At 35.0% G+C, this 72,089-nt stretch overlaps 1 protein-coding gene across 1 annotated transcript; it reads right to left on the bottom strand.

Moving 5' to 3' along the window:
* Nucleotides 1–28,198: 28,198 nt before the first annotated feature.
* Nucleotides 28,199–29,823, bottom strand: LOC143559947 (uncharacterized). The gene is made up of 2 exons (XM_077048367.1): nt 29,314–29,823; nt 28,199–29,057 (listed from the first exon to the last, which is right to left on the bottom strand). The coding sequence occupies exons 1-2, from the start codon at nt 29,574–29,576 to the stop codon at nt 28,292–28,294; spliced, it is 1,029 nt and encodes a 342-aa protein (XP_076904482.1). The 5' UTR covers nt 29,577–29,823; the 3' UTR covers nt 28,199–28,291.
* Nucleotides 29,824–72,089: the final 42,266 nt, after the last annotated feature.

Here is a 72,089-nt window from a genome sequence, read left to right as displayed (position 1 = left end):
GCTTGTATGTATGTCTGCATGTGTTTAAGGAACAATGTGTGCATGTGTTTATGTTTATATGTCTTTGTCTGTTGGGCATGTAATATGTATACACGCATAAATATAATTGTGTATATATGTATGTAATATGTACGTTGGAATATCTGTTGGGCACAACTATCTGTTGGATATATGTTTACAGGGGCATAATTGTCTATTCACTTGTGATTGTGTATATATGTATGTAATATGCATGTTGGTATCTATGTATGTTGGGATGCAATTATAAGTGCAATGCCAATCTTTATGTTTAAGGAACAAAATTTGTGTGTATGTGTGTTTATATGTTAAGTAATAAACTGTTTGGGCATAATGGTCTGTATAATTACTATGTATAATTAGTTGCATTTTTTACTTTGTTTGACTTTGTATTTGTATAAATAGATGCATGTGTGTATGTTTATTTATGCATGGGTAACAGTCTTTTTATGTGTGTATGTATGTATCTATATAATAGTCTTTTTATGTATAATTAGATGCATTTGTTGATTTTGTTTGACTTTGTATAACAACAATAACAAAGTAATTAGTATGTATAACAAAATAATTATTTATTCAAGGATATAAAATTCTTTTTAGGTATGTACGCATCTATGTACATATGTATGTATGGTTGTGTGTGTAAGCATAACTGTATGCATATATGTATATTTATGTATGTACCTTGGAAAGTCAAAAATTGGCTTATATGTGTATGAATTTGTGTGTATATATTTATATATGTATATGCGTATATATCTATGTATGTGTGTATAGGGATAAGTTAAAATAAAAACTCATTTCTATGTAAAATCTATGAAAATTTGTTTTATCCATTGATCTTAAAGATCAATTGTTGAGAAGTGTACAATAAACTGGTCCCACCTGAAATATCTAAATTATGTTTAAAATGTGGGCATAAGGGTAGTTTAGGCAAATTACAAATTACAATTGATTTGAACATCCTATTTCTCTTTCCTGGCATGTGGGAACATCTTTTTTCAGGTGAGAATACATTTCCCACTAACTCTCTCTCTCTCTCTCTCTCTCTCCAAAAGGTGAATACTGATGCTGGGAAACGTGTTTCTCTTTTCAAAGGAAAATGTTAAAGATGTAAACTAAATGTAAAACATGTAAACTGGAAAATGTAAAAACTATAAACCATGTAAACTCTTTAAGACATGTCTAAGTGAAGTACAAGTATTACATGTAAATCTGGCAAAATGTAAAATGAGCAAAAATATAAACTCTTTAACACATATATCACGGGTAAATGTACCACATATAAACATATAACCTCTTGAAAACATGTGTATGTGTAATACAAGTAACTGTGTAATACAAGTAAATATGTGAAAAACATACACAGACAAATTACAACAAATATATATATTACACCTTATTCTTCATTTCTTCAATATCAACATCATCATCTTTGTTACACAAAAATCCATCTTCGAACACAAAAAACAAATGAATTTTTAGAAAGCTGAAATTTCACATACAAAATTATCCAAGTGCACACCAATTACACAAATAAGCAAAATTACAATAATTACCCAACCACGATAAAAACGGAACCAAATCTAATATTTATTGACTTTAAAGCTAAAAAGTTATAACAAAAGAAATTTGATATTATAAAAAAATATTTTTTTATGTAAAGGTGTAAAATAGGAATATTGAACTCATGTTTTTAACCAAATTAATAAAACAACTCATGTTTTTAACCAAAATACACATATTACATATACTACACAAATTACATATAATACACAAATTACCCCAAGTAGATTTAAATAAATTACAAAGATTGCCCAACTTATATTAATTACCCAAACTAACTAAAATAATTAAAATAAATAAATAATTAAAATAAATAAAAATAACAAAAAAAGAAAAAGTTGATTTGGGTAATGCATAGAAAACTTGGTATAATACATACAAAGACAAATTGGTATAATATACAAGCTGACCTACCTAAAGCCTTTAAACGACAGACAACTTATTTCCACCATAAACCCTTCAACTGGAAACTTTCCGACGACCAACATTCCAGCGACCATAAAACCTTCTAAAACAGACAACTTTCCGGCGACCATAGATCCACCCGGTTCATTCCGATACAAGGAACAGGCATCGCCGTAGCCTGAATAATGGAAGGAACAAGCCGGAAAACAATCAACCATTAAGGCAGCACCATCAGAACTGGATCTGGATGAACCCTTCTCATATGGAAGCCTAAACGGTCGAAACCCTTTTCACATGACAGAACCCAAGATAGTGGAGGCTATGGATTCCGGAGACGATGGAAGCAGCGACAACTATGGTTCCGCCGCTAAATAGTGGTGGTGGCCGTAAAGTGATGGATCCATTTCGGAGAGATGTAATTGGGGGTGATGATTGGCCAGAAAGTAATGGAACCCACTGGAACAGGTGGATAATTAGTGAACACGGGCTTATCAAGTGTGACAACTGCCAAATTTTAGGTTAACTCCGTTAACTAAACCCAGTTAGTTATGTTAACTACGTTAATGAACTCCCATGCATGTAGTGTCATGTATGCATACATCGAGTCAGTCGTGTCGTTGGTGACCTAAGTAAGAGTAACTAGTTGTTGGTAACTACAATAATAAACTTGTCACACATGTTATAATAAACATGATATGTTACATGTATAATATATGATGGGTATAATTTTGTTACATGCTTAATACGTTACATGACTAGTTGTTATATGCTTATATGATATTATAAGAAAGTTGAATAATAAAATGATACAACATATAGTGTGTTACATGATAATTAGCTAGACGAACTATTAAACTTTAGATTAGAGAATTACTTAGAAAATGTTTTTTTAAAGGTTGTACATGTCACACATAAAATAAAATTACCTAAAGTTTAATTTAATTAATTAAGACTAAATTATTGTGTAAATAAAAAGGGGGGTTATAAATTTTCCTTCCCCCCTCTTGGCCGTCCATAACACATACACACACACACTCTTTATTTTTCAAAAAACTCTCTCAAAGATCATAAGCATTTTGGTGATTTTTGGAAGCAAGTGTGTTGGAATCTTGGATAAAACATTAGGTAATCATATGTAATATATATTTACCTTACGTTTTTTTTATGTTCTAATCTTATATACATGAAACCAGTATCCAAATAATCGGATTTTGAAAATAAACCAAGGTTGACCAAGTTTGATCTTATTGATTTGGTTATTGTGTTGTAGTATAAAGGTTTAAGTCCTTTATATGTATATATTTGTTATTTGATTAAATGAGTATAATAATGAAAAGACATGATTTTTAACCATATAAAATGATTCCTTTATGATTTAGGATCATAGAGATATAAGAATCATGATTGTTGTAAGTTTTGGTTAGGATCTGCTTGTTGATAGATTTTGTGATCTAGATTGTTAATCATATAACTTGTTGATAATATGGTATTTTTTATTGACTCTTGTTACAAAGGTTAAGTACTTTGAGTCTAGGTTTCTAAAAGTCAGAAATCATAATTTTTGGATTTTTTTTACTAGCTTTTATTAATTTACAAAATCGGGTTGCAATTCTGATTAAAAAAGAAATTTTTGGAGATGCATTGTAAATTATGTAACTTGTAATTAAAAATGGATAATGGAGTGATTCGACTTCTGAAATGTCCTAGATTGAATTAAGAATCCAATCCAGTTGGTCTTGCATCAATTGGACATATATAGAAGTATTGACAAATATTTATATTCTGTTGTGTTAATAAAGTGGCTGAAAATAGGTTGCTGTAGAGTATGAATTTTCTGTATGATTGTGAATATTGAAAAATTATAAGAAAAATGTATGATGTACCTAATACTTGAAGGTATATGTGCGAATTATTTCGTAATTTATTTGCATGTTTGGTTGGTTGAAAAAATCAGTTTTGATGACTTAAAACTTGTCCAGATTGATCAGCATGTTGTTTAGTAAAGATAATTGTAGTTTATACTAGGATTGTTGTAGTAAATTGGATTTTGACTTTATTTGTCTGATGTGTTGTAAAACACACCTATTTTCCGCACCATTTTATCATCTTCTAAGTGCTTAATTATATAAAAATTGATGATTTTAACTCGTTTTAACATGATCTTACAAAGCTTAATACTTGTTGTAGGTTATGAGTTTTACAAGAGAAAAAGTATGGGTTTTGGAAGAGAAAAGAGGCATTTTTGATCAATTTTGAAGACTAAAACTCAAGGCCCGACCCAAGCCCACAAGATCAAAGCCTTACATGATATTATATAAGATTATTAACAACAAAAAAATGCTAACCAGCCCCTAAATCCCGAAATCAGCAGCAACCAGCCAAAAAGCTTCCGATCGGCAGCTTCTAGGGTTCCAAAGAAAGTCGTTTTTGCATCATGTTGAGCAAAGGGAAGAAGAAGTAAGCTAAGGATAACTCGGGACAGCAGCTAGGGTCACTCCTCATCACAAAACTCAGCCCTAATCTTGAGTATAACATTCATAAACTTTGTGTTCTTGTTAGTGTTCATAACTCTTTAATTTTGAACTTTAAACTTGAATTCTTTTGCAATTGAGTTAGGGTTTGAGTTATTGATTATCATTGATTGTTGATGATTTTAATATTGTTTGTGATGATTAATATGGTGTTTACATTGAGTTATACATGCTGTCCAAAAGTTATGATAGGCTAAACTTGTTAGTTCTACCTAGGTTTGTTGAGTATTGTTAGGTTTTAGTGAGTTTTATGGATTGTTTGATCATCATGACTTGATTTGTTATTGAAAGTTTGGTTTAATATTGAGTTAGGTTGTGTTTAGTGGCTGTGTTTTTATTAATTATACTCATAAACTTCTTGCTTCGATTAGTTGAACTAGTTTTGATTGATTGTAGCTTGTTTGATTCTTTACTTTGTGTTTAGAGATTTTTTGCGGGGTGTACAACCGTAGGGTTTAAGTGGGTGTGTTAATTGATTGAATTCAGCCGGGTAGGCACCTTCTTAGAGACCGAGAGGTGATAGGAAGTAAATTCGTCTCATAGCTTTTACTTGTTAGGATTAGGATCGCGCGAGAGCGGGTTCGAGTCTTGTCGGGTTTGGGTTTGTGAGCGATTAGTTGATCTAGTTTAAGTTAGGCCAACTGGTTCCTCTATCCTTGGTTGCGTAGTATTCGTTTCCATTAGGGTCGTGTGTCGGTGAGACCGAGAGGTGAGTCGACATTAGAACACTTTAGCAATTCGTTTCCTGATTTGTTCTTAAAATCAATTAAATGTAAGTTAGGGTTTATTAGTGAGACCGAGAGATGATCTAGCTTTCTTGAGCAAGCCTTAGTTGTGTCATCTTTAGATACCGGTTTCGTGAGATCATTCAATCCATTAGATTGTTAGACTTTCAATATGATTCTTACCTAGGTAGACGTTTTCTCCATTTGCAGTTAAGTCTCTAAGTTTCATTAAGTGTTTCGTCAAGTTTCGTTAAGTTAAATTAATTAATTTAGTCAAAGTAATTTAGGTCAAGTAGTTTAATTATTAAAAATCAAATTAAAAAATATTATTCTTAGGAAGGGCTTTTCTAGGGTTTAGTTTTCTTAGGCATTCTCACGTGTCCTTGTGTTCGATAATCGGACTTCTTAGGTGTAACACCCCGTAACCGCAGCGGAAACGTACAGGGGATGCGACAGACACCTCTGATATCAACCACATTGTTTTATAAAGAAAACCGAATGCATTAATATACTTCAAAATTACATTATCTCATCTTTCATTACCGTCTAGGTGATACACACATCATACGATACGATTCATAATTCTATCTGTTATAATGTATCCTAACGTCCAGCACGCAAACCTTACACACATCAAGCACTTAGCACGTAATCAATCACTTTATCTTAGTTGTACCTGAAAAGCATGTGAGAAAACGGGTCAACTACGAATAGTGGTGAGTTTCACAATTTTAGTAAACCATGATAAATCCATATCATAATATAATATTATCTGGCAACACTGTTAACCCGTAAACACCTTTAATAACCTCTGGGGACACTGTTAACCCAGAACACCTTTAATAACCTCTGGGGACACTGTTAACCCAGAACACTTCCAATAACCTCTGGGAACTCTGTTACCCCAGAAACACATTTAATAACCTCTGGGAACTCTGTTACCCCAGAAACACATTTAATAACCTCTGGGAACTCGGTTACCCCAGAACACATTTAATAACCTCTGGGAACTCGGTTACCCCAGAACACTGTTTCGGGCCTTACACTGTTAGCAACTCAGACAATTACCATCTTAATTCATTACCGTACGATTCCCGTACAATAAACATTATATAAATACGTTCATTTCCATGCGTCAGCATGTACTGAAACACTTTGATAAAAACATGCTTTCCGCCCCGGGAAAATATTTAAAACAGTTCAGTAAAAGGGGCTCGTGAAAACTCACCTTAGCACATGCAAGCAGGTAACAACAATCATTATCAATTAACACGTCCAATCTGTAATATGATCCCTACGATCGTTATTATACAATCATTGTTTATATAATCTTTAACCTTATCAATCGGTACATCTGGGGACTCTGTTATCCCAGTACTGTACCTGTTCCGGGGGCAATGTTAAGCCAGAAATACTTCTCCGGACTCAGATTGTGATGTCGTTTAGAGTTCCATGGTCACAATTTCTATTAATCGTTTTCTCGTTTTGCGTGCCTAGCACGAATATCCGTTTTATGTTTCAAAAATGAGTTTGGTCACACACGACCCGAAAATAGTGGTTGTCTGATAATTTAATTTAAAATGTGAAATTATAGCTCGGTTTAGACGTCCCGATTAGCCGCGGGACCCGTTTCCGTCTTTGGCGTACCGGAAACTGTTAAAATAGATTAAAATTACTCAAATCATCCGAATTATTTTCGGATGATTTATTTTTACTTGTTTAGCTCATTTATATGAAAATAGTTCATTTTTAGGGTTTTTGTACACCAGTCAGCTCGCTTAAGCGAACTTCACCGGTTTACGCGTTTTACTTTAAAAGTTTGATAATCAGCACAAATACTTATCCGTTTACTCTCGGATCTTGAAATTTTGCACAAATCACTTTTTAACAGTGGGGAATTTTATAAAAATATTTCCAGAATTAATTCTTATATTTAAAATTTACTTATCTATTTTTAAACACCATTTAAACACTAAATATGCCGTAAATACCAAACGATCTTAGAAAAATCCCAAATTTCTCCTGGATGTCCCCTGCCATTCACATAGTCCCCTGTAATTTTTTCAAAACCAAAATCTTCCTTTAAATGCCATTTTTACTAAAACCGAGCTAGAAATCCCTAGAACTCGTTTATCCGAAAAGCCTACTTAGACTTCTCCAACGGACCTCAAATTTTGTGTGTGACTTATACATGATATGAAAAGCTTATCTGCAATTTTCCAGAATTTTTCATGATATTTAACTGTTTTTCACCATTTTTGGCCAAAACCGAGCATTAAATTCACCAAATATTCATCCTTTATCCAAAAATTACCAAATATTCACAGAACTCATATTTTCATGTGTAGAATATCCCTGAAAAATTTCATGACCTAACTCTAAACGACCAACAATCTGTCCAAAAACACATACACCGACAAAAACCGAATATACCTTTCGTTTTCCGCCACTACAAGCTACAAACTCGTCTTTCCGCCTACACAGAGCCTACAAACAACATACCACAATACCAAGCAAGTTACACTCACGATCAAGCCATTTCTTTCATGGTTTCGGTTATGATCCCAAAAACAATGATTTAACCGTAAAAATTCGTTTTTGACTCGTTTAACTCATTTCTTGGACCAAGATCCTTTGTATAACCCGTATACATCACTTGATCATGCAAGAATCGGTTTCATCTCGGGTTTTCACCCATTTTTCATTTGAAACCTCATTTTCTTGAAAGAAAACTTAAGAAAAGAAGATAAACACGATTACAACTCGGTTTTTACCTTGTGTTCTTGCTTGAAAACTCGGGTTTTTGATCAAAGGTTTGAGAGAGTTGAAGGTTTGTTGAGTTGGGTGTGTGAAAAAAAGAAAATGAAATGGTTTGTGGGTGTGTGTGTTCCGATCGGAACTATTGGATGGGTGGGGTGGGACCCACTTGTTCAATCTAGTCCACTCATTTGGATTTCCATGATCTGGATAATGTTTTGGATAATCTGGTTCAGTTCGTTTTTCGGTTAAACGTTTAATTCGGCTTAAAACGAGGCTAAAACGGTTGTTTTTCGGCTTAAAAATGAAATTTATATAAAACCGATTTAAAAACTTTAAAAACTTAAACCATGACTTTTATTAACTTAAAACATCATATTATTAATTATCGCGCATCTTTTTCGGCTTGATCGATCATCTCTTGCTCGGTTTGGTATTGAAGGTTTCGTTTAATGTACCGACGTACCATTAAATCGAAATTCTTTTTCTGTGCCGTACTTTACTTATCCCGAAGCATTAATGCTTCGTAAAATCACTAAATTTATAGATATCGTCTATAATTGAACCCTCGATTCGTTCGGGTTTCAATAACTATCGATCGATTGATCGCATATTCAATACGATGAATTATATATTCACGTACAATCAATACAGTGAACCATGTATTCTCGTACAATTACTATGGTAATTCATGTACCCGACGTTAAATATAACGTAACTATTGTCTACCTGTTAGGGTATACCTGGTTTCGTCGGAATCGTTACATTCTCCCCCCGTTAAGAAATTTCGTCCTCGAAATTTTACACGCCCACTATCCCCTTCCGAGAGAAAGGTGGGGGGTTTTTCCTTCAGAATTCACCCTCGCGTTACCAAGTATAATCTGGTCCTCGCTGTGAATTTCCACTTAATCTTAATTAATAACGCTTGGTATGTCCAAACTGTTTAGTTTTCCCGTCTACTATCTCTACGGAATTAGTTATGATATCAAACATGTCTTCTACGAGTACTTCTATTACTAGTACTTTCGTTGCCTCATTGCTTAGGCACTTTTCAATCCGTATACATGGCAAAACATCATGTATAGTACTTATCCCCTGGAGTACTTTAATCGATAAACTAAATGACCAATCATGGAAATACTTTCATGAGGTCCAATATATTACGGAGTTATTTTCGGTTTTTGCCAAACCTCATATCACCTCTTTAAGGTGATGCCTTAAAAATACCTTGTCACCTCTTTCCAGTGACAATGGTTTCCTTTGAATGTTGGCATAAATCCTTTGCCAATCTCGCGCTGCTTTCAACTTACCTTAAGTATTATAAATCCGATTGATTGTTTCTCGAATCAATTCCAATCTTATGGCTTGATTGACGCCCATTTTCAATTTAACAAATTGGTGATAATTACTTCACCCATAAAAAGCTTCAAGCTCTCGATGCTTCCTTCCCCGCCTTCCAATAATGGAAGTAGGGTGACTATTTTGATTTGAGATAATTGAAAATGGCACTCCACGACGAGATACCATTTCACCATCATGAATTTAGGCAAGAATTCATTGTGGTAATCGTCATAGATTGGAATGAAATGCGAGGATTGGTTAATCGATCCGCGATTACCCAATTTTCCTCATGCCTTTGATATATCTTGGGAATTTGCATCCCGAAATCCAATGTAATTTATTCCCACTATCATTGGCGATTTTTCTGTTATTGTGGCGTTCCCAAGGGTTTTCGGTATGCGGCCTTATCTCTTGCATAACTTAAATTTTCACCAACATACGTAACCATATCTTTCTCCACTCTCGGTCATTAATAACATCCTTTCAGAGATCTGTATCATCAATAGTCAAATCCGATCCTGGATGTATGGATTATTTCGATCTATGCGCTTCGTCAATGATTAATTCACGAAGGTCATGGAGGGTCGGGATCCAAATCCGATTTTTGAAGTGGAGAATTTCGTGCACGCGTTGTTCGAAATTCTTCTCATTGCCGTAAAGTTCCTCCTTTTCCAATTGTCCCTCTTTCAACGCCTCACGTTGAGCGACTCGAATCAGATCCGAAAATTTCGACTGGACTATCATCCCCAACGCCCTCATTCGCAATGGCTTAACCTGATCTTTCCTACTAAAGGCATCGGTTACGACGTTAGCCCTGCCGGGTGGTAACGGATGTCACAGTCGTAATTGTTTAACAACTCAACCCATCTTCGTTGCCTCATATATAGTTCTTTCTGATCGAATATGTGATGCAAACTTTTATGATCGGTGGAGATGGTGCACTTCGTATCGTAGAGACAATGTCTCCACATTTTAAGTGCATAGATAACCGCTCCCAGTTCTAAGTCGTGAGTAGTGTAATCTTACTCGTGTACTTTTAACTGTCGGGAAGCATAGACTATAACCTTAATATACTGCGTCAACACGCATCCTAACCCTTTACGCGATGCGTCACAATACGCGGCAAAACCATCGTCTCCATCGGGGAGACTTAAAATCGGCGCTTGGCACAATTTTAATGTTTTCTATCTTATTTGGATCTTTGTGAAATCCTTGTTGCTTTACAACATGACCAAGGAATTATGCCTTCTTTATTCAAAATCACATTTCGAAAACTTCGCGTACAGCTCCTCTTGCTTTAACATTTCCACAATTTTCTTAACCGTCGTTCGTGCTCTTCTTTACGTTGCGAATATATCAAAATATCATTAATGAATGCTATGACAAATTTGTCAAAATAAAGTTTACAGACTCGGTTCATGAGTTCCATGAATACTGCCGGCGCATTTGTTAGCCCGAAAGGCATAACTAAGAATTCATAATGGCCGTAGCGAGTCCGAAACGCTATTGTTGCAACGTCCTCCTCTCGGATTTCTCATTAGGTGATAACTATATCTAAGATCAATTTTCTAAAAAAATAAATTGTCCCTTGCAGTTAACTAAACAGATCGTTCACTTCGAAGAAGTGAATACCTATTCTTGATCGTCACTTTATTCAATTCTCCCTAACCAATACATATCCTAACACTTCCGTCCTTCATTTCCCAAATAACTCTGGTGCACCCCATGGTGACTAACTAGGTCGTATAAAATCTTATCCAACAATTCTTGCATTTCAGTTGGCGCAAGTCGGTAAGATGCTTTAGCAACAGGGCCAGCTTGAGGTATTAAATCGATTCTGAATTCGACCTGTCGGGTTGGCGGTAATCCAGGAAGTTCTTCTGGGAAAATTTGTGGAAATTCGCGTACCACCGGGATATCTTCTGTATGTTTTCTTTTAAATACTTTGGCAAACGCGTTTGCTAAATACACCACGTCTTCTTGTCGTAAATATTATAACATCTCAAGATGAGATTTGAGTGACAATATAATACCGTACACTTTTCTCTGTATTTAATCGCTTCATCGTCCGAAAGAGAGCTTCTAATCATCTTCTTTTCATAGTTGATTTCTGCTTCCTGTTGAGTTAGCCAATCCATGCTAACTATTACGTCAAAACTTCTTTGTTTTACTGGTCGTAGGTCGATAAGGAAAGTTAATCGTTCAGAATAATAGGACAATTCCGTACAATTTAGTTAACCAATAGGGGTTTACCGTTAGCGATTCTACAGTATAGGGTTCTATAGTTTCACTAATCGTTTCTTTCCAAAGGGTAGGAGGTTAGCAGGAATTAACTACTATCGACGACCGTAAAAAAATCACTGGTGCCTATTGATTTGAAACTACAACATACTTGACACCACCTTTGGATCATGACGTGCTTTATTCAAATTACTCACAAAAGCACGGCTCCTTGCTTGATCAGAGGTTGATGCTTGTCCTGAGGTTCGTCTTCCAACTACACCTTGGTTCAACTTTGGGCAATTTCTCTTGAATCGTTCTGTACTGCCACATTCATAGCAAATACAACTGTTTGGCATAATTTGATTTCTTTGGGTGGATTGTTATTGAAGTTGTTGGGTTCGGAGTGGTCGTACAGGAATGGGTTGGGGTTGCCGGTTCACATGGCTTCAATTGATTCTACAATTGGGGCATTACGTCTATCTCTACCACACATGTGGCCTACTATCACCCGACATTCTTCATCCAGCCGATAACCATATTTTCCACATTTAAGGAAGGACCCTTTATGCGGTTCATGTTTTCGCAACAGAACTAGTCTTAGTATAATTCTGGGTTGTAGGACGTACCTACTTATTCGCAAGTCTATCTTGCACTATACTTTTACCATTTCCCTTCTTTAACACTCGACGTTTCACCTAACGTCCTTTCATTCCCCTTCCCATAGAATCAAATATATCAATGCTGGCTTGCGACACAACCCTTCCAAAGGTTGTATATTTTACAGGTTTGACTATACTCCTTATCGATGGAGTTAGTCCCCAATATTGCACTTACTTCGCTTAGTTTCAGGAGCAATTAGTCATGTTACCAGACATGACAATTCCTTTAAACGATTAGCGCGTTCTAAGTGATCAGCACACAACATTTCTATCTTTCATAGCTCAGTTTCAAATCTCTGAACTCAATTACTCGAATAAGAGTGCTCCGGTACTAGAATTTTAAATCCTGACCATATCATCTGAGTAATAATTTTCCAACTATAATTTTTGTACCATCGTGTTCCATCACGATACAACATAATCTACCAACATATCTGTAGCATATTTCACTACACAATATTCTAGACTCTTACCAATATCCTTAACCATCTCGATCTTTTCCATCCACTCGCTAATCTATTCCTCCCTTTACCATCAGTAAACTATTAATAATTTCCTTACCACAAACAACAAACATATCCTTCATACCGAATCTAACTCATTACGACTACTATTCATGTTTAGTATATAACTAATAATTGTAGTCATAATGGCATTCGGTGGGACGTTATCACTCTTAGTAATACCACTAAGAATTGAAATATTCATAATCATGTGATTGCTCGATCTATAATTCTGCATTCACATTTGCATCAACACTAGCAGTGATCTGTGATACTACATTCGGTATCATCATCTGCTATCCTTGAGTAATCAACTGAATCATATCAATCTCCATCATTGGAGTTACTCTTTTTATGTCATTCTGCCGTACTCATCCCGTACGCAGTAATCAATACTAATCTCACCATATAACTCGTTACCAGCTCAATCATAACAACAGGTACACATACACACCAAATATTATCACATATATTACACATACCGGCATCTAGTATATATGTCCCACAAATATAGTAACATATGGACTTAACCTGACATCGGTTAACGTTTAAATATGTTTCATAACCCTTGTCACCAACTGACATATAGACCTTTCTCAACAAAGATCAATGTTTAATATGCTCGATTTCAATATCCTTTTGCATGTCAGCATAACTGATACATGCTCACCGTGAGCACCGAACGATTACGTACCACGGAGTTATAATATCCGTGTCTATTCGTATATCCGGCATAAACAGTATACCTCCTACGAACGAACAACCAACTATGCCATAATGATTCCAACAATTCTTTGTGTATAAGTAATCATTCTATTCGAGCATACATGGGTGTAAACATCTAACGGATGTAAGGATAACATAGGAAGTTATTAGAATAGGCGGTACCGGTGTTGGTAGGGTATGGGATTTATCAAATTTTGGTTGGGAGTGACGGTTACTAGACATTTCTGGTTAATGTCAAACGGGAGATTTGACTTGGTACCATCATAACTATAACCCGATAAGTCCGACTTATCACCAACCGATGCTCTAGAAATTTCAGCATCCTCGGTACTTTTTATTATCACATCCCCCGGTTCCTTATCCGGGTCTTATTTCCCCATACTTGAACCCACAAGATATGCACACGTATATATATATATATACACACTAGCACATATAAATAATATTATATACTGTACACATATGTTGCCATTTTTACCTATTAATGTACCCCGTGACATTCCCCTGAATTCCCTCGTGCGGACAAGTCTGTTATTATGTTCCGGACCATAATAACTCACTTGTCCATCAAAGTTCATCCAGATCTCGTCACTATAAATTATTAGTTGATATTCAGATCCTATAATACTTGAGCTACTGTTATATTTTAGGTATCTTTTAAAGACATCCTAATTCTTTTATAACCAATGGCTCTGATACCAAGTTCTGTAACACCCCGTAACCGCAGCGGAAACGTACAGGGGATGCGACAGACACCTCTGATATCAACCACATTGTTTTATAAAGAAAACCGAATGCATTAATATACTTCAAAATTACATTATCTCATCTTTCATTACCGTCTAGGTGATACACACATCATACGATACGATTCATAATTCTATCTGTTATAATGTATCCTAACGTCCAGCACGCAAACCTTACACACATCAAGCACTTAGCACGTAATCAATCACTTTATCTTAGTTGTACCTGAAAAGCATGTGAGAAAACGGGTCAACTACGAATAGTTGGTGAGTTTCACAATTTTAGTAAACCATGATAAATCCATATCATAATATAATATTATCTGGGAACACTGTTAACCCATAAACACCTTTAATAACCTCTGGGGACACTGTTAACCCAGAACACCTTTAATAACCTCTGGAGACACTGTTAACCCAGAACACTTCCAATAACCTCTGGGAACTCTGTTACCTCAGAAACACATTTAATAACCTCTGGGAACTTTGTTACCCCAGAAACACATTTAATAACCTCTGGGAACTCGGTTACCCCAGAACACATTTAATAACCTCTGGGAACTCGGTTACCCCAGAACACTGTTTCGGGCCTTACACTGTTAGCAACTCAGACAATTACCATCTTAATTCATTACCGTATGATTCCCGTACAATAAACATTATATAAATACGTTCATTTCCATGCGATCAGCATGTACTTAAACACTTTGATAAAAACATGCTTTCCGCCCCGGGAAAATATTTAAAACAGTTCAGTAAAAGGGGCTCGTGAAAACTCACTTTAGCACATGCAAGCAGGTAACAACAATCATTATCAATTAACACGTCCAATCTGTAATATGATCCCTACGATCGTTATTATACAATCATTGTTTATATAATCTTTAACCTTATCAATCGGTACATCTGGGGACTCTGTTATCCCAGTACTGTACATGTTCCGGGGGCAATGTTAACCCAGAAATACTTCTCCGGACTCAGATTGTGATGTCGTTTAGAGTTCCATGGTCACAATTTCTATAAATCGTTTTCTCGTTTTGCGTGCCTAGCACGAATATCCGTTTTATGTTTCAAAAATGAGTTTGGTCACACACGAACCGAAAATAGTGGTTGTCTGATAATTTAATTTAAAATGTGAAATTATAGCTCGGTTTAGACGTCCCGATTGGCCGCGGGACCCGTTTCCGTCTTTGGCGTACCGGAAACTGTTAAAATAGATTAAAATTACTCAAATCATCCGAATTATTTTCGGATGATTTATTTTTACTTGTTTAGCTCATTTATATGAAAATAGTTCATTTTTAGGGTTTTTGTACACCAGTCAGCTCGCTTAAGCGAACTTCACCGGTTTACGCGTTTTACTTTAAAAGTTTGATAATCAGCACAAATACTTATCCGTTTACTCTCGGATCTTGAAATTTTGCACAAATCACTTTTTAACAGTGGGGAATTTTATAAAAATATTTCCAGAATTAATTCTTATATTTAAAATTTACTTATCTATTTTTAAACACCATTTAAACACTAAATATGCCGTAAATACCAAACGATCTTAGAAAAATCCCAAATTTCTCCTGGATGTCCCCTGCCATCCACATAGTCCCCTGTAATTTTTACAAAACCAAAATCTTCCTTTAAATGCCATTTTTACTAAAACCGAGCTAGAAATCCCTAAAACTCGTTTATCCGAAAAGCCTACTTAGACTTCTCCAACGGACCTCAAATTTTGTGTGTGACTTATACATGATATGAAAAGCTTATCTGCAATTTTCCAGAATTTTTCATGATATTTAACTATTTTTCACCATTTTTGGCCAAAACCGAGCATTAAATTCACCAAATATTCATCCTTTATCCAAAAATTACCAAATATTCACAGAACTCATATTTTCATGTGTAGAACATCCCTGAAAAATTTCATGACCTAACTCTAAACGACCAACAATCTGTCCAAAAACACATACACCGACAAAAACCGAATATACCTTTCGTTTTCCGCCACTACAAGCTACAAACTCAATTTCATGACTTAACTCATTTATTGGACCAAGATCCTTTGTATAACCCGTATACATCACTTGATCATGCAAGAATCGGTTTCATCTCGGGTTTTCACCCATTTTTCATTTGAAACCTCATTTTCTTGAAAGAAAACTTAAGAAAAGAAGATAAACACGATTACAACTCGGTTTTTACCTTGTGTTCTTGCTTGAAAACTCGGGTTTTTGATCAAAGGTTTGAGAGAGTTGAAGGTTTGTTGAGTTGGGTGTGTGAAAAAAAGAAAATGAAATGGTTTGTGGGTGTGTGTGTTCCGATCGGAACTATTGGATGGGTGGGGTGGGACCCACTTGTTCAATCTAGTCCACTCATTTGGATTTCCATGATCTGGATAATGTTTTGGATAATCTGGTTCAGTTCGTTTTTCGGTTAAACGTTTAATTCGGCTTAAAACGAGGCTAAAACGGTTGTTTTTCGGCTTAAAAATTAAATTTATATAAAACCGATTTAAAAACTTTAAAAACTTAAACCATGACTTTTATTAACTTAAAACATCATATTATTAATTATCGCGCATCTTTTTCGGCTTGATCGATCATCTCTTGCTCGGTTTGGTATTGAAGGTTTCGTTTAATGTACCGACGTACCATTAAATCGAAATTCTTTTTCTGTGCCGTACTTTACTTATCCCGAAGCATTAATGCTTCGTAAAATCACTAAATATTATAGATATCGTCTATAATTGAACCCTCGATTCGTTCGGGTTTCAATAACTATCGATCGATTGATCGCATATTCAATACGATGAATTATATATTCACGTACAATCAATACAGTGAACCATGTATTCTCGTACAATTACTATGGTAATTCATTTACCCGACGTTAAATATAACGTAACTATTGTCTACCTGTTAGGGTATACCTGGTTTCGTCGGAATCGTTACATTAGGTCTATACTACTTTCGACCGGTACACTTTCCAGTTGTGTGTGGTGTCATTAGGAGTTTCCGTTTTATAAATTTAAAGCTTCGTTGTGGGTCCCGTAGAAATAAACACACACCATTGTCAACTTGGAATTATTTGACTAAATGTTTAGTCTTACTTGTGAAAAATTGAAATTGGTAAATGTTGGACTTAGTTATATGATTGCATGAATAGTGGCTAAGTGCAAACTACATGATTCGTTGTTAAGTCGTGACTAGGAGTATCATATATTTATTCTAAGTCTAAATAATTGGTTAAAAGTCACCAACGGGCCGTCGGTGAATCTTTTGGTCAAGGGTCAATATTTTGGTCAATTGTCAACAAACCCAAAATTTAGTCTTCGGTCATCAAGACTTGGATTTTTTAGTCAACAGTCAACAACTTGGACCTTTTGGTCAAAAGTCAGCGAAAAGTCAAACTTGGGTCAAAGTCAAACGAAAAGTCAAACTTTGGTCAAAGGCAACAAAAAAGTCAAACTTTGGTCAAACCTCTAATAAACAATGGGATTATTTGGATACTAAGGGTTCAAGGAATCGCTTAGCAAATACTTATAGTGCTTGTATGATTTAGGCACTAGAACAACTTTGACTTAAGTAGTTGACTTTCATTTGAACCGCATTTAAGGTCAGTTTCACTGCCCCTCTTGTTACTTACTCCTTTTGGGGGAGAAGCATGCATACAAAACTTTTTGGATATTGTAGACTTTGTTAATACCTCATATGTACATAGTGAACTTAAACTGAAGTCCCCTATACACATTGGACCGTTAACAATTGTACATTGGCTGGGTAATGAAAGGTAGTACTACTTGGTTTGACAAACCCCCTCGGGGCTCTCGGGAGAGGGAGTCGTCGGGTTTCTTCATTTACTAGAAACGCAATATGCACTAGTCTTATATTAGACTCCGTGGGTGGCGAACAAACTAACAAGTCAGCCTCGGTCACAATGGAACTTACACTAATGTAACATGATTACTAGCCTAATTAAATAGTGGTATTACTGATGCATACATTATCCAAACTTTATCACTTACAATGTTTACTTACTTAATGGTTTGTTTGACAAACTTGTTTTAAACTCAAACTTATAAACTCACCAACCGTTGTGTTGACCTGTTTTAGCATGCATTTCTCATGTTGTTAAAATCAAGTGCACGGATAGGAGTTGCATTCATGGTCACTCATAAACATTGCATCAAAACTTGGAACTTTTTAATTAATAATGTTATGGCTTGCGCGTGTTTTGGCGCCTTAGGCTGTTTGCTTTTGTTTAGGGATTTTTCCCGCTATGTTACGCTTCCGCATTTTAAAACAATAAGACATTAACTCTGAAATGGTTTTCCCAAATATGGGACAACAAAGTCTTTTAAAATATTTAGGCGCTGTTAGGTGTAACTAACGACTGAGATCCTGGTTTGTCACGCGTCTCGCGGTAAAACCCCGTACGTTGAAATTGAGGGTGTGACACCAAGGTCTGTACTTTGGAGTTGAATCTTGAATATATTAAGAAATAAGATAGAGAATTATGTAGAAAGTGAGTTAGAGAGATGAGATTTGTGAATGAATAATGCTAAGAGATTGATATGTATAGATTGATGAGTTAAGGTCAGTTTACAAAAATACCCGTTGATCAAGATATTTAGCTGAATATATGGCCTTTTAAGAACCATTAAATTAGTTGTCATGGTTTTCTCACATATCTTGGTTTTCATTTTAGTATTTCCATGTGTGTATATATCTACTTATATATGTGTGTGCAAATATATATACATATATGCATATGTGTATATATGTATGTTTGAATATATGTATATGTCTATGTATGCATAGATATATACATATGTGAATATTTGTATGCATATATGTTTATATGTAAGTATGTTTATGTGTATATGTATTTATATATGTATCTATCTGTGTTCATACATGTAAAGTCACAGTTGACCTTGGAATGTCAAATTGTGTATAGTGTGTATTGTACGGATTTGAATGTATATACATGTATGTGTGCACCTTGTCTTTTAATTGGTTAAGGTTGTGTAAAGTCAAACTTTGACTTAGGAGTATCAAACTGGGTAAATCTTTGATTTCATGTCAATTTGGTTAATTTTATAAAAAAAATTAGTTTAGATAGTGAAGATTATGATTACTTATATTCAGTATATTGTAATAAGTAGCTTACATTAAAGGTCAACAGGTCAAATAAAGTCAACCTAAAAAAGTCAAGTTTCGGTTAGTTAACACAGTAGGAAAGAAAATAAGCTCATAAACATAGGGTCCAAATTGTATGTATTTTAAACCACAGGGTTAAAAATAGCAAGGGTAGAAGGGTCTTTTGCAGAAAACCAAACTTTGGGTTCCTTGCGGGGTCCTAATAGCAAAAAAAAATGTTGACCGTGGGGACCATAACTGCAAAATACCACCACGGGGTTCAAACCATCGTTTAGGGTATCACCATAGAGACCAAAATTGCAATTAACTCATATATATATATATAGGGGTGGATCTAGAGAGAACTCCTTTTAAAGAGAGAACTAGAGAACTCCACCATAACCATTGATTTTAATAAATCAATGGCTAAAAAAAAGAAGGGGGCAAAAAGAGAATGGTGGGCTTTTTTAAATGAAGAAGGGTAAATTTGGAAGATGCACACAAATACAATCGGTCTTTCTTCTCTCATCATTCACACATCTGCAGACCAACACCCTAGGGTATTTGACATTCTTCCAATCAATCATGTATTTCATCCAATTGATTATGAATTCAATCAAAACAACGAAGAACACTATCAGGTAAGCAATAATATTAGTCAATTTCACACATTATCAACACCAATTAGTTGTATTACACTGAAACCTCTTCAACCGTCTTTTCGTGCTTTTTCTGGTTAATTGAAGAACACCAATGTCGATTAGTCACATAATAAGGGTCTGTTAGGCATATATTGCGTTGGTTTTGAACGATTTGTGTATATACTGTTGATTAGGCGTATTTTAGGTGCTGGTTAAGCATACACTGCGTCAAATATGAACTATTTGTATGTGTAGTGTCGATTAGGCGTACTATAAGTACCGATTATGAGCGATTTGCGTATGTGTTGTCATACATTGACAACAGTCCATTAATTTACATGATTAATGGAATATTACATAGATATTATACATGAATGTTGTATCTCACTGCATAATTTTTAATTATAATACACATATGTACTGTTGAACAGAGTAATATTAATGTTTTTAGCATGTTTCTTTATACTGCATATACGTAATGCATCCGTAAAAATGCAATAAGAATATTAAATCATTTGTGTAGTTCAGATGTGATGATAATGTTAAGGTAGTAATGTTAATACTTATCTGAAATGCATATTAAGATACTAATGTTCAGTTGTGATGATGATGTTACGGTAGTAATGTTAATACATATATGCAACACATATTAAGATACTAATATTCAGTTATTATGATAATGTTAAAGCATTTTTTAGGTATAATACATATACATGATATATTTAAAGATAATAAAGTACAGATTGATAGCGAAAACAGTGGAAAACTAATAACAACGAAATTGTAGTCGTTTCAAAAGATAGTGCCGGAAATCGGAGTGTTGATGATATGGCTAGAAAGCTGATACACTGAATGCATATAGTATTTTGATTACATATATTTGATCATATTATATTACATATATGCCACAGACATGAAGACTACAAAAAGTTCAAAAAGCCCATGAAAAGTGAAACATACGATGCTAGTAGGCGAGGAATACGAGCATAGGTATGTAATCGAGTTGAATGATTCGTCATTTTTGTTGTTACAAGTAGAACAAATGCAATTCAAGGTATGTGTGTCATTCATTAACTCGATCTAAGTTTATTAATCTATAATATATAAACGAAAACATAAAAATCCTACGTGTCGCGATGTGGTCGCTCCCCCTTTTTTTGGAGTCATCAGATTTTGCTTGATTTTTAAATGGAGGTGTCTCATGCATTTGACCTAAATTCACGGGTATGGGTCTTACCAAACCCAGATATTCCTTAAATGTGTTATAACATCTCATTAAATTAAAAACTAATATCACCAAATATTTGATATAAAAATCCTATAAAGTAGGGATATACTAAAAATTAATATATTATTTATTTAAAAAAAGATATATATAATTTATAATTAAAAAACCAATTTTATAGTAAAAAAAAAATAAACGGGTATCGGGTCTCATCAAACCCATATAGCTTTTAAACCGGGTTATAACATCTCACTCATTTGTGAAACAATTTATCATCAAACCATAAGTATATTATTAACCTTCATACAATAAAAAAATAAAAATTCAAAAAACAAATAAATATTATAAACAAATAATATAAAACAACCCCTGTAATACGGGGGATAAAAACTAGTATCTTATAATGTTAGTAATTTTCAATTGATGATTTGATTTTCAAAATCTATTTATAAAGTTAAGTTCATATGACTTATTTCAAAAACTTTTGTAGTTATTTGTGTTTGTGTGCTATAACCGGGACAAAGGAAAGAATGATGTAGTAGATGAGATGCAAATGGTATAAAAATTTATTTTAATCGTATGAGATTGCTAATGTTTTACATGTAAAATTGATCATCGTTTTATTGTTTTTGAACATCAAATGTAATAACAAAAGTTTTTACATTTCAAAAAGAATATTCCTTTTAAAAAAAGTTATATGTTAAAAAACTCATTGTAACATAAGTTTTACATGTAAAAATAATCAGTTTTACATAATGTGTATTATAGAATTTCTTTTAACAAAATATCCTAATTCTACAAAATTTAAATAACACGTTTTACACGTATAAAATTTCATAATTCGTTGTGTTTGTGTTTTTCAGTCGACCGAGTATCTAAGTTTCTTGTATATCTATTTTGTAGGCCTAACGACAAGCAATTATTATGTTTCTCTAAGACCAGGAGCGACGATGGAGCTGGATTATGTTTTCGTTGGGGCAACAATGGATGAGAATTCGATGATGGCGTTTATGTTCATTTTTATATTCTAAACGAAAACCCTCAATTAATTTCAATGATTGATGCAGTCGTTGGTCAATTTTATCTTGGTCCGTTTAGGGTTTATGTTCATGCTAATTTGGCTTTTCAGTTACTGCATCAATTGGCCCGAATTAGCTACTGACCCTTTTACATTTCGTGAAATAGTTTTTGTGTTCGAGATATAACCATGCAATAACACAAATAAATAAATAAATAAATACACCATAAATGAATAATGCAAAATTATTAATAATGAAATATCTTAATTATTATTATTTTTTTTTTGAACGGCCAACTAAGTAACGCCGGGTACTCCGTACGCAACCCCCATTGGCTAAAGGTAGCCCTACGAAAATGAAAAAAAAATGGCAAGTGTTACATTTGTATGTCTTATAAACACGATCTCTTGTACATTTTGCTTGCAATTCCTATGACCAGGTCAACAATTTGGTACTACCATAGTTAAGTGAGTTTATGACTTGCTATGTTTTCTTTAAAGATTTGCGTGGTAGACCTTTATATTTGGACTTGCTTTGTTTTCTTTCAATGAGGCATCACATACATGTTTGTCGTAGGGCTTTGTTTTTAGCTTGGCTTTATTTTAATATATTCTTATATCATAAATCCAATGATTATAAGCATAAATTAATGTTAGCTTTCAGCCTTTTATCTTGCCCGCCCGTGTGGGACTTCATCATTCCTTTTTATTTATTTTTTGTGCCCATGCCAGTTTTAGCATTAAGGCAGTTTTAGCATTAAGGTAATGATGTATTTACTAGCATTTATCGAAGTGGCGGGTCTTCGACTTTTGTACTAGGTTGGTGTTGTATAGCATCGTTGCTTCAAACACTTGGCCATTTACATTTTATAACGCTTCCGGATTCATCAAAAGTTTATGACCATGGTATTATGTAATAGATTGGTGTTGTATAGCATTGTTTCTTTAAAATTGTGTCTTTAACGCTCTAGTGTTTTGTTAGGATCACCTTATTTAATCAGTTTTGACGTATAAACTTTTATACCATATATCATTTACGTATTTTGTTTTAATATTAGTGGGGTCTATGTATTTAATGAGTTGATTGTGAGAATTGTTCCTTTTGTTTTTGCCTCCTTTAAACATTAGCGGGTAATTGTTTAAACCCTATAGATTTGTTTCATATTTCTTTCATCTTATTTAAAAATGTGTATGATTTTTGTACTATAGAATCCCTTTTAAACTTTGCATATATAGTAAGCCAACTTGATTATTATGACCACACAATGGTTTATCCTTACAATATCATTTATACATAAAGTTTTATAAAGGATAAACCTAGGTTATATTATCATGTAAAAAAATAGCTTTAAAAGCTTTCTTGAAACTATCTTAAGAAAGACATACCTTGCGATATCGATACTACATATAACATTTCTTCAAATAGATACAAATCTTGGTATGGAAGTTCCGTCTATCTTCTTGAGTTGGTAAACCCCTTCCTCGGTTGCCTTTGCTATCGTGCAAAATCTTCCCAACGCACAAGAAGAATAAGAATGGATACAAGTCAAAGAATCACATCATTACATCGACACCCACAGAGATAACACCCAAAATTATTTGAAAATGGTTGATACAAGGCACACCAAGTTACTTCAAAGTAGTAATGCGAACGTGAACCAAGGGTGGGTGTACCTATGCACCTGTCAAGAAAAGCAAAACATCAACACAGGCATGATAATGCATTGTGTGGGAAAAATTAATCAACAAGGCAGCCAAATGTAATTAAATAAACAACGTCGCGCGTCTTGCCCTTCAATACATAAGAGGAACAACAAGTGATATGAAACAAAGACGCGCATTGTTAAATTCGCACATGTAGAAGTAACATCCTTAAGTGAAGAACCAACCGCCAAGTAACTACTCACATCGCATCATTCGAGCTATAAAAGACACCAAACCAAGCTATAGAAAAAACCAACCCAAACTATATAAGCCACTTGATTGAGTTACAAAAGCTATTTGATCGACCAGTTAATAATATACGAAACCACGTAATCACAGCTAATTACTTTACAAGTCAGACGATATGAATCCAAAGAATCGTACGAACTGACTAAGAGGGCTTGTAGGGGTAACAATCAAATAACATAACAATGCCAACAACATCGCATCGACGTGACCAGGCAACAACATCACATCGGCATGACCAAGCCAACATCACCGCATCGACATAACAGAGCGATAGGAAGACAGTTGAAGGATCTTCAGGATAGTGATAGGAAGTGGTCCCTATAAGGGACCACTATTAGTTACGTCATTTTAGATGTGATGTTAGCTTATATATATGTATGTAGGCCATAGTAAAACTTTGTTCGTAATAAAAATAAAATATGCTTAATTGTGTGTGTTTTCTGTGACTAACTCTCATCATACTCTCTATCGCATTTGTATCATAATAAAGTAGGTATTACAAGAATCATACTATTTGGCGGTATTTGCTTTAACAATTAAAAAATTATGGTTACATTAATTTATCATCAATGTTCGAATCATACGGATAGGATATAATAGGAAATTGTATTGTCCTATGAAGTTATCATTGAATCGTTTAATCCTTTAAATGCTAACACGTTACCAACACATAATAACACACCTTAATTTGTGTAAGGTTACAGTAGACGATGATCACCAAACTTAGAAACACCTAATCATAAGAACTTGAACCATGGTAACGCTGGAAGCCCACAATCCAGTTCCCTAATACTAGGGAACAATCTAACATAAACAATGATTTTACATAAAGCATATTTCTAAGGAAGCACAATCATGAAACCGATTAAAACCTTGGTTTATGAATTACCATTTTAGTCATCTGCTACAAAATTCCAAAAAGAGTCAACATATGAATAAAATAGTCAACCATATGGGCTTTTTTAACCCGTTATCACTAAAAGTCAACATAAACCAAGATTCTAATCATTTTCAACGAACATACGAAGTCACTGATGGACGAAAAAAACTAACTACCAATATAAAAACCAACAAAACATCACCATGATCGTCGTTCAAAACAAAATCTAAACCTAAATGACCCAATAAGACATCACCAAAATATCATATACAAAGTGTCACAATTACTCAACTATCATCTAAAACTAAGTGATATTTGAAAATTAGTCGATAATAGCCGGTAAAAAAAGTCAAAAGAAAAAATTAAGTTGAATAAATTCATATTGAAAACAAGGAAAACAAACCAAAAATAATGAATGAAACGCGTATTATTTCACCCCCAATACTCAATCGTCCATTTTTAGTGGTGAGATAAACAAGAAGGTGTTTCATATGATATAGGTTTGATTCCTGCCCTTAGGGCCGGCCCTATAGTAATATCGGGTGAGGCTAGGGCTTGAGGCCTCCGAAAAAATAAGGCCCCCGTTTAAAGAGTTTAATATTATTTATTTGTAGAAAATCATATTTATATCATATAAGTGGAAAAGAAGCAGTCATACAAGTTGGCCTGGTGGTTATCCGATTTAGTATGAGGCCTCCAACTTTTTGTTGTTTCCAACCAAGGTTCGATTCCCTCATGAATTACTTTGTATATTTATTTTTCCTCATGAATTATTGTTGTTTTCTCCTAGTATTCACAGTTTCTAAATTTATTTTGAAAGCTAAAACAAAGTTGGGTGGTTTAAATACAAATTGGTTTATTAGTTTTTAATAATCTCTATTAATTGGTATTGCCCGATAATAATTTCAAATCAATTTATTACCACTGGAGGCCCCAATTTTAAAAAACTTGGTCCCCCATTAAAAAGGACATTATGACGTTATATTGTTTTTGAATTTCAAACTAACGTTGTAGGCCTTTTGATTGGAATGAGGATATGAATCGATTAATGTAAAACTTAATTGAAGCAGTGATCCAAAACAACGAAACAATGTTTCAATTCGGGTGTGAACTTCCACTGAACAAAAATCAAGCTAATGGATCACCGGTTCGAGCTAAGTTTTACATCAATCGTCTCGTATCCTCCTTCCAATCAAAATCACTAAAACATTAGTTTGAAATCTTGAAAAAAAATACAACGCCATTAAGTTCTTTTCAGCAGGAAACATTGGAGCCCAACTTTTTAAAATTTTGGATCGTCAACTGACTTGGTATTATTATGGGCCAATACCATTTAATATGGATTATTAAACAATAAACCTATATAAATCAAACTCCTTTTCTAAAACAAAAATTGAAAATTTTGTAGTTTCATATATGAAACATGGAAATCACTCTATAAATTCTAAAAATTAAGCTTATAAATTATGTAATTTCTCATTTCTCTAACTTTTTGCTAAAGGCCCCGTTTTTTTTTTACGCTTTAGGCCTTCAAAATGGTTGGGCCGCCACTGCCTGCCTGCCCTCAGCATTTAGTTTCAGCGGCACAAATGTGATGATGGTCGACTGGGCGAGTAGGTGACATACACTAGTTGGATCACTAAATTGAGCGGGTGTTATCTCACCGCACTGTCATGTTTTCAGGCGAGTGATCACAGATGTTGGCCTTAGGTGAGAGTTTTCCTCAGATTGAAAGGCGAGTGTATCTCGATGTTGTCGATTTAGCAAGTAGCCCATTTGAAGAATTCATTGGCCGTTAAAAAAAAATGATAAGCGAGAAGGTGCTGAATTCTCTCGTGCAACTAGAATAACAACTTCACCACAATCATGAGAACAAAAGATTTGTAGAACACTCAGCTGAATGAGTTTATCTCTATCATAATACTCTTATAACACGGGCGACAAGCAAAGAGCAGAAAATCATTTAGGTGCAATGGGAGGTTCTGTTAGGGCAATTTGGCGACTACAATATATGCAAACTTAGATCCAAATAAATCTATATGGGGTTGGTATTACTATTCACAGATCCAAAAGCCTAGTCAAATTCAACTGCGAATGCCCATGTTTTGTAACTCTGGATCATTCCACACCGCCTTTTCAATCTGTTCAGCCTGTGAAATCATCAATTGTAAGCAAGATCACTTGCTTTATTCACATATTTTATTACAAGTTATGAAGCTTTATTACCTGGAAATTAACTCCGTTAAAACATAATCAATGATGGTCTACATCAAGGCGCGCAGTTTTCATGGCACAAAACTTTACAAAGAAGACTGGAAGATTCACTTTTACGGTGAATCCCGAGAGTAAAATTGGTTTTTGATAAGTCTTCGTTGAGATGAGAAAAAGTATTGTCGATCATATTTCTTTTGTTTTATGTTTTCATTATAATATAACTGAATTACGTTTATTAATAATGAGTTATAACCAAAAATAGTAGTTTATTTTAGTTTCATATGTAATTTTTTTTATTAAAAAACAAACAACTAGTCAGTTACACCTAACAAAATTACATATAAAACTAAAATAAACTACTATTTTTGGTTATAACTCATTATTAATAAACATAGTTCAGTTATATTATTATGAAAACATAAAACAAAAGTAATATGATCGACATACTTTTTCTCATCTCAACGAAGACATATTAGAAACCAATTTTACTCTCGGGATTTACCGTAAAAGTGAATCTTCCAGTCTTCTTCGCAAAGCTTTGAGCCATGAAAACTGCCTTGATGTTAGGTGTAACTGACTAGTTCGTTTTTTAATAAAATTTACCGTTTGAAAAAAGTAATCTCAATTATTATTTGTTTTTTTATTAATCATTATATAATTAATCCAAAATTTTATGGGTGAATAGAAATCTTAAGACCACAGACATTAAATGCTTTTTATACAAGTTTTTTACAAGCAAAATATGTAGAAAAAGAATAACGTTTTCTCTGTCACATCATAAACGAAAATACAAATAATGATGTTGATATCAATCATGATTACAATAACTAATAATTTCAATATTAAAAAATTTGGAATATAAAAGCTAATAAAATATTGTGGAAACTTATCCTTTGTTTGAAAATGAATCAGAACAAAAAAAAATGACAAATCCTTGGAAGCCTATTTACACAATTTTTACAAAATAAAGAAAAAAAAAAAGAAAAATACGAGTATGAATTAGCTTTGAATTTGCTGCTGCAAGTCTATGAAAATTGTTCATAACTTGTTGTAATTCTCTGAAAATTCTTGTTGTAAGGATCCACACTTTGCTGCCCATGATACAGTTCATGATTAGCCCCGAAACCAACTTCGGGTTTGCTTTCAATCGATGATTTCCCCATTAAAAACGGAAGATACTGTTCGTTCCATTTCATGTAATCTTGTTCTCCATCAACACCATGGATTTGGTGTTGGTTTTGAAGTTTTATTCCTTCAGTACTCAATCCCCATGGATGATACCCATTGTTCGTCTGAAAGAAACCGCTGTTGCTGCCATTATTATTATTACTACTACTACTACCCCAAGGGTTGGAGATGGAAGTGTTGGAATCAGTATTAAAGAAAAGATCAGCAGGCGGTTCGGTCGGTGCTTGTTGTTGCTGGGTGTATCCGAAAGGAAGGAATCCGGCGAGTTGATGGTGGGAATCCGGTTGCTTGATTGCAGTCTCGTGGCTTGATACGAATCTGTTGAGGAAGAATTCATGTGTGGCTGGTGGAGAGTTGTCGATAGTAGGGTACGATGTAGCCACACCATTTGGTTGAAGTTTCTTGTCCAGAATATACGAGTCTGGTGAGCTCTTCTCGTTACTCCCTGATGGAGCGACATGATCATCGTTCACCTCTGAAAGCGGTTTATGAGTGTTTGGATCAATCCCTCTTTGCCTTAGCTTCTTCTTGATCGATGAGTTCCATAAGTTCTTGATCTCGTTATCTGTTCTTCCTGGCAGTTGAGCCGCAATTTGAGACCACCTGTGTATCAAAACAGCCAAACAGTGAGTGTACGAACACACAAACAACCTATAATTAAAGAAGAGCTACACCACGCTATCTGATTTCACATTATCAAACGACCGTCCACAAAGGACGACTGTTATGACCATAGACATTCGGTCAAAATTCAATTTTGTTTTGTCATAACTACCGTCCGACCTTTTCCTGGACAGTAGCCATTTGAAACCGTGTGAGATTAAATGTGTATAGGTGACAGCAGAATTAGTTACAGTACTTGTTTCCAAGAACTGCATGTAGCTCAATGATTAGTTTCTCTTCTTGTTGAGAGAATGTGCCTCGTTTCAAGTCAGGCCTCAAGTAGTTAATCCATCTGAGCCTACAACTTTTGCCGCATCTTTCAAGGCCTGCAAGTTTAGGGACAGAGCTCCAGCAGCCATGGCCGAATTTGGTGATGTGCCTGATGAGTTTTTCATCTTCTTCAGGGGACCAGAGGCCTTTTCTTAGCTTTTGTTTATAACAACAAGAATGCCTTCCCATGTGGATGGATATATGACACAGATTCCACAAATATTGGTAAAGAGTTTAGTATTTAAGATTACTTTAGTGTGACCAAAAAGGTGGGTTTGATTGTTGATTGCTAGTTCACAAAAAGAGAGAGAGAGAGAGAGAGAGAGAATAAGGTTTTGAAAATAGAGGGTCAGACTGGAGGCTCAAGTTTCAAATTAATAGACGGGAGCCCTCATGAAACTCATTTAACATTTTTTATATGCTTACATATTCGATTCTCATAAAATAAAATGATTTTTTTTATACTTCCATTATGTAGAGGTGTTCAAAAAAACCGGTTACGGAACCGGTTTGGCCGGTTCAACCGGAAACCGGTTTTTTAAAAACCGGTTTTTTTAAAAACCGGTTTGACCGGTTTACGTAACCGGTTTACGTATCGGTTATACGTTTTGGAGCCAAAACCGGTTTTATAACCGGTTATAAAAAAAACCGGTTTTTTTAAATAACCGGTTATTAAAAAACCGGTTAACCGGTTTTTAAAATAACCGGTTTATTACCGTTATAAAAAAAACCGGTTAACCGGTTTTTTAATAACCGGTTAACCGGTTAAACCGGTTTTCGAACGTTACCAAACGGCTTTATAGCCGTTTTTTTTTTTTTTTGGACCGTTTTTTAGCCGTTTTTTTTTTGTTTTTTTACCATTTTACCCCCACAAACATCTATATATAGTTTAGGTTGGGTATTGGTTAGATCACACTTGATTATACAACTCCAAACGCTCTAAACGTTTATTTCATACGCGATTATACAACTCCAAACGCTCTTCTTTCGTAGTCGTTTATTTCATACTCGAGTATACCACTCTTAATTCGTAGTCGATTATCATGGCCTCCCAAAGTGCTGCTTCATCGGTCAACATGGGTGCCTCGAACACGGGAGAAACCGTCGTTCGGGTCATCCCCACGAAACGAAACCAAGATATTTGGCAACATTTCGACCTATGCGAAATGTCTAACGGAACCCAAAAAGCTAGATGCAAACATTGTTTGAAGTTTTATAACAAAGAAGCAAACTCCAGTTTAAGAGCTCATGTAGAAAAGCCCTCTTGCAAGGTCTTGAAGGACGAATCCGGAAGTAGTTCGCAGCCGGAGATGACGAATCAAGGAACGGTGTTTACGTACGACCTTGAAGCGGTACGTCAACAGTTTGGCAACTTTGTGATTCAACAATCACTTCCTTTCAACCACTTCGACAACCCTCAATTCACGGAGATGATGCAAAAGTATGTTCAACCACGCTACCAACACGTAAGTCGTTCGACCCTTAGAAGAGATTGTCTTAAAGCATGGAAAAACGCTAAGTCCGAACTAATTTCATACTTTTCAAACTTACAAACTGGTGTGAACTTAACAACGGATGTGTGGTCGGTACCTAATGGTTCGCCCGACTCATACATTTGTGTGACGGCTCATTGGGTTGACCCCCGGTCGTGGCAAATGATGAAACGAACCGTTGCGTTTCAATTGTTTGATTACCCGCACACGGGTAGAAATATTTTTAAACTCTTGGATAAAGTCATTCGACAATACAAGATTGAAGATAAAATCTTTTCAATATCGTTTGATAACGCGTCCAACAATACGGCCGCGGTTGGCCATTTAAAATTAAAGTATAAACCTATCTGTGATGGAGCGTTTTTTCATAGCCGATGCATTGCACATATTATCAACTTGGCCGTGCAAGATGGGTTAAACGTGATCGAAACGCAAAGAAACAATTTTAAAAGAATGTTACGAGATGTTTTTAGCAACAATTCAACATTTTCAAGATACAAAAAATTTTGTGAAGAAGCTAACTGTCAATGGTTGGGGCCTAATTGGGATTGTCCAACAAGATGGAACTCGACTTGTGAAATGTTTGAGAAAGCCATCCAACAAAAACAATCGTTAATTGCGTTTCATCAAATTTTGTCAAATAGGGGTAAATGTGCACCGTACGATCCTAGAAACTGGTTATTGATTGAGATCGTTACGGAGGTTCTTCAAATTTTTAAATCTTGCACAACTAGTTTATCCGGGGTTTACTATCCAACAAGCCCCATTGCTTTACCAAAAATTGCTGTCATGTGCACAAAGTTGACTGAAATTCATTGTAGGGGTGCACCTTATTTTGATATGGGTGCAAAAATGAAAGAAAAATTTAGAAAATATTTTCAACAACTACCCGCTGTTTTGACCTGTGCGGCTGCGTTAAACCCTTGCATCAATGTTGGTGGTGTTGAAGCTTTAATAGAAAAAATTTGTGATGAGCTAGAGTTAAACGACGATCAAAACCCCCATTATAACCAAACTTTAAAGAATGCTTTCAACACCACCTTGGCAAACATGTATGATGTTTACCTTACAAAACACGGGTCGTCTTCCCAAATTCATGACTCGTTAAGAGCTGTTGCCCAATCCCAATCCCAAACCGACCTTGAAATGGGGATGTACTACATGATTTGGGAAGACGCCGGTAAACGTCAAAGGGTAAACACCCCAAGCAGTGAACTTGGAAGGTATGGTGGTACCAACTTTGTGAAACACATGACTCCGGATGAATTTAGAAGTCTTGATTTGCTGGCTTGGTGGAGAGGTAAGGAGGATGAGTTTCCGATCCTCGCCGCCATGGCCAAAGATTTACTAACGGTCCAAGCTTCCACGGTAGCTTCGGAGTCTGCTTTTTCTGTTTCTGGCAGGGTTATATCGATTAGGAGGACTCGACTCACTCCACCAGCTGTAGAGATGTCGATTTGCTACAAGGATTACTTGGACTCTTTAGATAGGGCACAACATCAACGCTCACTCGAGGGGGAAATGGAGTATGAGGCGGCCTTGTATGAAGACGAGGTCAATCAAGGACACACTCAACCAATGACCGATGAAGAAGCCGCGTACGACGATTACCTAAGGAATAGCTCGGGATCGGGTAGCGAAGAAAATGAGTAACAAACATCAACTTGTTAATGTAATCGTGTCTAAGCATTCTTTAATGTTTGTATTTTTGAGTTACGAATATGCGATAACGATTTAATGTTTGTATTTTTAATGTAAAAGCTATAAATGAAAGTTATGTGTTTTTAATCTTCCAAGCAAAGAATGCTAACAACGAAACCCTAAACCCTAAACCCTAAAGCAAAAAAAAAAAAAAAAAAAAAAAAAAAAAAAAAAAAAAAAACCGGTTAACCGGTTAGACCGGTTATTAAAAACCGGTTATAAAAAAACCGGTTTAATAACCGGTTCTAACCGGTTTCTAAACCGGTCCAAACCGGTTTGGCCGGTTTGAGTTTTCATTGATAAAAACCGGTTAATAACCGGTCCGGTTATTAACCGAACCGGTTTTTTTCTGGATAAAAAAAACCGGTCCGGTTAATAACCGAACCGGTTTTTTCAAAAAAACCGATTTGTGCACCTCTACCATTATGTAAAGAACTCTCTGTAACTTTGTAATGTAGTTGATTTAATTTTAAGTACTTCATTAAGATTTGAACAGTTAAGCGGTTGGTATTTTTTATATTCATGTTATTCTATAAATGAGAATAAATATGAGAATGATGTAAATAATTTGTAAAAAAAATTCTTTACAAAAATTAATAAAAAATCATAACTAAAAATTAAAAAAAAAACATTAAATTTTATCCTAATCTCATTCCATAAAAAACACAATGTTAAGAAAAAATGATCATTATGTATTTTTTGTTTATCAATGTGTTTTTTGTTTATCAATATGTATTAGTTTATTTTTGTTATATATTGTGTCTTTTTTCCAAGACATTGTATCAGTTTTTATGTTGGGTTATATTACTAGACATTGTGTTATGTTTTGTTCGCGTTGTGTTATATTTTGCGATTTATTGTGTTTTTTTTTAATTTTCATCATTGTGTTTTGTTTTCTCAGTATTGCGTCTTTTCGTTGTTTTTTTTGAACGAAAATGATGGGGAAAACATTTTGGATTTTAAAATATTTTTGTTTTTTATTTATATTTTGAGTTGTAATTTGTTATTATTTTTTTAGAAGTTTTTATGGGTTTTTTTTTTGCCACAAATTCTTCTCCCAGTTTTCATTTTTGTCTCCCTTTGTATTTTAAATTTACCCTTTTGTTGAGTGATAATTAAGGTTTGTCATCTTAATATCTCAAGTTTGAAACCTGACTAATTGGGGTTTTCCCACATTAGCTAGCTAGTATGATTCCTCCTTGATGATGTTATTTGGTGAGTCAAGCCTAAAGTGTCGAAATCAAAATGAACGATTGTCATTTCGTCTCAGAAAGTCTTATTCAGGTATTGAAGATGGTTTGTTGTTAAAAAACTAATAACTAAATAAACTTGAGCAATTTAACCCCGTTAATACTATTAAACATTATGGCGTCATTTACATCTTCTCATATCACATAACAAGTGGGTAACAAAGAAAGGTCACATCTAGATATGCCAAAGTGTGACAATCCCCATATTTTATTTTGATGATTTTTAATCAATGAACGAGTCAAAACCCATTGTACGTACATGTTTAAGTATAACAAGATGTGTTTTAAAGCTTCAAAATGACCATAAAAGTTTCATGTCATGATTGAAATGTAGCTCATCGTGAAAAGACACTATCGTGATATTTAACGTATTGTAAACAAGAAAAAGAAATTAGAAAATATTAATATTGTGTTTAAATATTTATTTTATATAACTTTACGTCTCACTCGACTTATTACTTTTACTTATTGCTCGATTTACATGTAATTAAAATAATCATTCAATAGTTAACAATATTCAAATATGTTTTAGTAGTGTCATTTAATTTAATTTTTAATAAAAAAAATTATGATTTGCTTCCCCGTGCTTTATGGGCGGGCGCAACTTACATGTCCCAATCCGAATTGGTGTGTTGTGTGTCGTTGTTGTTTATAGGCGGGCTCAGTTTCTCTCTTGCCGTTAATTGACTATCAGTTGACTCATTCCAATAATAATAACAATAACTAATAATGTAACAACTCGAATTTTTTAAATTATTATTTTATAAACTGTTACCCGACCCGCCTTTGTGTTCGGGTTATTTTATAAAAATACCGCATTTTTCGAGTTAAATTAATTGTTATAATATTATTTTTTAATTATTTATTTAATATATATTTAAAACTTTCAAGTTATGACAAACTTAACCATAAACTAGGCTTTCGTTCAAATATGTTTCCATCTACATTCTTTAGGGACTGAAATGCAAATATATATATATATATATATTATCTGTGACCCATTTACTCATATCCAAACCCGTGACTCGATTCGTGTATCCGAGACCCGTTTGATTAACTTGCACCTTAATTCTCGTTTTAATCTTGGAATTGATTTAGGATTGTTATAGTTCTTGCCTTAACCAACCCTGCCAAAACTCGTAATTAGGAATCCGGATCAAATAATATACGTATGGCATCGTTCGCAAAACTATCTTTAAACCTGTATATGGATATACATGTTAACGAGCCCCAAAATTCAATTAATCATATAGGTAGTACCCTCTCCCTGTCTCCTATCAAAACCCCATGCTTAATTTGATTATAACAACCTCTATATACCTATTTGTGTTCTTGTTTTACGCCGTTGGGTAGGTCAGTGCACCATCAATCATCATTGTAATTGGTAATTGTTTATATGGTTAGATTCGTCTTGATCTCCTCTTCAATAACCATAACAATAATTAATCAAACACAAACGGGATTAAACGATTTGAATTGTTAGGGTTCTTATCTAAATTTGTTGTCTAGTCTGTCTGTTTATATTATTTGTTCCTGAGTTATGAACAACTGACCAGCCTAGATCAGTTGGTTTGGGCTGGTGTGTTTGTTTCTTGGGAACGGCTGCTGGAGAGGGTTCGAATTCTAGCGGCCCATTTTTGTAGTTATTTTTGGTTATTAATCCATTTAAACACTTATGTTAACATATTTAATAATTTAAATGATATTATTAATATCATAAAACTATTAAATAAATTATATGTTATTAAAAAGCGACATGAATACATGTGTTTTTCCACATCTTTGTTAAAAACCTTATATATGTGTGCATATATATATAAATATATATAATAAATTTTGTGTAAATCTAAATATTTAAGATTTATATAAATAAAAATTGGTTATATATATTTAAATGATTAAATTAACAGTTTATACATAAATATCACAATTAAGTATTATATATATATTTAATTAACTTTTTATACTTGTATATCATAAACATGTATTGTTACATAATATTTTTATTTATTAGATATATTTGTTAAAATATATTTAAGGATTTATATTAAAAGATCTATAAAATAATAAGTCTAAGTATTTAACCAAAAACTATAATCAGTCATTAAACTCTCAAACTCTATTTCTATCCATAAATTCCTTATTATGTTTCCGCACATAATCTTTTATTAAGATATATCGTCAACGCTTGAATCGCCGTCTTCATTCTTATTATATTAGTATTCTTGTTTGCTCGTCTGATGTGGCGAGTATCTCACTCACCTATTTTACTTTTCTCAATGTTTTGGGGACATGTGCGTTTCTAATTATTTTATTATTATTTAATACTCAATTGCAATTGTTAATCATGTGTGTATATCAATTTATGCCTAACGTATTATATGCTTACTTTCTTATTTGGTTATACCGTCGTAGTAGCTGACGGGTGAACCCTAGGGAAGCCGTTAAGCGAGCTAAAAGATATAAATGCATATGCTTAATGTAACATCCCGAAATTTCTAAGAATAAATAATTAATATATTATTTATTTAAGATGGAAAAGTTTACTTGAGTTAATAGAAAAATAGTAAAATGATAAAGATGGAAGGATAAGTAGGCTAATTAGATGTAATTAATTATGGACCAAAAAGAAAAGATGGCCTAAGGTCCATAGGCTTAAGGGAGTATAAATACCCCTTAAAACCCTATTTCTTTCCATTTTCATACATCTCTACACCATAGCCTACACCATCAAAACACACACTTAACCCAATTCCTGTTTTTGAGAAAACCACCCACAAAGATACAAAGATTCCCGGAGATCTAGCCGTTGGATCGGTCTCAAATTTTAACTGAATGTTCAAGGTATATAAATGAAGATTCCCACCGATTAGATCTTAGATCAGTGGTCGGGAAGTACGGTTTTTATCAGAAAAGACATAGCAGCTCAAAATGAAGATTTCCGGCCACTGTTCCACTATTCCGACGACTGTAGCGGCTATTTCCGGTGAAGTTGAGCTGATGGGTTTGTAGATCGGGACAAGACGGTTCCGTGGCCGCTTGAATCACTCAAATCGGAGTTCGTTTGATATGGTTTTGAGCCTCTCGAGTGATTTCAAACAAAAACCGTAAAGGTACGTTTTTGCTATAAAGGCTTACTTTTCATGAATGAATTTACATGAAAATTGGTAGGATGAGAGATCGGGTCATGGTTATTGATAAAGTAATGAACTTGATAATAAATGGGTCAGTTGGTTCGTTTCGGGTAAAACGAGTAGTGTTCGGTTTGTGAAAAGAATGAGTAAACGAAGTCGGTTTTGCATGAAACTTTGTAGGATAGTAAATCGGACCTTATTATGTGATAAAGTTGCAAACTTGATGTTAAAAAAATGAACTTAACGAACCTGCGGTTATGAACGGCTCGATAAAGAAAGTCCTAAATCAAGTTTTGAACGTTTTAGCTTAAAGGTCCAAACTTTATGCTTATCCGGGCCGGGTCTTACGGAAAATGACCTTGGGAATGATCGCGGGTTTGGTTAATATCATATACAATAATTTCACGATGAAACGGAGACGATTTTGGGGGTTAAGATCGAACAGTGGCAGCTGACGGGCAACTTCGCTACATGCAAGTTCGCCTGTGGTTAACTTCGCAGTACAAGTTCGCTGCTAAGTTCGCTCTTTGGTAAGTTCGCTTACATAGCTAAGTTCGCAGCACGCTAAGTTCGCCAATTGTGAACTTCGCTATATCTAAGTTCGCCTGGTCTTTAAGTTTGCTAAAATGTATAAGTTCGCCTTATAACCATGTTCGCTTATATTGTAACCCAGGTACATGGCAACCTGTATATGCATACCTATATGTGCATACGCGTGGATGTATGTAATGTAAGAACCTATGAGATAACACGCTAGAATGTTAAAATAAAGGAAAACCGTAAAAGTGCTAAGTAAAAGTGAGCTAATGCTAGGCCACTAGACTAGATCAAACGAGTATTGATGCTTGTAACTCTTATACGGTCAGCAGAGCACAGTTAAAGAAAGGAATTACGATTTACGGTGAACGCAACAGGATACAGGTGAGTTTCTAGCCCCACTTCCTTGTTATGTTTTCGGGGTTGTGTGCATACTCAATGTGATAGTTAATACACTTACCTTAAGTGGTAAGTGTATGCCCTGTATGAATTATGTATGATGATTGCTTGACGGTGCATGAACGATCTTCGGATATTGCATGGACCGTCAGGTGGTAGTTAATGATATGATTGAGATATATGATGTATAAATAATGTATGAATGATTAAGTATGATTAAGTATGATATGTTGCTAGTACATGAACGCACTTCGGATATTGCACGTATTGTCAAGGAAAGTATTTAAAGGGCAGGTATGTTATAGTAGTACGAAACAAAGGGATCAGACCCTAATAATATCTATGATGGTGGGGACCAGACCCTAATAATATCTGTGATGTTGGGAACAGACCCTTTATTATATCTGTGATGTTGGGGACCAGACCCTTTATAATATCTGTGATGTTGGGGACCAGACCCTTTATAATAACTGTGATGTTGGGGACCAGACCCTTTATAATATCTGTGATGTTAGGGACTAGACCCTTATAATATCTGTGAGGTTATAGGGCGGAAGGCTCTTTAACTAGGTGGATATTTATATATGAAGAGTAAGTAAGTAAGTATATATATATATAAACGAAAGTATGGAGTATGTATGAAAGGTAAGTATGAATAAAGTACACCCCTTCGGGCATGTGTGCAAGTATGTGAACCGATTGTATGTTGTATGATTTACTAGAACTCACTCAGCGTAGCTGACTTTTAGTATGCATGCAGGTGAGTAGAATGAGGCAGCTCGCTTGAGGGGAAGCACATGGCATGGACTTGACGAAACTGGCATCTCAAGAAATGTTATGTTATGTTATCTTAAAAGACGATGTCTTATGTTTAAATGATTTGAATGCTCGTTCAGACAATAATTGATGGTATGTAATATATTGGTTTGAAGTTTTTAATATTCCGCGAATGTTTTTATTAACTCTGATATTTAGAACTGTGTTTATGAGTCAATCCAACGTTAAAGTGACGCACCGGTAACGGAGCCTTACAAGTTGGTATCAGAGCATAAGTTTGAGAGAATTAAGCATCCTACATGCTTAGACTCGAACAGAGAATGGGATTTAAGTAAGAAAAGAAAGAAGATGCCAGTTCAAGAAAGCCATGTGTCTCTCAAGCATGCTCGGTAACAGTAATTTGCATGATTAAATCCATGTAAATTTAGAAATATATGTATATGCATGTTGAATGAAAGTGAAAGAGTATATGATGTTAGCTTAACTGCTAAATAAAGAATGTTTGTATTCTAGCTTAATTGCTAGAGAATGAATGTATGAGTGCTAGCTTAACTGTTAGGGATAAGAATGTAGGTTATATGTATATTATGATTGTGTGAGAAGTAGAAACTAGCACAAGTGAGATCACAAAGGAAAGTATGTAGAACCTGAGAAGTAATGTAAAAAGTTAATTACACTTGGCCACTGTCATTAACTATTTACCTTATGAGTCATGTGCTAAATAATTCCTAGAGTGATAACGTTTGTGTTTCCTTAGAGATAAGATAGATGACCGATACAAAGGAGGTCGTATTGGACGCTGCGATAAAATACGTTCCAACCAGACACCCTTTTTGAAGAGGTGACAAAGCGATATACGAAAGCAGCAGGACTTCAACTTTAGGAAGTATTGAAGAAGGACCACACTTGAAGCTTGTAGTCTAATATTAATGGAGTTGCTAAATTGTATCGCACTACAATGCCAACAATGTTTTCTGAAGCATCAAATGCAGCCCGGACTGGGAAGTCCAAGTGGAGGCAACATGAAAGAAACGAAGATAAGCCAACTAGAATGAGTCAAGAAATGTAGTATATCTGCAATGGTTAACTCCATAAAGGAACTTGCTGGGATCGGGAGTAACGAAGCGAATGATGAGGAAGTGGAGGTGATCGAGAAGGACGGGAGAGAGCATTCTTTTTATTGAATCAGTTAAAACATGTTATTCGTTTTTAATTCTTTTTGTTAATCAAATCAGCCAAACAAATCTTTGAATTTACTTTTTATGCAATCTAGTTTAATTTAATATAGTTAGATTACAAAGCTACTTAGTAACACATTTTCCACAAACTCTCTGTGTTCGACACCCACTTACTGCTCTCTAATTAGTTGTATTTGGGTTATTTTTGAGTGAGTCTTCGACCTCACGACAGTAGTCATCGCCCACTTCATCTGGCATCGAGCTTACCGACAACTTATTTACTTGCTTACCGTTGTAGTATCCATCGCCCAGTTCATTTGGCATCGAGCTTACCGACAACTTATTTACTTGCTTATTTGGTTATACCGTCGTAGTAGCCATCGCCCAGTTCATCTGGAATCGAACTTATCGACAACTTATTTACTTTCTCATTGGTTAAGTTGCTTATCTTAGTTGATACAGTTTGTACATTTTACTATATTTATTATATATTCACTTATCTGGTGTTTTACTCACTCAACCTACTGCTGACAAAATCATTGTATTTTTAAAGCGTATGATATGATTATCAAGTTTGTTTGAAGAAACTTAGGGTTTCATGCTAGAGAAGAAGATACAAGAACTTAAATTTTTATCATGTCTTTAGTTGTTCTATTTATGGAATTATGTACTTTGGTTGTTTGAAATTTGTTGGATTATTTGAATTGGAATAATATATATTATCATTTTAAATTTTGCATGATAGTACCTTGAGAGCTGTGAGTAATCAGCTCACACCTTGGCGTTTCCGCCTTAGGTTGGGTTGTGACAAATAACAACAATAATAACAACAAGAACAACTTCACATTCCAGTAATCCATCCATCCATGTACATCGTCTTCACCATCCCAACAACTTTCTCCACCATCTCCTATTTTCCATCACCAACCCCAACCTGCAACTTTCCCCATCATCTCCCACACATCCTTCATTCCACCATCCTCCACTACCCTACCACAACTAACGACCAACCACCAACGTCCCTCTTGTACAAACCCTAGAATCCAAATTCTCAATCAAAACCTTTAATTCCACCTTGCAATTACTCAATCAACCTTTCAATTCCACCAATTAGTTAGGTTTTCAGATACACAATCAACCTAGGGTTTCAATTTCGTGTGACAATATGATGGATAAAGAATGTTGAAGCTGTGTAGTGGAGTTCAATGTGCCCGTGCTTCACATGTAGTCGATAAAAAGCCCAACGTTAACATGCGATCAGATCGGTTGGGAAGTGGTTGCTTGAAAACACGAGCAACAGCGGTGGTGGTGGCTGAGATGATGACGGTGGTGGTTAATGTGACTTTATAAATTAGTTTTTAAATAATGTTTACAATAATATCATAACAACAGTAAGACATAACAATGCTGGTAGTTGTGATATGGTGTATCGATGGTGTTCGGGTGACGAAGACGGGGGTGCTCAAGAGAGGTGATGTAAGCCGGTAACAGGGAGATGATGTTGGCGTGGGGTGGAGGGTTTTGGGTGATTGAGAGGATGACGGTGGTGCTCGAGAGAGGTGTGATGCTAGCCTATCGCTATCTAATCAAAAAAACTTATAATCACTCCTAATCACCTAAGCAAGCTAGGGTAAGTAGGGTGTCGAACACAAGGAGTATGTGGTCAATGCAAATCGTGTAAACAAGTTCAATATTATGAAGTAGCAAGTTTTAGTGCTGATCACACAAGCAAATAGTTTAAGTTTAGAATTAAGCAAACGAACAAGTAAACAATTATCATTTAAATAATAAAAGCAAATCACACTCGGGACTTAAAGTAAGTAACTTACAGTAATCTCATGCAACCTAACAGATTAATCATTAACAGTTAACTACAGACTGATCAACTAGACAAAACATTAGGCATCAATAATCGTTTTACACATGACACTGATTATCAAATAGTCCCTGCTAGTGTGACTCGGTCAAGGGCAATTATATGCTTTATCGTATTCAACCTAATCAAACAACCCTATGATCAGTTATTATAACAACTGGTAACTAATCGTTCAAATCAACGTAAACCTAAACCAACTGAACACACAGAAAAACTAAACATCAATAACCATTGATTAACCATAAAAAATTATACATAAACGTTCTTAGTTACATGAGAAAAATGAAAGCGTTACAAACTTTACATTCCCAGGTGAGATTCTAAGAGTTTAGTCGCGTCTCGGCATCATAGGATCTTCAATCTGTATGATATGGATCATACGTGGATTCTCCGGTTGACTTGGAATGATGGAACCGCCTCAACTAAGCTCTGGAAATCGCCTCTCTCGATGTGTGTGAAGATAAGTTCGAGTTATAATGAAATTGATATAAAACCCTAATCTCCCGTTTGCACCCCCCATCGCGATACGTGATGGGGTCTTCACTGTATCACGATGGACCCCAGAGTCAACAATAATTAACTACCCATCGCGATACACGATGGGTCTTCAGGCATTCCCATCGCGTATCGTGATGGGTCTTGTCACCAGCAATCTTCTTTTATCTTCTCGTTTTGCGTGTCGGACGTCCCGGGTCTTCATCCCGTGCCTCAACAGGTCCAAATTAGCTTCTTTAACGTATATGACCTGAAATACAGACACGCATGAAGTATCGAAGTTCCTACAATAAATGATTAAAACTAATAAATAAACGAACAAAAACGCATACATATTAACCAACCATCATGGTGCTGGAAGCCGACGATGGAGAGATGACGGTGGCATGGGGTGGAGGGTTTTGGGTGATTAAGAGGATGATGGTGTTGTTGTTAAGTGCTTGAATATAAAGATGTTGTTGTTGTTGTTGTCGTCGTCGTCGTTGATGGATTATTCTATATAATAGTAATAAAGTTTTGAAATTGTTCCAATCAGGTCATTTATCAAAATATTTTGTTTCATTTAGGTCAATAAAGTTTTCTTTGTGTTCTAATTCTAAATATTTTCCCGGATAGCAGGTTATGTAGGTTTTTTTATTTATAAATAGTTTGATATTGCAAAATATTTTTTTAAAGTTAAAAAATTAGTAAAATTGAGAAATAAATTTAAATTGCGAAAAAATGCAAAAAAATCAATAAAATTACAAAAAATAAATAAATAAGATAAAATAAAAAATATGAAAAATTTTGAATTTTTTTTTTTGCAATTTTGAAATTTTTTTTGGTTTTGCAATTTAAAATTATCATTTCTCATATTTTACTAATTTTGTCATTTAAAAAAAATATTTTTCAATGTCAAGGTATTTAAAATAAAAAAAATCGGCATACACTACTAATTAGGTAAAATATCTAAATTAAAACACAAAAAAACTTTAGTGACCTGATTGGAAAAACACATTTTATGAGTGATCTAGTTTGAACAATTTCTAAACTCGTTTTGCGTGTTGGACGTCCCGGGTCTTCATCTCGTGCCTCAACAGGTCCAAATTAGCTGCTTTAACGTATATGACCTGAAATACAATAGACATGTACGATTAAAACTAATAAATAAACGAACTAACACGCATACAAATTAACCAACCATCAAGGTGCTGGAAGCCGGCGACGGAGAGATGACAGTGGCATGGGGTGGAGGGTTTTGGGAGATTGAAAGGATGATGGTGGTATTGTTAAGTGTTTGAGTATGATGATGATGATGATGATGATGATGACTGTTGTTGTTGTTGTTGTTATTATTATTATTATTATTAAGGGATTACTCTATTTAATAGTAATAAAGTTTAGAAATTGTTTCAATCAAGTCAGTTATAAAAATATTTTGTTTCATTTTGGTCAATAAAGAGAGAGAACTGAATATTCATACCAATTACAGGGAGAATATGGCAAAAGTAATTGATACACCTAAATAAATTATGTCGAACTCTGTTGATACAATGCAAACTTTTCTTGCAATAGAGAGAGAATTGAAGATTCATACAATTACAGGGAGAATATAGCAAAAGTAATTGATACACTGTTAAGACAATATAATGAATTCACTTTCGGTTATTACTAAAATAGAGGTGAAGTAGTAAACATCAACCAGAAACACTATATCTTGATTTTCTTTGTTGATCAGTTCTTCACGTTGGTAATGGAAAACATGAATAATATGATAAACCTATAACTAAAGCATGCTTGTTACAACAGAGATAGTTGCCACGGCTGATGAGAATGATCCAGACGACATGATTGTTAGCTTGGTCGAGTTCCCCTTTAGGATATATATTAGTGATAGGGATTAGGGTTCTTGAGAAACCGAATAATATAGAGGGAGAGAGGGTGACGAATTTTATGTCAAGTTTAGGGTTATGTTATGTGTGATGTTAATTAGCCTCTCCATATATTTATATACACCCAAGGGGAAACCCTTGATTAGCAAGAAAAGGTAATTTGGTCCATCAACAATTACTCAGCTAATATAATTATAAGGTATAATTTAATATTTTGATATAATTATTATATAAATGATAATAATGGCCATATATATATATATATATATATATCCATATATTTATTCTTACATTCTCCCACTTGGCCGAGTAATCATTTATTATGAGCATTAGATTAGTCTGCAGATTTTAACACTCATTTTAGCTTTAAACTTAAACTGGAGCAGAGAAATACAGTCATTGAATTGAACATCAGCTCAAGACCCCCATTAATCATACTGCAGCTTTTATTTAAAACCTAAGTAATTATGATCAAAATTTTATAACTAAGCCCTTCAAATATTTGATTTGTATACTAATTTGTCTATATGTCATTACGCATGTAGAACATATTAAGAGACATACAAAATCAAAATTGATGAGGAAAGTTAATATTTAGTCATTCATTTAACGATATACAGTTACATGGTCATTAATAATCCCGTCTTTATTATAAGCGCTTTCATAAGACTTATGGGTGACAGACCTTTGGTCATAGGATCCTTAAGCATATCATGAATGTATTCGATATGAAAATGTAGTTTCCTCAATTCGTTCATAAACGATTAATGTATTTCAAATTGAAATTTAATGCAGCACATCTCGAACTGTTACTGTTTGAAAAAACAGGCTAGCTGACTTTATCACAATTAATTCTTCAATATATAATTTATATGGAGTTAATATCTTGTGAGTCCAATGATAAATTTCAACAAAATTTATTGACAATTGCGTTGTGATTTAACCAACATATTATGCCATTAAAGTTAGATTGTTGTTATCAATTCATTATGGCTCCTCCATGAGATAGATTTATCTGCTGACATAAGAATATATCCCGAAAATTACATTATGTTATATTTGAATATAACAAAGTTTTAAAGTAATCAACCGGTTTGAATTCTCACTTCTTCTTCTAAATTATAGTCTTTCGTTTCTCTTAAAGATATTTTAATACTCTTTTAAATGCTTCACATTAATCTAGACATATCTAGTGTGTTGCAATTTGAGTAATATCTAAATGAGTATAGGCTTGAGCTTATATAATGCTTCTACTTGATGAAGCATAAGGAAATAATCTATGTGATCCTATTATCCTCTAAAGTAGAGAAATATTGTTTGTTACATGTGTAAGGAATATCTCTGAGATCTATAATATCAAAGTACGTGTGAAAAATGTTTTGACTCATGTAACATATACTTGTCAGAAGAATGTCATCTATATAAGGACAAATTTGTTTTTAGTTGCTCCCACTCATCTTGAGGTAGGTACATTAATCCACTTGTTATGATAAAATTAATTGTATAAAGATTTCATCATATTTTAATGTTTGCATTAACCTATATATGGATTTTATTGACTTATAGACTAAATGTTCTTAGACCTTCAGTTTATAACTTTTTGGTTGTTTTATGAACATATAAATATGTAACCCGATTGTTAGGGAAAGTTGTTTTAATGTTCATCTAATGTAGCTCTTTAACTATTATAAGCTACTAGAACAATAATGATCCTTACATAAATCTTTTGTACTATAGGTAAGAAGTTTCTTTGATAATTGGTTTATCCTTGAATATAACCTTTAACAATCAATCGTGCTTCTTATTGTCTTGACGCTTTGTATTAGGATTTAATTTAGTTATGAAGACTATTATGTGATTCAACCAAATCTCAAAACGTTAGCCTGACTTATGGAGTCAATTATGATTGATGCTAATGGTTTAATTATAAGGGGTAGGATCATTAACTTTCCAACATCCATTTCAACTTTAGTTAGGGAGGTTACATAATCATTAGTGTTAGTAGGTACAACCTAGATGGCCTCCTGAGTTGATTATTGGGTAATTTTAAAAGTCTCGGTTTTATGGATTAGCTCTTGGTTAGGTTGCTATCATTTTTAGGATTCTAAGTATGTAAGATTTGGTGCAATATGGTGTACAAGAGGTGCAATTGGAGTTTGAATATAGAGTAAAATTTAATGACTCTATTCCCCCGCCTCTTGTACTTCTTACAAGTCATTATAAGGACTTTTACTGCTCTCACCGACCTTAGAAGCCTTCAAGAAAATTTGCATGTTTAGGGTCAATATTTAAAGACCAATAGATTATAATAGAAAAACAAGTTAATTATGTAAATTGTCGTAGTTTCTATTGTGAGAATTATTTCAGTAAGAAATCAGAGTATGCCCACATTTAAGAAACACCAAAACTTTTGTAAGAGTAGCAGTAAATTCTACAGAGATAACTTTTGATGGAATAGCGCTGTGATGGAGCAGTGTCTTGTACAAGAGGTGTAATTAAGATAATATCAAGTTTTCACTCCCCCACCTCTTGCAAATCTTGTAAGTTATGATTGAGACACTTAAGGCTCCCAATAATATTCGATATCTCTAGGAAACTACATGAGAAGTTTCAATGATGTACGTGATGTGGGAATTTGTCATACATACGTTAGACTTAATTTGATTTCCTTTATGCGTCATAAGAAACCTAGGGACATATTTAGAAGAAATCATATTAAGTATATATGAATGGATCTCTTCAAGACTATGAATGATTAAGACAAATTAGATACATGTAAATAGCCTTTTTAAGTGATAAAATAATTATGTCTGAATATTCTGTTTGAATAAGTTCCACTAATGTAAGTGAAATATAACTTCTGGTGGATCCATACTTATTTCTTAAGCCAAACAATGTTTAGGACATCTGACACATGGTTTAAAATCACTAAGATGAGATTATATGAAAAAATCACCCTCATTAACCATGTTAAGATTTCTCATGAATTTAATTGATGAATTTTATTTGTCTCATTTGTCTTTTAATTTATTTTTATGATAACAAAAGTTGTGAAAGTATATAGTATCATCTAGTTGTATTTTATAAATGTTTCAGTCCAAATATTGATAACAAATCATATTAGAGTTTAAGGTAATAGTGACTTTATGTTGGCTATGCAAACCTTATAACTGTCATAATGTAGCTTAAGTATTAATACTAAATTCTTATTAATCTCTAGAATATTTAAGGTATCATAAAGCGTAATTTGAAGACAGTTTATCATGGTTCTGATAACCTTAACATTTAAATTTGTCACTAACCCTCATGTTAGTTAATTGTTGATTTTTGGGTAAACATATAGAACTAGACTCAACCAATCATGTGTTAATGGAAATATTAGGATTAGCAGACTTAAATATCATTAATATACAACTATCAATTTACCCGGTTATTCTTTTGAACTATGTATAGTCTTGTTTCTTATGCATAATCTAATGATATATATTTGGAGTGAGACTTCTCCTTAGGGAACTTAAAACTGAAAGTAATATTTTATTTTGTCCATGAACTTTAGTATTATCCTCTTTTAGGTTTTATTTAATAGAAGTGAGTTGAATAACATTTTACTTTCTAGTACCATACATTTATTTTCTTGTACATATGTCGCTGATCAACACACTCGTTTTCTTTTGATACTTTTGAGTGTTATAGTTGATTCTTAGGACATCAACTTGTACTATTGAAAATTTTAGTATATAATGTACTGGAAAAATGTACTTATTTTCATGTGTAAACCCTTAATTTTGTGGGTCATGAAACTGTATATTATGACGTATTCAGTAATGCCATTTAACCTTATAGTTAGAATTTAGAAGATATGCACGCATCTTAAGGGTTATTTTGGTTATTTTCTATATAATAGATTAGTTTCTGGGAAAACTAAATCTAGAATAACTCTATTTGATAGCATGAGTTTATTGATTATCATAAGTGACATTATGTTTGACTCATCTCATTTGTCATACTCTAGATTTCTTCTTTATTACTATTATTAGGAGCAAAGTGATGGTCATGTCTTGAGGGATAATAAAAAACGATAAGAGCTAAAAGTTAATAAAACTCTTTATGAAGCAAAACATATTAGGTTTGAGATTAGAGCGGATTATTGAATGAGATTGTAATTTCTAGGAAGAAAATTATAGTGAGTTATGTAATGTGATATTAAAGTAAGACAGATTAAATTTTGTGATCATTAGATTATGTGAGAATCATTATATTTTATTGAATATGTGATATGTCAATTATTAACATCCAAATAATAAACTGTATTAATTAAAAGTTCTACTTAAATAAAGAATAAATCACCTTTGGGCAGAATTAAAATTTATTTAAGTATATGTGCAAAACGATTGTAACACATCACCTTTAGGCAGAAGTGAGACAACCATTTTAATTATGCATGAGTTAGTTTTGCTTGATATAAATGTAACACATCACCTTTGGGTAGAAGTGATACATTTTAAATCATGTTAGGCTAAACTAACCAAAGCTTGTATGTAGACTTGAATGATAATTTAGATGTAACACATCACATTTGGGCAGAAGTGTACATCAAAAAATTCATTCCAGTTAAGCTTAAAAAGTTTTGTAAATATATATATATATATATATATATATATATATATATATATATATATATAGTGTTTACAAAACATTTAATTAGTTAATAGAAACCAATTGTTAGCACAGATCGAACTTGAGTTTTCTAGTTTGATGTGTTTTCGGGATTTAGTGTTTTAGGAAACTTAGTATTTTCCAAAAACTATTTTAATCGTAAACACATACACATAAGTCCATAAACAGTTACGTGATAAGTTTTGATCCGAATTCTTAAATATTATTAATTTAATTTATTCAAGATTTATTTGTTTTTGAAAATAATTCTTTCACAAAATATATGACAAACGTATCATAATTTAATTTGATATATATCTATATTAACTCTATAAATAATCTCAGTAAATTTGGCTTATGGCCTATGAGTTAACAAATATATTTGTTTCTTGGGGTCTACGTCGTTCCCAATTAGAGAACATACCATATCATGATAATGACATTGACTGTATTCAATTGTTTACAATCTTGTAAAGGCTATATCGATTTCAGTTTTCAATATATAAAACTTAATTAATAATGAAATCGAAAATTAACTTAAGATTTGTCATGTTTTAGTCCTTGTCTCCCTAATTAGATCTCAATATTATGGAAAACATGAAGAACAGATTAATCAACATTGCTCAGATACCACATGTTGATCAATTCTTCACGTTGGTAATGAAAAACATGAATAATATGATAAACCTATAACTAAAACATACATGTTACAGCAGAGAGAGTTGCCACGGCTGATGAGAATGATCCAGACGACATGATTATCATCTTGATCGAGTCCCCTTTAGGATGTATATTAGTGATGGGGATTAGGGTTCTTGAGAAACCGAATAATATAGAGGGAGAGAGGGTGACGAATTATATGTCAAGTTTAGGGTTATGTTATGTGTGGTGTTAATTAGCCTCTCCATATATTTACATATACCCAAGGGGAAACCCTAGATTAGCAAGAAAGAGTAATTTGATCCATCAACAATTACCTAGCTTAATATAATTATAAGGTATAATTTAATATTTTGATCTAATTATTATATAAATGATAATGATGACCATATAAATATATATATATATATATATATATCCATATATTTATTCTTATATTCTTGTTTGGCGGTGTCTCTTAAACCTTAAAATACTTAAGATCATATTACAACTTCATAAAAGAAAAGCGTATATTCAAAAACAAAATTTTATACATAGATCCGACAGACTAAAATGTACCAAAACATGTGAGATGGTGTAAACAACAAACCAACCATAGCTGATACACAAGGTTTTGGTTATCTTCTTCAAGTAAATATCTAGACATCTAGTTATGTGAAAAAAATGTAGTAACCGAATTCGTGAATTGAGTAAATAAACAGAAAATTAACAAATAGTTTTATTACTTATACAATACAATACAAGAATCTGAAATACAATACAGAATCAAAGAAATAAACCAAATACAATACAAAAAAAATGTAAATGGTTTGGTTGAGGATCGTGTTGAACACAGGGCCCTTAAAACAATATTTCGAGTCTCCCAAGAGAACTCGTTGTTTCCCAGGGTACAACAGCCGGAGCAGTAGTACTGTCGGAGTTAACCGTAAACCTGAAAAAGGTTCAAATAAAATAAACCAGAAATGTAGAAGAAGAAGAAGTTGGAAAAACCTTGCAACAATGTGTGTAAGGTTTGGTGTGTGTTGCAACTTAGTTTACATCTCTATTTATAGAGGAAAAACAAGGCACAAGTTTTTCATCCCACCAATGTGGGATACACCACTATAGTATTTTCTTTCAAATACACACAATCACACATCGATATCTCATTCATCAATGTCTATTAGTGTGCATTTGTTGTGTCATAACAACCTACTAATGCACACGTAACAAATTTTCCAACAATCCCCCACATGAATGGAAATCGATTCTTCGAAGTAAGTTTCAGTAGTTGAGTATTGCCGGATATGTAGGTGTTACCCTTTGAACCTTCCATTGTGAAGCATACTTAGCCTCATAGCGGTTTGTAGTCGCGATGACTTTGAACAGACCCTAATTTGTGTAGACGACAATATGCCTTCACACAATACTCTCCCTGGTTTGGTCAACCCCTCATTCTTGTGTCCATTATGGTCATGGATCACGGTCCTGGTTCTGCGAGAGCTCTAGGAAATTGCGCCTCCCCACAATTCCATTCGAAGCGACCACACTTCTCTCTAACATAGGTGATTCCCATGAATCATTAAAAGCATCATGGTTATTTCACTTAACCTTAATATGCTTAACCTCTCCCAAATGTCACTGGTTTTAGGGTACTCCCCTAGGAGAAAGGACTAGGAAGTTCAAGACTCCCTTTGGTTTTGGGGTACTCCCCCACAGTGACTGCCTCTGGTCATACGATTAAGTTTGCCTATTGAACATAGCTCTTGGGATCTCTAGTCTGCTAAGTTAGGTTTCCCTCATACTTCCTTTATCGCGGGCTTTAGTCCCACTCCTCTCGACAACTTATAAAATTTATCCGTGCTTAAGCCTTTTGTTAACGGGTCTGCAATGTTATCTTCTGGCCTCACATGGTCAATCGTGATAACACCCGTTGACAGTAGTTGTCGTATCGTGTTATGTCTACGTCTCATATGCCTTAATTTGCCATTATACGTTGAACGTTGAGATCTACCAATTCCAGACTCACTGTCACAATGTATGCAAATTGCCGACAATGGCTTTGGCCATTGTGGAATGTCTTCCACGAATTGACGTAACCATTCTGCCTCTTCCCCAGATTTGTCTAAGGCAATGAATTCAGACTCCATTGTGGATCTAGCAATTACAGTTTGTTTGAATGATTTCCAAGATATTGCTGCCCCACCAAGTAGGAACATGTACCCACTTGTTGATTTGGAATTTTTCATATCCGAAATCCAGTTCGCATCAGTATACCCTTCGATCACAGCTGGATGGTTGGTATAATGCAAACCATAGTCTCTTGTGTATCTTATGTACTTAAGCACCCTTATAATAGCTTTCCAATGTTGAACACTTGGATTGCTAGTATATCTACTTAGCCTACTCATCACGTATGCTAAATCGGGTCTCGTACATCTCATGAGATACATTAGACTTCCAATGATTCTTGAATACTCTAATTGAGCAACCTGCTCAGCTCTATTTTTACATAGATGTAGAGTAGTGTCAACAGAAGAACGAGCCACTCACTTGTCTTCCTTATTGAATTTTTCAAGAATCTTGTCAACATAGTGTGCTTGACTCAAAGTAAGACCTTCTTTGGTTTTAATGATTTTTATTCCAAGAATAGTATCAACTAAACCCATGTCTTTCATGTCAAATCGTGCCTTTAACATGTCTTTTGTAGATTGAACCATTTTGTCATGACTCCCAATGATAAGCATGTCATCCACATAAAGGCATAAAATAACATAACCTCCATTTGTGTTTTTAACATAAACACATTTATCACACTCATTAATTTTGAAACCATTGCTAATCATGACTTGGTCAAACTTTTGGTGCCATTGTTTTGGAGCTTGCTTCAAGCCATACAAAGACTTGATGAGTTTGCATACTTTGCCCTTTTGACCAAGGGCGGAGAAACCCTCAGGTTGCTCCATGTATATCTCTTCTTCCAAATCACCATTTAGAAAAGCCGTTTTTACATCCATTTGGTGCACTTCCAAACTTCGTAAAGAGGTGATTGCAAGCACCAACCTTATAGAGGTTATACGTGTTACAGGTGAGTAAGTATCAAAATAGTCTAGACCTTCCTTTTGTCTAAAACCTTTGATCACTAGCCTCGCCTTGTATTTATCAATACTTCCATCGGCTTTCATCTTCTTTTTGAATATCCAACGATATCCAAGTGGTTTGCAACCAACTAGAAGATCTACCAATTCCCAAGTATGATTTTGTAAGATCGAATCAGTTTCATTCTTGATTGCTTCTTTCCATTGATGTCCTTCAGGTGAGGTCACCACTTCATGGTAGGTATTAAGTTCACCTTCAACCATAAAGCTTACGAAGTCAGGACCAAAGTATTTTGAAACCTTTTGTCTTTTGCTTCGTCTTAAATCACCATCCTCAGTCTCGGGCCGTTCATGTGTTCCTTCATGAACCAAGTCGTCATTTTGTGTTGACGAGCTTGCACCTACATCATTCGCTCGTGATGATGAGGCCTCATGTGTGTGTCCTAACTTAGGAAACACGTGCTCAAAATACGAGACAGTATTGGGCTCGCCTCCATGAGAGTGTTTACGTGTACATTTGGATTTTTGGATTCATGTACCAAAAACCGATGTGCACTACTATTGTGAGCATATCCAATGAAAATGCAATCAACAGTTTTGGGACCAATCCTAAGAGCTTTAGGAGGTGGTACGGTGACTTTAGCTAGGCACCCCCACACTTTCATGTATTTGTACGAAAAGTCTCTTCCCTTCCATAACTTATAAGGAGTCTCGTCCCTATTCTTGAGAGGTATCTTATTTAAAAGATAATTTTCCGTTAAAAGGGCGTCCCCCCACATGTCATGGCTCACCCCAGAACTAACCAACTTGCCATTCATCATCTCTTTCAATGTACGGTTCTTTCGTTCCACCATGCCATTTGATTGTGGAGAATAAGGAGGGGTTAATTCATGTATTATGCCACTTTGTGCGCACAAATCCGTAAATGGTGAAACGTATTCACCTCCTCGATCGCTTCTCACACGTTTAATTTCCTTGTTAAGTTGTAACTCAACTTCATTTTTGAACAAGATAAATTTTTCTATTGCTTCATCTTTACTTTTAAGTAAATATACATAGCAATATTTTGAGCAATCATCAATAAACGTGATGAAATATTTGTTTCCCCCTCTTGTTGGGCACATTTTTAAATTGCACACATCGGTGTGAATTAAATCAAGTGTTTCGGTTATTCTTTCAGCCAATTTGAAGGATGATCTTGTAAGTTTGGATTCAACACATGATTCGCATTTCGAGTTTGTATCAATGTGGAATGTTGGTATGCTTTTTAATTTAATTAAACGACGAAGTGAATTGAAATTTACATGTCCTAATCTACCATGCCAAACATTTGAATTTAAAGACTCAATAATATAAGCAGAAGTAGATGCCTTATTCATTTCATTTCCAATCACGGTTACATCAAGTTTAAGCATACCATTGAGGGCATAGCCCTTACCAACATACATTCCACGCATAGCCTTTACCAACATACATTCCACGCTTAGTCAAGACAAACTTGTCCGACTCAAACACTAAACGAAAACCAAACTTATTAAGCAACCAACCCGAAACCAAATTCTTACAATTTCGGACACATACAAAGTGTTGCTCAAAGTAAGCTCTTTTCGCGAAATCATCTTCAAGATCACATTCCCTTCACCCTTGATGTCGGCCGTAACCAAACCCGCTCTCGCGCGATCTTAATCCTAACAAGTAAAAGCTAAGAGACGACCTTACTTCCTATCACCTCTCGGTCTCTAAGAAGGTGTTCACCCGCTGGTTATATTCAATTAAAACACTCACTTAAACCCTACGGTTGATCACCCCGCAAACAAACCTTAACACCAGAAACCGAAGGATTTTCCAAACCAGAGAGAGAGCTTCGTGAGAGACGTCGTACAAACCCGTCTTCTAGTTCATTTACGTCCGTCGGTAATACATTCTCTTCTCCTGCTTTTTCTAAACCCGTCATTAGGGATAGGATTATGGGTGACGCGAATCCACCACCGAGGAGGACAGTTGCAGATCGAGCTCGTCCGGTCGATGCTGGCGCGAGATCCAGCATTGCTCCACCAGCTATAGGAGTTCAAACGGCTTGGCAGATTCCATCTAATGTTCTGAACACGATTGCTCATTCTGCTCAATTTCACGGGTTACTCCATGAAAACCCACATGCTCATATCACTCGCATCACGCGAATTTGCGACATGTTTTATCTTGCCGGCGTATCTGAAGACGCCATCAAACTCCAAATCTTTCCGTTCTCACTCGTTGATCATGCGAGTCTGTGGCTTGAGTCCCTCCAACAGGGATCCATTGCTACTTGGGCTGCCATGCAGACGCAATTTCTTAAAAAATACGATCCTCCGGCTAAGGCCGCTCGTTTGCGTAACCAAATTCATTCTTTCCAGATGGGGGACACCGAGAGCTTCTACGAGGCGTGGGAAAGGTTCAAAAATCTACTTGCGTTATGTCCAAACCACGGCCTACAAGACTGGGCAGTTGTTGAGAAGTTCTACAACAGAGTGACGTACGCAACTCAGAGTATGCTCGACACAGCTGCAGGAGGTAACCTACTGACAACGAAGGATACGGATGAGTGCATTGCCTTGTTTAATGGTTTAGCCATGAGTGGATACCAGCAACCACCAGTTAAGAGTACCAAAAACGTAGATTCCCTATCACGCGGCATGCATTCGGTCGACACGAGCACCGCACTTGCGGCACAAGTTGAAGCATTAGCAAAGATCGTGAAGGACTTGCAGGTGAAAAGTAAGTTATGCGAGATCTGTAGAGGGGGACATGATACAGTTCAGTGCCCCGTAGGTTTCCAGGAGGAGGCAGTCGACTTCGCTAATAATCCAAACCGAAATCAACATTCTTTCAATTCTTATAATTCGGGGTGGAGAGGTAACCAAAATTCCAACTGGAGGAACGGAAATCAGTCCGGCTTCTAGCAACGTCAGAGCCTATTCCAGGATTCCGGTGAGGGAACGAGTAGTAGGGAGAAGAAGCCCACATTTGAGGAGATGATGGCACAGCAGACATAGATGTTGTCGCAACTCATGACTCGAGAGGACTCCCGTCACAAAGAAACTCAAGAGAAATTCCGGGAGCACGAGTCATTCATGAGAAATCAAGGAGCGTCAATTCAAAATCTTGAGCGTTAGATAGGAGAGATAGCAAGTCGTCTAAATGAGAGGTCGCCAGGTACACTTCCAAGTAACACTGAACAAAATTCAAAGGCGTTCGAGAAGGTTGTGACGACAAGGAGCTGTGCAGGGACACGTAGCGAGCCCGTGATTCAAGAGGCGATGAGAGGAGTCGTTAACGAGCCTGCGGTAGATGTAGAGGAGCAGTAGACGAGGAGATTCAGTTGGAGTCTCCACCGGCCAAGGTGCATCAGAGGCACAACCCCGGAAGTTCAGCACAGGCCGAGAACCAACCAGTACCCAGCACACCACCATGAGTCTACAAACCTAGACTCCCATATCCCGGGAGAGTCCGTAGGGATAGGGACGAGGAGCAGAACTCCAAATTTCTTGATCTTCTGAAGCAACTTCATCTTAATATTCCTTTCCTTGAGGCATTTACGCAAATTCCCAAATACGCAAAGTTTCTTAAGGATATTCTTTCGAACAAAGAGAAGTTAACCGAAGTCTCTTCCATTCCTCTGAGTGCTGGTTGCTCTGCAGTCTTGCAGATAAAGTTACCAGAAAAGATGTCCGATCCTGGGAGTTTCACAATTCCCTGCATCTTGAGTGATAATACGGTCCTCCATGCGCTGGCAGATCTTGGTGCCAGTATTAATCTCATGCCGTATTCCGTGTATCGCAAGTTGGGTCTAGGCGAACCGAGGCCTACCCGTATGAGTATCCAGCTTGCTGATCGTTCTGTGAAATACCCCCGAGGGGTGGTCGAGAACATGCTTGTTCGTGTCGACAAGTTTATCTTCCCGGTGGACTTTGTCATCCTGGACATGAACGATGACGATAGTGTCCCACTCATCTTGGGCCGACCATTCCTTGCCACTTCACAGACATTGATCGATGTCTGCGAGGGTAAATTAATCTTAAGAGTTGGGGATGAGAACGTCACCATTGACGTTCGACAGTCACTGAAACACCCCAAGTCTGCTGATGACTCCTTATACTTCATTGATACCGTCATGGAGCATGTTGGGGAGTTTCTCAGCGAAATTTGTGTAGGATCTGCCTCCGACACCCAGATTCTCGATAGGGAGATTTCGGAGATTGAAATGGTTGTCTTAACCAATCAGTCCTTAAATGACAACACCGAGTCGCATACCCCTGAATATGGCGTGTCTGCTGAGATCGTACAAGACGATCCGATGGACCGACCTTCGGTCGAGAGTCCTCCTCTTTCCTTAGAGCTTAAGGATTTACCTTCCCATCTTTAGTATGCATTTTTAGATGAAGAGAGGAAGCTTCCGGTTATCATTGCATCTGCGTTGACCGAGGTCGAGAAGGAGAAGTTGTTGAGGGTGCTACGAAAGCACAGGGAGGCTATTGCTTGGAAGATTATCGACATCAAGGGTATCAACCCGTCGTTTTGCACTCATAAAATCCTCATGGAGGAAAATTTCAAAATTGTCGTCCAGCCGCAACGGCGGCTTAATCCGAAAATGCAAGAGGTCGTAAAAAGGAGATCATTAAACTCCTTGATGCGGGGATCATTTTCTTCATTGCTGATAGTGTTTGGGTGAGTCCAGTCCAAGTGGTTCCTAAAAAGGGTGGCTTGACTGTTGTCACCAACGAGAGAAACGAGCTTATTCCCACGAGGACTGTGACGGGATGGCGAGTCTGCATCGACTATCGCCGACTGAATGATGCCACCAGGAAAGACCACTTTCCGCTCCCATTCATTGATCAGATGTTAGAGCGTTTAGCAGGTCAGCAGTACTACTGCTTCCTAGATGGTTTCTCCGGGTACTTCCAGGTTCCGATAGCTCCCGACGACCAGGAGAAAACCACTTTCACCTGCCCTTACAGAACGTTTGCTTACAAACGTATGCCGTTCGGACTTTGTAACGCTCCTGCCACATTCCAGAGGTGTATGGTGGCCATTTTCCATGATATGATCGAGGACTCCATGGAGGTGTTCATGGTCGATTTTTCCGTATTTGGGAGTTCCTTCGATCATTGTTTATCAAATCTCGAGAGGATGATATCCCGCTGCGTTGACACCAACCTAGTCCTTAACTGGGAGAAGTGTCATTTCATGGTTCGGGAGGGCATTGTTCTTGGTCATCGGATCTCAAGTGCGGTGATAGAGGTTGACCGGGCAAAGGTCGAGACCATTTCTAATCTTCCCCCGCCTACTTCTGTGAGATCAATTCGTAGCTTTCTAGGTCATGCCGGGTTTTACTGCCGGTTCATCAAAGATTTTTCTAAAATCACGAGACCCATGACCAAACTTTTGGAGAAGGATGCTCCATTTGTTTTTTCTGAACAGTGTATCGAGGCGTTCGATTTTCTAAAAGACAAACTCGTTAACGCCCCAATCATGGTTGCTCCCGACTGGTCGTTACCATTCGAGTTGATGTGTGACGCGAGCGACTTCGCAGTCGGAGCGGTTCTTGGACAACGGAAGGATAAACATTTCCATCCAATATACTATGCGAGCCGGACCTTAAATGGCGCACAGGAAAGCTATACCACCACCGAAAAAAAGCTTTTAGCTGTGGTGTTCGCTTTCGACAAATTTAGGTCCTATCTGGTTTTGTCCAAAACGATTGTTTATACGGATCATGCCGCTATTAGATATCTTTTCAGCAAGTTGGATGCTAAGTCTCGTCTTATTCGATGGATCCTGTTGCTTCAAGAGTTCGATATAGAGATCCGTGATAAAAAGGGGGCCGAGAATGTGGTGGCTGATCATCTTTCACGTCTAGAGGGAGTTGATTTAGGAGATTCGGGAGTTAGGATCGACGATCGTTTTCCGACGGAGAGTCTGATGTTTGTTACTGCACAGGAGGAAGGTTTTCCATGGTTTGCTGATTTCGCGAACTATCTTGCTGACAGATACCTCCCAAAGATGCCTTACCAGCAAAAGAAAAAATTCTTTGTTGACATCAAATTTTACCTTTGGGACGATCCATATCTTTTCTGCATTGGTGCCGATCAGCTTATTAGAATGTGTGTAGATGTCAAGGAAGGATGACAAATTTTGAGCCATTGTCATGTGGGACCGATTGGAGGTCACCACGGTGTGAATTCTACGGCAAAGAAAGTCTTTGATTCTGGTTTTTACTGGTCGTCTATCTTTAAGGATGCTCATCTGTTCGTTAAGAGTTGTGATCGTTGTCAGCGTGTCGGCAACATTTCTTCGCGAAACGAAATGCCCCAGAATGCCATTCAAGTTTGTGAGGTTTTTGATATTTGGGGTATTGATTTCATGGGACCGTTTCCATCTTCGCGTGGAAACAAATACATACTCGTGGCCGGCGATTACGTGTCTAAGTGGGTTGAGGCCAAAGCTCTACCCACCAATGATGCCCGAGTGGTAGTCCGTTTTTTAAAAAGTCTATTTGCTCGTTTTTGAGTCCCGAAAGCCTTGATCAGTGATCGAGGTACTCACTTTTGCAACTCGCGGATGGATAAGGCGTTGAAGCGTTATGGGGTCACCCATCGGCTTGCGACCGCCTACCACCCACAGACTAGTAGGCAAGTAGAAGTGAGTAATCGGGGAATCAAATGTATTCTCGACAAAACGGTTGGTTCAAATCGTCGGGATTGGTCCGACAAATTAGATGACCCTCTGTGGGCCTTCCGTATAGCCTACAAGACTCCGACTGGTTTCACACCATTTCGGATGATTTATGGGAAGTCCTGTTATCTTCCTGTTGAATTGGAACACCGCGCGTCATGGGCCCTTCAAAGGGTTAATCTTGATTTACCCGCCGCAGAGGGTAATCGTTTCCATCAATTACACGAATTAGAGGAGCTCCGGGATCACGCATATGCACAATCATTTCGGTATAAGGAGCATACGAAGGAACTGCATGACAGGAAATTGAAGGGTATTAAGCAGTTCAAGTGTGGGGATAAGGTTTTACTGTATAACACACGATTGAGGTTATTCCCGGGAAAGTTGAAATCCCGATGGTCGGGACCGTTCACGGTCACTGAGGTTTTCCCGTATGGCACGATTGAGATACAAGATCGAAGCAGGAAGTTTAAGGTGAACGTCCATAGATTGAAGCACTACATAGGAGAGCCGATAACTGATCAGACAGTCGAGGTGTTCTACCTTGACTCATTCACCGAGGAATAGGCGTGATGGATGCATCACTCGGGAGACAGCCCGAGTTGTAGAGTTTGTATTATGATTCTCTTTATTATCTGTTTTTATTTGTTTTATTTTTATAAATCAAAAAAAAAATTAAAAAAAATCAAAAACACAAAAATATGTTTATTTCTTATGTTTTTGTTTTCTGTTTTGTACGCCGCTACATGCGAGCGAGTTTGAGTTTTTACAGGTATTATTATGCGCATGGTAGCTCTGATGGCGTTTTGGAACTGGTTCACCCGAGGTTGCTGCCGCAAATGAAATGCTATACAGTCGTTCGTTCGAGTCATACACAGCTGATGAAGAATCTGCATCTAAACCAGGGGAGTAACCCGTTCTCTATTTTAATTTCTGTTCTTTTAAGTTTTAATTTTATGCTTTACATTTTATTTTTATTTTATTTCTTTTCCTTGTTCTCATCGAGGACGATTTCGTTCTAAGTGTGGGGATGAGAATTTATTTTACTTAGTTGTAGAAAACAAAATTTAAAAATAAAAAGTTTTCACTTGTTTTTCGTTTTAGTACGTTGTTTAAAAAAATAAAAAAAATGTCCCTTGTTTTTAGTTTCTTTTGCATTAAAGTGGGAGATGATGATATTTATCGAAAATCGGTTTTTCAAACTACTAATAATATGAGATAAATTAAAGAAAACGCACTTAACTTGGGAGGTGTCGGTAGGCTCAGCCTTGAAAATGAAAGGGCAAATTTGATAAAACGGTTAAACGGAAATCTTTTGTGGGTAAAGCGTTTTGTCCGTGGAAAATAAGCAATGAAAGGTCGGGCCATACTCAAGCCTCAAATTTTGGTATGAAAAAAAAAGTGGTAGTATCATGAGTTTTAAAAATTAGAATACGTTATCATATGATGCTTGGGTAGGTTTAACGTTAGAGTATGCCGTGTAGCCTGTGATATAAATCTTAAACTGCTAGTTTAGTGTTTTACACCTCATTGGCGTATGGTTTTATAACCTTAAATCCTGTATTGATGGGATGCTTCGGGTCCGGAGACCATGGGTCTGTATGCAATCTATTGATCTGGGTATTCACAATTCCTAAGTGGGGTTGTGGATATTTAAAATAAAGCCAAAGAGCAAACCCTTATAAGTCTATAAACATGATCACAAAAAGTACAAAAGTATAAATACACTACCGACTTGATCATCCACGCTGTTAGCCATGTGGGATCCCCTTGCTCGCGTCTCATTACCATTAAGAAGCGGACCACAAGGGACACGCTACATGTAAGCCCTACAAGTGAAATTTTGCATATTCACCTATGGTGATGGATTTGGGGAATTGCTTGATAATGGGGGTATGTCATGTTGTGGGGAACACTAGCTATTAATAAATTGAACCTTAATCGTATCTAATGGCTGCTTGGTAGACTTTGATGCTTAAGCTTAGGTGGATAAACAATACCCTTAATCGTCTTAACTATTTATAAATATGGAGCAAAAAAGTTTTAAATCTGCTAACTTTGAGGTTTAAGTCAAGTTGGGGTGGTCTGGTCCGGTAAAAGCTGAAAATAAGCGGGTCTTAATTGTGTAAACCACTAAGTAATATTATTGTCGGATCTTATTTGTCCCGGTAAAGATTAAGGCATGGGTTTAGGTGGACAACAATATCGATGATCGCGATTTTTGCGTTTTTCTGAGCTTTAAAATCTAACCTATATGTTTGATTTGACTTTGATTTTCCGATTCTGATCCAACTGCAGTCAAATCTTTTTCAGGGACAAAAAAGTCTTAAGTGTGGGGATGTTTGATGTGTAGTTAAACACACTTACTTTCCTTATGATTTTATCATGGTTTTTATGCTTAATTGCTTATTTTATGAAAGTATTGGGGGTTAAGTGCAATAATTTATAAAGTTTAAACGTTAATTGTAGGTTTATGAAAGATGGTGAAAAAAGAGTTAAGTTGGAAGACTTTAGGGGCCTTTTTGGTCAAGTTTCAAAGCTACAACTCAAGGCCCTACCCAAGCCCACAAGTTAGAAGCCTTACATGATATTATATTAAGTTAATTAACTTAGTTTTCAGCGATTATCCAGCCCTAAATCCCGAATTAAAAAAGAACCCTAACTCCTGCCATAGTTGCGATCGGCAGCAGCAAAGGAAGAGAAAAAAAAAGAACTTGTGGCGGCTGTGGTGGCTGTTGTGACGGCTGGAGAGGAAGAAGAACACCAAGAAGAGTCTTGTGCAGCTGCTAGGCATCAAATACATCCATAAACTCAGCTCAATAACCTTAAGTAATCATCTTTAAACTTTGTTTTTTGTTCAAGAACCCTAACTAGTTGAATTGATCTTTTTCTTTGGATTGTTTTGCAAGTAATTGATTGTTTGACTTTGATTTAGTTATTCTTGGATCTTGAATGAGTTTGATTATGTTTATGTTGATGTTTATGATGTTTTACTTGAATGTTAATGGCTGTCCAAACTTAATGAGTAGCTAATCTTGTTTGTTCTACCTAGGTTTGATGAATATTGTTAGGTTTTGACTAGTAATACGGATTGTTAATAATCATGGCTTAAATTGTTAATGTAAAGTTTGATTTAACAGTAAATTAGATTGTGTTTAGTAGATGTGTTTTGTTTGATTATACCTAATAACCTCGTGCTTTAATTAATTGAATCGGTTTTGATTAGTTGTTGCATGTTTAAGGCTCTTTACTTTGTGTTTAGGGTTTATTTGCGGGAAGTACAACCGTAGGGATAAGTGGGTAAATTAATTAGATAAAATCAGTTGTGAAACACCATCTTAGAGACCGAGAGGTGATAAGAAGTAAACTCGTCTCATTACTTTTACTTGTTAGAATTAAGATCGCGATGTTCTTGTCGGGTTTGGGTGTTTGAGCGATTAGTTGGTCTAATTTAAGTTAAGTTGAATTGTTCCTCTATCCTTGGTTGCGTAGTATTCGTTTCCATTAGGCTAGTGTGTCGGTGAGACCGAGAGGTGAGTCGGTATTAGAACACGTTAATAATTTGTTTTCCCGGTTTGTTCTTAAAATCAACTAAGATAAGTTAGAGTTTGTTGGTGAGACCGAGAGGTGATCTGACCTTCTTGAGCGAACCTTAGTTGTGTCATCCTTTAGAATAGGTGTCGTGAGAGTTTCCAATCCATTGTCTTGTTATCTCCTTCAATATGATTCTTATCTAGGTAGACGTTTTTATCACTGCAGTCAAAGTTTCCGAAGTTTTGTTAAAAGTTTTCATTTAGTTAAGTAGTTAAATCAATTCTAAAAAAATCAATTAAATATTTTGGTGAGTCTTGGTTAGAGTTTAGTGATTATAAACGTTTTCACATGTCTTCGAGTTCGATATCCGGACTTTCCTCATCTGTGCTATACGCGACCGGTACACTTGCCGTTTGTGTGAACTAGGATAGATTGTTTGGTTTTTAAAGCTTAGTTGCGACTTGTGTTATATATATATATATATATATATATATATTATATTATATATATATGCACATCATCTTGATTCCTCATAAACAACTTAGCATCACTAGCAGCCTCCTTAAAGGTGCTAAAGAGGGTCTTGTCACCACACACATGACGGGTCGCACCCGTATCAATGAACCATCCTTGCGGTTTATCCCCCACAAGATTGATTTCTTCAATCATTGCTGAGATCTCGGTGATCATTGCCACCAACGGTTCACCATTTTCATCCACCATATGCGCATGCTCACGCTTAGGCTTCTTGCATTGGTTCGCACGATGGCCATTCTCATTACAATTGTAACAAACACCTTGGAAGTTTGAAGATTGAGGTTTCTTTTTCACAACCTCCTTCTTCGGTCCAAGGTTCACCTTTCCCTTTCCCTTATTCATTTTACCCTTACCCTTATGCCCCCCCCCCCCCCCTTAGAAGATTGTCCAAGTTCAACCATGTTGGCCTTAGCCATTGGCTCCACACGAGCAGATTTTGAGCCGTTTTATCGTATTCCTCAATTCGAAGACGAACAATTAATTCATCAATAGTCATCTCCTTTCGTTTGTGCTTAAGATAATTCTTAAACTCAACCCAACTAGGAGGCAACTTTTCAATTATGGCTGCAACTTGGAACGTTTCACTAAGTGTCATACCCTCGGCATGAATTTCATGAAGTATAACTTGTAGTTCTTGGACTTGGGTGATCACAGTCTTGGAGTCAACCATTTTAAAGTCCTAAAAACAGGCCACAACAAATTTCCTTTTTCCCGCATCTTCGGTTTTATACTTCTTGTCTAAAGACTCCCATAGTTCTTTGGCAGTATTTATCCCACAATAGACGTTATACAATGGATCCGCCAAACCATTGAGCATGTAATTGCGACATAGAAATTCAGAATGTTTACAAGCGTCCAAAGCACTCACACTTTGGGCATCATCTTGGGCAGTGGGTATGGGGGCTGTTTTCTCCAAGAACTGTGCTAAGTTCAAGGTTGTCAAGTAGAAAAACATTTTCTGCTGCCACCTCTTAAAGTGGACACCCGTGAACTTTTCGGGTTTTTCAGCATGGTTAGCCATTGTGGTCGCTCCCACATTGGCTGGGGTCGTCAAATGGACAGCAGGGGTAGCATTAGAAGTGTTTGAGGTTGGTCCTGTCATTCTTGCACACAGAAAACAAACCAAGTTAGTAACTTAGAAAAAAAAATTCAGAAAATTCTGAAATTTGCCTGATAAATTTATCCCGTGCGAGATAGCTTTATCTCGTGCGAGATAACAAAACCAGCCCAAAAAAGGAGCCTTTTCTGATTTCAGAATGCTAAACCAAGAACGAATCTGTCTAAGTCCAACTTTGAAGATCCAATTCTTGCACCTGAGACCAAAACAGAAAAGAAAAACTGTTTTTAAAACATATACTATTTTGGAAATAAAACTGGTTTGGATCAAAATAGAATAGTTTCTGAAAATAAAAACAAAGTTTTCACGATAAGCTATCTCGTGCTAGATAGCCAAAAACAGCCCAAAAAGGAGCCTTTTCTGATTTCAGAATGTTAAACCAAGAACGAATATGTCCAAGTCCAACTTTGAAGATCCAATTCTTGATTCTGAGACCAAAACAGAAAAGAAAAAAACTGTTTTTAAAACATATGCTATTTTGAAACAAAACTGGTTTGGATCAAAACAAAATAGTTTCTGAAAATTTAAGCAAAGTTTTCACGAAACGGTTTTAAAAATATTGTTTTAAGATTGTAGGAACCGAATTCGTGAATTGAGTAAATAAACAGAAAATTAACAAATAGTTTATTACTTATACAATACAATACAATACAATACAAGAATCTGAAATACAATACAGAATCAAAGAAATAAACCAAATACAATACAAAAAAAATGTAAATGGTTTGGCTGAAGATCGTGTTGAACACGGGGCCCTTAAAACAATATTTCGAGTCTCCCAAGAGAACTCGTTGTTTCCCAGGGTACAACAGCCGGAGCAGTAGTACTGCCGGAGTTAACCGTAAACCTGAAAAAGGTTCGAATAAAAGAAATCAGAACTATAGAAGAAGAAGAAGTTGGAAAAACCTTGCAACAATGCTTGTGTTGTGTGTAAGGTTTGGTGTGTAACTTAGTTTACCTCTCTATTTATAGAGGAAAAACAAGGCACAAGTTTTTCATCCCACCAATGTGGGATACACCACTATAGTATTTTCTTTCAAATACACACAATCACACATCAATATCTCATTCATCAATGTCTATTAGTGTGCATTTGTTGTGTCATAACAACCTACTAATGCACACGTAACAAATTTTCCAACAAAAAAAAAATCAAGAAAACAAGAATTATTTTATATCATATTTATCTATTGATATGTCTTGCATATCTAAAACACATATTGCAATGGTTAGCAAAAATGTGTACGTCGCTAGAAGTAATGGTTCGTATTGACATCTTACGTGTTTTAGTATAACTTAAAATACAAGTCCGGATTTCCAAGAGGTGTCGATCTTGAATGTCCGGTTCAACCTAGAAAGCCATAAAAACATAAGAAATGGTGTGTGTAGCGTTGACTAACCATATTGAGCTAATCAAATAGTGGTTACAAGGCCAAAACTAATATTATTGTTTCCTATTCTTTGACTTATTCAGTTATTTGTGAAAAGCAAAAATTTTTATAATTTACTTTTATTTTTCTCCATTTAGTTTATTCATAAGTATAATACAACTAAAATGCATATTTAATATAGTTTTCTACATTATTTCTAAAATTTAGGTAATATATTTCTTCATAGGGGCTTTTTAATAGTATCCTCTGTTCAAGTTACATATTATAAGAAACATTTGTACGAACATTACCGACTGCTGTGACACGTCTCATCTCATTTTTTGTCAAACTTGTACAAACTTTGCTAAAAAAAGCAAGTTGAGTTGTCACAAAATTTGTACAAGGGCCATAACTGTTAAGATCCAAAACTAGAGGGGGTTATATTGAAAAATGTGTGTGGGTGAAGTATTTAGGAATCAATGAGTTGTGATTTGTGACTTGTGACAGCAGTGGTGGGTTGGGGTTGAGAAAAGGACAGATATATTTTTTAATTTGGTAAGTACCGACAGCAACTCGAGGAACAAATCGTTTTCATTACGGTCCATGTCAATAAAAGCCTCACATGAATACATATTTAAAATATCATAAATAATAAACATCAACTTTTGTAGCAGTTTCTCCACAAATACAATAACATTTTCTCAGTTTTCTTATCAAAGATTAAAAACATGGTGTTAGTAAGGGGGTGGGGGTGGTCCGTAATGGGGGCTCCCACCACGTGTTATATAGCATGGAACACCGCGTGATGGAGGAAAAACCGTGGTGGTAATCATGTGTGATGGATTTGTAATATATTAAACACAAGTACACACACGCACACACATTACAAGCTTAACCATCACACTACACTATCACACCATCACCCCGACTAAATTCCACCACTAATAATGGATTTGGGTGGAGTAATGTGACACATCATCATTGGGTGGTCAAAGTGATGGAAAAATCATCACAACAAACCCCTCTCCCCCCCCCCCCCACACACACACAATATTATTTCACAATTTCCAAACTTGAGTTGTTATCAACACGTTTAATAGGTAATTGACAATAATTACTTTAATTATCCGCACATTAAATAGGTTAAACTCATTGATACCGGAACCCATCTGTAAAAGTATGTTATTTTTTGTTAAAGTTACTAATATTTGAAACTTGATTATGGAGCGGATGAAAAAGACTATAGGGTAGCACTTCTTCTGGGAGGGAATTTAATAAAACAGAAAGAGGTTTATTTGTTGTGATTTCGGAACAAAATCATATATATAATTACATGATACGTATTGTATCTATCGTGTAATATAGTTTCATAGGGTAATTGTATAACTAGCATACTAAAATTAAAAAATAAGAAAATCATATTCGGAGTATCTACTTTTTATACTTATGTTACAAACTGATTTAAAACTCAAAACCGGTTTTGGTTGAAAGTGATTCGGTTTGGTAAACAAAAGTCAAAATCAGTTTATAATCGGTTTCAGTTTGGGTTAAAACTGGCTTCTTGACCAAGTTACGATCGGTTTCGGTTTGGGTTTTGATCGATTTCGGTTCGGTTAACCGGTTTGGAACTGGTTTTGGTGAAGAAAATTACAAACAGATTCCGAACCTACAATTCCAATCAGTTTCAAACCAGTTTCGACATAACCGATTTCGTTTTGATTTTCAGGACGATTCCGTTAATTTGTTTATTTTCCCACCTTATGTATACCTAAAATGTGTTTTTGTCTACGTATAATTAATGGTACGTGAATCAGATTCAAGTACTTCACTTTTGTATTATGCCGTCATCTAAAAATATCTTTTTTATTTTTCACATCAACCATGTATCATGTTCCGGTATCTAAATTCTACATTCATGATACTAACTTTTCATGTACTATTGTAAAATTGTACTAATGTAATTAAAAAATGGGGAGAAAAAAAAATAATTTAGATACTTCTTTTTGTTTCTCTATATTGGAACCATAACAAGATACTTTGAACCCAAATTAGGTTCCAAAGACACAAAATCAACAAAAAGATTCTGGGAGTGTTTCCATGGAGAGAAGAATGCATGATAAGTCTAAGTCTTAACATAAATATTCTTTACTAGCTTTTGAACCCGTGAATTACACGGGATTTGTTAAATTATCAAAATTTAGGTATTTAATCACTAGACGGGTGTCCGCGCTATGCAGCAGGAAATATGGACCTTGGTAATTACATTATAGATTTATGGGTGTTCGTCGTTTCGTTTGTAATTGTGAAACCATTTATTGGTATATGTAGATTCATAGTTATTATTTTAAACTCATTTTAATATCGAAGTATAAACGAAATGGAACCTAACCATTGTTAATGGTTTGATTTTGTTGGGTAATTTTCAATGGTTTAGTTTCAATTTTCGGTGACCAAAATCGTTAATAATAGCTTGGCTACTGGTTTAATTTAAGACCATTAAAACCGGACGGCAAACGGCTATATGTAAAATTTTATTTTTTTAAATGAAAAGAAACTATGACAATATCATACTAAAATTAAAGAGAATTAAATGCTCGTTTTTATGTTGCAATTTTAAAAAAAGTAATATAAACATATGAAAAAGTTATAACCGTTTAAAAATCGTGGGGGTTTTTGGGTTGGAAATAAAATTATGAAGAGTAGATAGTTAAAAGATAAAGGACCAAAGTTATAACTATTTCTTATATTTGCAAAATATTATTAAAGTTAAAGGGGCAATGTTGTAACTATTTTGGAGAAAAATGAAACATACGTAAGATTTAATGTTAGAATGAATACTTTGCCCTCATTTTAAGTAGTAACATGTGCTTGAAAATTTGTAAATCCCTTAAAATCCACCGTCTTAATTTGCCCATCTTTGCTCATTATATATAGTATAGATATGTAATTTATGGATTTTCTTTTTAATTTATAGATTAATTTTAATATTATCACACACACGTACTTAAAATGCTATATATTTAAAATTTTCATTTTTCTAAAATTGAAATAATTTTTTAAGGTGGCATAAAATAAAATATTGGTGATTACCTAAATATATTAAAGATGTTTTATTTGATCAATACAAATGTAAGTTAAATAATGTGTTACAAATTGTAAGATTATAATTATAAATATTGTATTTATTCAACGGAGTTTGAAGTACACACATAATTAAATATCTATTATAAACACAGGTCACCAATTATTATACGATAATAGTTCGTAAATTATTACTTAACTAATTTAATATTACTCAACTAATTTAATAATTCACTGATTTTAAACTTATTATAGATATTCAATGGTTTATATGTTTTTTAAATCATGTCAAACTTTATATATATTTAATAGTAAAATTAGATGTAATCGGATGGATAGTAAAAGTTAGTGTGACATACCAATTGGACCCATGGATATTTTAATTAAAACATGTAATGTGATAGAAAAAGTTGATAAAATTAGATGAAATGGTATTAAATGACATTAAATACTTTTTTTTCATATGGGTTACAACTAATGGTTATATCAATTGGACTCAGACTCATGGATTAAGGAGAGTTAAGATTAGAAAATATGATTAAAATTAAAGTTATGATTAAATGTGGTTAGGACACATCATCATTATTATTTTTGTTTATTAGTATAGGTAGATATAAAAAAAGAGTAATTATACATATGGTCCCCAAATTAAATTTTTAGTAATTAAACAAGATTAATAAAATAAATTTTATAAGAGGAATCTTTTGTTACAATAGAAGCGGAAGTGATGTGCATTATTCAAGAATCAAAGTTTATTTCCTTTATAAAAAAGAAGATCTCATGAACTTCTATGAAATGATTTCACGGGATTCAACCAATTGTATTGATCGTGGAATATCATTGAGAAATAAGAATCCGTGTTATCAAAGGATTTCCTACGATTCTTTCTAGTATGGAATGGGTCAATCATCCACTTTGGTATCTTATTGAACAAAAATGGTAATATTGTTCCTCCATTGATCAAGAATTTCGATTTTTGGCAAGTCTCACGATCATCCAATAAGAAAAAATCCATTTTTGTTGTCCGGCAATAGCGCAGATGACCTATTGATAAAGACAAAACCATTAAAACATCTAGGTTAGGAGGTCTTAGGTTCAAGTCATACATACAATTATGATTAAAAAGAAATTTATCGTTAAAAAAGCCCCACAGATTTCCTAAATGATTTATAACAATTGTTGGTAAAATTTCAAATTAGTGATAAATGCACAGAAGTAAGAACTGTATTATTTACAAGTTCAAAAAATAATTAACTTATTTGCTTAGCGAAGAATTAGGCTAGAGACAGTTTGAATCTTATCTTAATCGGGTTTTATCACAGTAGGCATTCGGGCGGTGGACTTCGATTGTGATAGTGTATATATGAGATCGCTTTTTACCATCGAGTTATCCCGCATAACCGGCCTTTATTCGTTGATAGTTAACAAAAGAAATTTATTAATTTAAAATCTAGTTTACTATTATTAATATGATAGTTAATTATTTTAATTGGCATGTACAGTTCGACATTCTCTGACAGCCTGCCAGACTATTTCCTTTGGTAACTTCTATTCTCGAACATTAATGCTATGAGTTATTGTACTGTACCACCATGGATGCATGCTTTCCGTATCTTGACTTTTGATTTCAGACATTGAAGCCAGAATTTTTTAAGTATTAACAATAATATGATCCGTTTAATCAACAAGTAATGATTGCCTAAAATAATATTTTATTTTTAGTCGAATACAAGAGTTCCGATTCTACTAACTCCCACATATGATTCCTCTTGTGCTTCTTCGGCTTCGTACAAATTTAAAATTAACCACCTTAGAATTTTTAAACCAATATTACTCTTTACTCTAATTTAAAAAAACTGTTATAAAACTAACCTAATAACAAAACAATAGTAGAGAGACATGTAAAGAAAGAGGAAGATTTTATTAATTATGTATGTATTTTAAAGAGGTACAATAAGATAGGAAAACTTGAAAAGAAAGCTAATCTATATTAGGTATTGATAATCATAACAATAATACAAGGCCGGCCATAGCATATGGCAGGGTACTCGACGGCCATAGGCCCGACTACCTGCTAGGCCCGGAATTTTCTTTTTAAATTATATGTATTTTGATGAAAAACTATATATATACTTAATGTTTTAACGCAATTACAAAACAACTAACTTGGTCTAGTGGCAAAGGGATATGACTCCCAACCAAAAGGTTGTGAGTGGTTCTAGCCTCATTTGAAACATGTTTTAGCCTATATTTATACATTAGTTTTTTAAACAACCCAAATCATAACCAAGGAAGCCAATTTAAAAATTAAATTGTTTAAACCCAACAAAATACTCTTATTTACTTTAGGCCCAAAATATTTTTCGCCTTCGGCCACAATTTTTTTTTTTCAATTCTCGGAGCCGGCCCTGTAATAATAATAATATATTTATAACACTCCCCCTTGGTTATCAACTTAATACGCTTGGAGATGCTGCCTCATCAAAAACCTTGTTAGGAAAACCTAGTGGGACAAAACTATAGCTAAGGGAAAAAGAGTGCATCGTGTATTGTCTCACCCTAATTTATATATCCATAAAATGGTAGATATCGATCTTTTATGAAAGTTACCCACAACTTTTGTAGTAAGTTATTTTTGTCTTCGTCCTATGAAAATTAATCCTTAAGTTGAATAATGTTGTATGATCTTCACGTGAAAACTTTTGTTGCTTCATCTGGTAAACACTAAGATCCTATTGTGTTCCTCTTCATCAACATGACTAACCAAACTTGTTTTGATAGGTTAGTAAAATATAAACACAAATCCTTTATACCTGAAGTATATGTTTTAACCCATTTTGATGTCTCCTAGCAAGACACATGCCGATAAATGCAATTAAAGAAAATAATAACACATATAAAGCTAACAGTACGATATAATGCACATATGCAGTTAATTATGTTATTTCTGAACAATAATATTTCATATTCAGATAGGAAATGATATAGAGTCATTGTTAGACATCCTTTAACGTGCTAAAAGGATTAAATTTATCCATTGTAAAATGTCTTAATATTTTCTAGATGTGATGGGTTTATAAACATATAATTACACACATACTCGAACTATAAGTCGAGCAATAATCACACCATGTCAAGGTCTTTCAAAAGGATTTTCTCTTTTAACGCTCATAAGTTTCTCTCGGTGATATGCACATCATTACTGTAAACTGTGATTATAATGAACTTTTAAGAGTGAAATTTTGATA

Source organism: Bidens hawaiensis, unplaced genomic scaffold (genome assembly GCF_021521415.1).
Source record: "Bidens hawaiensis isolate Kalapana, Puna unplaced genomic scaffold, B.hawaiensis_p1.1 tig00020127_1, whole genome shotgun sequence".
NCBI lineage: Eukaryota > Viridiplantae > Streptophyta > Magnoliopsida > Asterales > Asteraceae > Bidens > Bidens hawaiensis.
This window is presented reverse-complemented; position numbering and strand designations above follow the sequence as displayed.

What these genes read in the sequence shown, in the direction of transcription:
- LOC143559947 (XM_077048367.1), bottom strand. Translation starts at nt 29,576, where the DNA reads ATGGGAAGGCATTCTTGTTGTTATAAACAAAAGCTAAGAAAAGGCCTC. An exon ending in CATGCAGTTCTTGGAAACAA is followed by an intron (nt 29,058 to 29,313) that starts GTACTGTAACTA and finishes TTTGATACACAG; the next exon opens with GTGGTCTCAAATTGCGGCTC.